Source organism: Lepus europaeus, chromosome 7 (assembly GCF_033115175.1).
Source record: "Lepus europaeus isolate LE1 chromosome 7, mLepTim1.pri, whole genome shotgun sequence".
Taxonomy (NCBI): Eukaryota; Metazoa; Chordata; class Mammalia; order Lagomorpha; family Leporidae; genus Lepus; species Lepus europaeus.
The window spans coordinates 115,007,839-115,079,927 of record NC_084833.1 but is presented as its reverse complement, the minus strand read 5'-3'; the positions used below and the strand labels follow the sequence as shown (position 1 = coordinate 115,079,927).

General features: G+C 42.4%; 3 protein-coding genes and 1 pseudogene across 3 annotated transcripts; 2 read left to right on the top strand and 2 right to left on the bottom strand.

Annotated features, from left to right (window-relative positions):
- Window positions 1-1,271: 1,271 nt before the first annotated feature.
- Window positions 1,272-2,364, top strand: LOC133764775 (non-histone chromosomal protein HMG-14-like). The gene has a single exon (XM_062198458.1). The coding sequence runs from the start codon at window positions 1,272-1,274 to the stop codon at window positions 1,575-1,577; it is 306 nt and encodes a 101-aa protein (XP_062054442.1). The 3' UTR covers window positions 1,578-2,364.
- A 28,751-nt stretch (window positions 2,365-31,115) lies between these two features.
- Window positions 31,116-32,628, top strand: LOC133763541 (hepatoma-derived growth factor-like; annotated as a pseudogene).
- A 9,967-nt stretch (window positions 32,629-42,595) lies between these two features.
- Window positions 42,596-43,840, bottom strand: LOC133763539 (histone-binding protein RBBP7-like). The gene is given in 2 exon segments (XM_062197296.1): window positions 42,596-42,685; window positions 42,687-43,840. Coding segments are annotated over 2 exon segments (1,236 nt in total). The 5' UTR covers window positions 43,833-43,840.
- A 77-nt stretch (window positions 43,841-43,917) lies between these two features.
- LOC133763985 (prostate and testis expressed protein 13-like) lies at window positions 43,918-49,336 on the bottom strand. The gene is made up of 5 exons (XM_062197652.1): window positions 49,291-49,336; window positions 48,619-48,759; window positions 48,127-48,305; window positions 47,923-47,974; window positions 43,918-44,045 (listed from the first exon to the last, which is right to left on the bottom strand). Exons 1-5 carry the CDS (start codon window positions 49,334-49,336, stop codon window positions 43,918-43,920), a joined length of 546 nt encoding a protein of 181 aa, XP_062053636.1.
- Between the last annotated feature and the right edge of the window lie 22,753 nt (window positions 49,337-72,089).

Here is a 72,089-nt window from a genome sequence, read left to right as displayed (position 1 = left end):
AAATTTCATAAGTACAACTTTAAGAATATTCTTGCCACCATACCCACGCTCTCACCCACACTCCTACCCCTCCTCTTCCTCCCTCTCCCCTTCCCAGTCCCCTTCTCCATTAATATTCATTTTCAATTAACTTTGTACACAAAAGACAAGTTCTGTACTAAGTAAAGATTTCAACAGTTTACATACAAACATGCGTGTGCACACAAAACCTGTTTGATAACAAGTTTTACAGTTAACTCTCATAATACAACTCATTAAGAATAGAGGTCTGGCATGGGAAGTTAGTGCACAGTGACTCTTATGTCAGTGACCACCCGAGGCTGTTGACATGTGCCAAGACTATGAAAGCCTTTTGAGTCCACAATCTCTGTCAGTATTTAGACAAAACCATCAGCAAAGCGGAAGTTCTCTCCTCCCTTCAGAGACAAGTTCATTCTTAGTGGCCACTTCTTTCCACTGAAGTCTCACTCACAGAGATCCTTCGTGTAAAACAATTTTTTTTTTTTTTTTTTTTTTTTTGCCACAGTGTCTTGCTCTCATGTGAAATACTCCCATGGACTTTTCAACTGGATCAAAATGCCTTAAGGGCTGATTCTGAGGTCAGATGGCTACTTAAAGTAATTGTCATTCTTTGAGTCTGCTGTGTGGACTACTTCCCATGCTGGAACATTTTCTCCTTTTTAATTCTATTATTACCAGACACTTGATCCTATTTATATCACTTTGACACTTAATCCTATCTATATATTTACTTTAACACTTAATATGATCACTTTAACACCTAAAATGGCATTTTGACCACCCAGTTTAATGGGATTTGAAGTCCCAGGTGAGTTTTTAAACTGTACCATTAGACTTAAGTCTGTAGGAATGTATGCAGAACTATGCAGCTTTACAGAAACAAACTTCCTTCTCCCTCTCGTATTCTTACTCTTTTTTTTAAAATGAGATCCAGCCTCAATTGACTTTACACACATATGGTTAACTCTATGTTAAGAGTTCATCTAGCGCGGCGGCGGGGGGGGGGGGGGGGGGGGGTCGCAGCCAATGGGGGTCTGGGGGTGGCCCGGCCGGCCGGCGGGGAGGGGGGAGCCCATGGCCGGGGGACGCGGGGAGGAGGGGGCGGGCTCCCAATCCGGTTCCATCCGGTTCTCCCACCGTCCCCACCGTGGGTCTCAGCAGCTCGGGCGGCGGGAGGAGCGGCGGCGGCCAGGCAGCCCAGCTCAGCCCAGCTCCGCAGGCACCCGGCAGGCGCCCTCCGCGCCGCCAGCATGCCCAAGAGGAGGGTCAGCTCTGCCGAGACGGCGGCCAAGGAGGAGCCCAAGAGGAGGTCGGCGCGCTTGTCTGCGAAGCCGGCCCCCGCGAAGGTGGAAGCGAAGCCCAAGAAGGCCGCCGGGAAGGATAGGTCATCAGACAAGAAAGTGCCAGCAAAGGGGAAGAGAGGAGCAAAGGGAAAACAGGCCGAGGTGGCTCACCAAGAAGCTAAAGACGACTTGCCTGCAGAAAACGGAGAAACGAAAAACGAGGAGAGTCCAGCCTCTGATGAAGCCGAAGAGAAAGGAGCCAAGTCCGATTAATACCATACACCATGTGTTACAGTGGTCCCTGTCTCCCTTCTTGTACAATCCAGAGGAATATTTTTATCAACTATTTTGTAAATGCAAGTTTTTTAGTAGCTCTAGATACATTTTTAAGAAGGAGGGAAGCCCACCTCATCCCATTTTTTAAGTGTAAATGATTTTTTTTTAAGAGGTGAAATCATTTGCTGGTTGTTTATTTTTTGGTACAACCAGAAAATAGTGGCTTATTGAATTCTGGGAGGCTTTGACTGTCTTGGGTGTCCGCTTAACATTCCATAGGTGGGGGTGGTTTTTATATTCTACAGTACAACGCATACCAAATGGCAATTTCGAGTCTCAATTGTGCATTTAATCTGTCTCGAATATTTTGTTACTTCTCCCGTGTTTTGTAGAATTGTTTCTTACAGAAAACCACTCCTTGTTCTGTCAGAACCATGTGCACTCTGTAACATCTTTGATTGTGGTAGTCCAGTTTTCCTAATGATTTTGTTAATGTGCCGTGAAAGATTGAAAATTCGAGTGTCGTGTATATGCTATTCTATTGTGAATGGGTGGGACTTATGTAACAGCAACATTTGAAGATGCTTGTACTTGATAGCCTCTTAAGGAAGAGTTGCCTCCAAATTTGAAGCTGGAAAGTCACTGGAATAACTTTTAAAAAAGAGAATGACAATTCATGGCTTTTTAGATTTTTGGTACGTATGTTAAGAATTGTGTACGAATTAAAATGTGTGTGCTGATTCTCAACACCAATAAAATCTCAATTATGGACAAATGCTTTGAAGCACATGGTGTAAAGTCCCCCTCAAGTTAGTTTCCATATTGGATCTTTCTAAAGTGTTTTTAAAATTTAAAAAAAAAAAAAGAGTTCATCAAATATTATGAAGAAAAAAAAGAAAAACAAAAAAAACCCCAAAATGTTCCCGAAAGTCAAGATAAGGGCAGCTCAAGTCATCCCTTCTTGAAGTGTCAATTTCACTTCTACAGATTTCATTTTAGGTGCTCTATTAGTTCTCACAGGTCAAGGAGAACATAGGGTATTTATCCCTTTGGGACTGGCTTATTTCACTAAGTATGATGTTTTTCAGATTCATCCATTTTGTTGCAAATGATTGGATATCTTTCTTTCTTTTTTTTACTGCTGTGTAGTATTCCATAGTGTACATATCCTATAATTTCTTTATCCAATCTTTGGTTGACTGGCATTTAGGTTGATTCCATGTCTTAGCTATTTTCAGTTGAGCTGCAATAAACATGGGGGTGCAGATAGCTCATTTATTTCTGATTTCATTTCCCTTGGGTATAATCCCTGGTGTGGGATGGCTGGATCATATGGTAGGTCTGTATTCAGATTTCTGAAGTATGTCCATACTGTGTTCCATAGTGGCTTTACCAGTTTACATTCCCACTCACAGTATATTAGGGTACATTTTCCCCCACATCCTTGCCAGCATTTGTTGTTTGTTGATCTCTGTATGAAAGTCATTCTAACTGGGTGAGGTGAAACCTCATGTGGTTTTGATTTGCATTTCCCTGAAGGCTAGTGATCCTGAACATTTTTACATGTGTCTGTTGGCTATTTGGATTTCCTCTTGAAAAATGTCTGTTTAAGTCCTTTGCCCTGGGCTGGCGCTGTGGCGTAGCGGTTAAAGTCACTGCTTGCAGTGCCAGCAACCCATATGGGTGCCAGTTCGAGTCCTGGCTGCTTCACTTCCAATCCAGCTCTCTACTATGACCTGGGAGGGCAATAGAAGATGGTCCAAGTCCCTGGGCCCCTGTACCCATGTGAGAGACCCAGTAGAAGCTCCTGGCTCCTGGCTTCGGATTGGCTCAGCTCCAGCTGTTTCAGCCAATTGGGGGAGTGAATCACACGATGGAAGACCTCTCTCTCTCTGCCTCTCCTTCTCTCTCTATGTAAATCTGACTTTCCAGTAAATAAATAAATCTTTAAAAAAATTTTTTTTAAAAAGTCATTTTCCCATCTCTTAACTGGGTTGTTTGTTTTGTTGTGGATTTTCTTGATCTCTTTGTATATTCTGGTTATTTTAAAAAATTAATTAATTTATTTGAAAGTCAGAGTTACACAGAGAGGAGAGGCAGAGAAAGAGGTCTTCCATCTGATGGTTCACTCCCCAGTTGGCAACAATGGCCGGAGCTGTGCTGATCTGAAGCAAGGAACCAGGAGCTTCTTCTGGGTCTCCCACATGGTTGCAGGGGCCCAAGGACTTGGGCAACTCTCTACTGCTTACCCAGCCCATAGCAGAGAGGTAGATCGGAAGTGGAACAGCCTGGTCTTGAGCCAGAGCCCATATGGGATGCCGGCACTACAGGCCAGGGAGTTAACCTGCTGCACCACAGTGCCAGCCCCTATATTCTGGTTATTAATCCTTTATTAGTTGCGTAGTTTGCAAATAATTAATCCAATTTTGTCAGTTGCCTCTTCACTTTCCTGACTGTTTCTTTTGCTATACAGCAACTTTTCAATTTGATGTAATCTCAGCTGTTACTTTTAGCTTTAGATGCCTGTGCCTCCGGGGTCTTTTCCAAGAAGTCTTTGCCTGTGCCTATATCTTGCAGGGTTTCTCTGATATTCTCTAATAATTTGATGGTGTTGGGTTGTAGATTTAGATCTTTATTCCATGTTGAGTGGATTTTTGTATAAATTGTAAGGTTGGGTTCTTGCTTCATACTTCTGCATGTGGAAATCCAGTTTTTCCAGCACCATTTATTGAATATAGACTGTTCTTGCTCCAGGAATTGGTTTTAGATCCTTGATCAAATATAAGTTGGCTGTAGAAGTTTGGATTGATTTCTTGTGTTTTGATTCTGTTCTATGGGTCTATCCATCTGTTTTTGTACCAGTACCAGGCTGTTTTGATTATAATGGCCCTGTAGTATGTCCTGAAATCTGGTATTGTGATGCCTCCGGCTTTGTTTTTGTTGTATAAGATTGCTTTAGCTATTTGAGGTCTCCTGTGCCTCCATATGAATTTCTTTTCTTTCTTTCTTTTTTTGTTGACAGGCAGAGTGACAATGAGAGAGAGAGAGAGAGAGACAGAGAGAAAGGTCTTCCTTCCGTTGATTCACCCCTCAAATGGCCGCTATGGCCAGTGCACTGCGGCTGGTGCGCTGCGCTGATCTGAAGCCAAGAGCCAGGTGCTTCCTCCTGGTCTCCCATGCAGGTGCAGGGCCCAAGCACTTGGGCCATCCTCCACTGCCTTCCTGAGCCACAGCAAAGAGCTGGACCTGAACAGGAGCAACTGGGACAGAATCCGGTACCCCAACCAGGACTAGAACCTGGGGTGCCGGCGCCACAGGCAGAGAATTAGCCTAGTGAGCCACGGTGCTGGCCTCCATATGAATTTCAGCATCATTTTTTCTAGACCTGAGAAAAGTGTCTTTGGTATTTTTATTGATATCATATTGAATCTGTAAATTGCTTTCAGAAGAATGGATATTTTGATAATACTGATACTTCCAATCCATGAACATGGAAGATTGTTCCATTTTTTGGTATCTTCTTCTATTTCTTTAATGTCTTGTAATTCTCATTGTAAAGATCTTTTACATCCTTAAGTTTATTCCAAGGTATTTGATTTTTTTGGTAGCTTTTGTGAAGGGGATTGATTTTAGAAGTTCTTTCTCAGCCATGGCATTGTCTGTGTGTACTAAGGCTGTTGATATTTGTGAATTGATTTTATATCCTTCTACTTAATCAAACTCTTCTATGAGTTCCCATAGTCTTTTTGTGTATCTTTTGGCTCCCCTAAATATAGAATCATGTCATCTGCAAATAGGGATATTTTGACTTCCTCTTTCCCTGTATCACTTTGATTCTTTTTCTTGCCTAATATCTGTGGCTTAAACTTCTAGGACTATATTGAATAGCAATGGTGAGAGTGGCATCCTTGTCTGGTACTGGATCTCAGTGGGTATGCTTCCAACTTTTGTCCATTCAATAGGAAGCCAGTTGTGTGTTTTTCATAAATTGCCTTGATTGTGTTGAGGAATAGTCCTTCTATTCCTGATTTGCTTAGAGTTTTCATCAGGAAAGAGTTTTGTATTTTATCAAATGCTTTCTCTGCCTCTATTGAGATAATCATATGGTTTTTGTTCTTGAGTTTTTTAATGTTATGCATCACATCAATTTGCGAATGTTGAACATCCCTGAATATCAGCAATAAATCCCACTTGGTCTGGGTTGATGATCTTTCTGATATTTTGTTGGATTCAATTGGCTAGAATTTTTCAAGGATTTTTGCATCTATCTTCATCAGGGAAATTGGTCTGTAGTTCTCTTTCTCTCGTGCATCATTTCATCATTAAGGTGATGCTGGCTTCACTGAATTGGGAGGATTTACTCTCTTTCAATTGCTTTGAATAACTTGAGAATAATTGGAGTTAGTTCCTTATATATTTGGTAGAATCCCGCAGTAAAGCCATCAGGTCCTGGGCTTTTCTTTGTTGGGAGGGCCTTTATTACTGATTCAATTTCTGACTTGGTTATGGGTCTGTTTAGGTTTTCTGTGTCTTCATGGCTCAATTTTAGTAGGTAGTATGTCTAGGAATCTACCTACTTCTTCTAGGTTTCCCAGTTTGTTGGCATACAGCTCTTTGTAGTAATTTCTTATGATTCTTTTTATTTCTGTGGTGTCTGTTGTTACTTTTTCTTTTTCAGCTCTAATTTTATTTATTTGGGTCTTTTTTTTTCAAAGTTTTAAAAATCTATTTATTTAAAGGCAGATTTGCAGGGAGGCTGAGGCAGAGAGAGAGAGAGAGAGAGAGAGAGAGAGAGGTCTTCCATCCTCTGGTTCATTCCCCAAGTGGCTACAACAGCCTGAGCTCCGCCAATTCAAAGCCAGGAACCAGAAGCTTCTGCCAGTTCTCCCACACAGGTGCAGGGGCCCAAGGACTTAGGCCATCTTCTACTGCTTTCCCAGGCCATATTAGAGAGCTGGATTGGAAGTGGAGCAGCTGGGACTCGAACTGTCACCCATAAGGGATGCCAGTATTGCAGGTGGCAGCTTTACTGACTATGCCACAGCGCCAGCCCCTGATTTGGGTCTTCTCTCTCCTTTTTTTTTTTTTTTTAAGTTGGGCAATGGTGTGTCAATTTTATTTTTTCAAAAATACAGCTCTTCATTTTGCTGACCTTTGAATTTTTTTTTTTTTTAGTTTCAATATTGTTGATTTCTTCTCTAATTTTCATTTTTTCTTTTCTTCTACTAGTTTTGGGTTTGGCTTGCTCTTGTTTTTCTAGGTCCTTCAGATGCAATGATAGCTCATTAATTTGGTGCCTTTCCAATTTTTTGGTGTAGGCACGAGTTACTATAAACTTTCCTCTTAACACTACTTTTGCTGTATCCCATAAGTTTTTATATGTTGTATTGTCATCTTCATTTATTTCCAGAATTTTTTTGATTTCCCTTATGGTTTCTTCTGTGACCCACTCTTCATTCAGGAGCACATTGTTCAGTCTCCTTGTGTATGCATTTGTTCTAGAGATTCCTGAGTTGCTGAGTTCCAGCTTCATTCCATTGTGGTCCCAGAAGATGCATGGTACGATTTTGATTTTTTGAATTTGCTGAGAATTACTTTATGGCCTAGTATGTGGTCAAACCTATAGAAAGTTCTATGCACTGGTAAGAAGATTGTATTTTCTGCAACTGTAGGATGAAAAGTTCTGTAGATATCTGTTAAGTCCTTTTGGTCTATAGTGCTGATTAACTCTAGTTTTTCCTTGCTGATTTTCTGTCTGCTTGATTTGTACACTGATGAAAGTGGGGTATTGAATTCCCCCATTACTATTGTATTTGAGTCTATGTCTCCCTTTAGGTCCCTTAATATTTCTTTTAAATAGCCATGTGCCATGTAGTTAGGTGCATATACATTTATAAAAGTTATATCTTCCTGTTGAATTGATCCCTTAATCATTATATAGTGCCCCTCTTTGTCTCTTTTAACAGTTTTGTTCAAAGTCTAATTTGTCTGATATTAGGATGGCTACACAGCTCTTTTTTGGTTTCCATTAGCATGGAATATCTTTTTTCATCCTTTCAGTCTGTGTGCATCTTTCTTGGTGAGATATGTTTCTTGTAGGCAGCAAATAAATGGGCTTTTTAAAAAATAAATGCAGCCAGTCAGTGTCTTTTAAATGGAGTATTGAAGCCATTTACATTCAAGGTGCCTATTGAAATTTAATGACTTTGCCCTGCCATTTTCCTATAAGTATTCCGGTTTTTTAACTTTGGATTTCCTTTGTACTTTCACTAGGAGATTTTCTTCCTTTACCTTCTTTCCTTTTGATGACCATGTTTCTGTCTTTTTTGTGCAACACGTTCTTAACCATCTTTTGCAGGGCTTGTCAGGTAGTGACAAATTCTTCCAATTTCTGTTTGTTATGGAAGGTCTTTATTTCACCTTTGTTCATAAATTAGAGCTTTTCAGGTATATTATTTTGGGTTGACTTTTTTTCCCCTCAAGACTTGGAATATATCTTGCCATTCTCTCCTAGCCTGTAGGGTTTTTGATGAGAAGTATGTTGTGAGTCTAATTGGAGATCCTCTGAAAGTAATCACGTTTCTCTCATTCAGATTTTAGAATCTTTCCTTTATGTTTTACTGTGGTGAGTTTGATTACCATGTGTCGTGGTGAAGGTCTTTTCTGGTCAGGTCTATTAGGGGTTCTACGTGCTTCCTATGCTTGGATGTCCCTTTCTTTCTCCAAATTAGGGAAATTTTCCGTTATTATTTAACAAAAAAAGGCCTTTTAATGTTTTCTTTCCTTACCTTCCAGAACTCCTAGAATCTGTATGTTGGTCATTTAATAGTATCTCGTAGATTACCAACAGTGTTTTTTAGTTTTCTAATTTCCTCATCTTGTTTTTGGTTGACTGTATAATTTCCTGTGCTTTGTCTTCTAAGTCAGATTTTCTTTATTCTGCTTCACCAATTCTGTTGTTAAGGCCTTCCATTGTATTTTTCATCTGTTCTATTGAATTCTTCATTTCTTTTTGATTTCTAAGATATCAATTTAGTGGGAGAGATGTTCTTTCATGTCATGTACAGATTTCAGTGGTTCATGCATTTGCTTCTGACTACTTCTATGTAATCTTATGGTCAATTTTTTGAATTCCATTTCTGACATTTCCTCAATCTCATTTTCACAATCTAATATTGAAGTGTTGTGTTCCTTTGGGGGCATCATATTGTTGTTCTTATTGTTTCTTGAATTGGTGCATTTGTTATTCAGCATCTAGAGGCATGTGGTGGGCATGGCCAGGGAGCTCTGTTCAGTTCTCTAGGGTGAAGGGGGTATCTAAGGTGACACACCCAGATTTGGCGTGGTAAATCTTTTTTTTCCTTATCAGAGGGGAGGTTTATTCTACTCAGCTGAGCTCCTCTCTTCAAAGGAGACCAATGCCTGAGTGCTAGCCCCAGTGGGTATAATAAGTCTGCTCTGCCACAGGACCACACAAAGGATCTCTGCAGTCCTCAGTGTAAGCTCAGATACCCCGGCAGTGTCCTTCATCAGGTAACTAGGGAGCCATGCCCCAAATCGCAGCCACACCATGAGCCCCTGCTGAAAGTCCCAGCCACACCGTGAATCCTCCCACACAGCTTTTTCACAGTCCCAGCATGCAAGCCTCCCATAGTCATGAGCACGCAGCCCCCTGTTATTTCTCCCCACCAGAGTCAGGAGTCTCTACTTGGCTGGTTGCTGGCATCAACACGAGCTGGCGTAGCTGTTACACATATATGTCCAAAATGGTGTCCGCTCTATCAGCTTGTTAAAGTATGCCATTGCAGAGTGATTGGGCAGAGAGAAATGTGCCCATCCTTTTTTTTTTTTCCTCCGTTAGTTTGGCAGGTACACTATCCCTCATGGGACTCCAAACCACATTCCCTCTAGGCTGTTCCTTTAGCTTTATCACCAGTGGCTTGGGCTGCTACAGTCTGGTCTCACCTCACTCTCCAATGCTGGTGCAGAAGCTCTTGGCTGCTGGGGTCCTGAGTCGTGGGCATACACACCCTCCATGTGTGTCCCTCTAATTTGTGTAGAGTTTCCTCTGCTGTTTTCTCTCTAACTCTTCCCTGAGACTGCACTCTCCCTACTTTTTTTTTTCAAAAATTTTTAAAATTTATTTGACAGAGTTATAGACAGGAAGAGAGAGAGAGAGAGACAGAGAGAAAGGTCTTCCTTCCGTTGGTTCACCCTCCAAATGATGGCTACAGCTGGAACTGCGCCGATCTGAAGCCGGGAGCCAGGTGCTTTCTCCTGGTCTCCCATGTGGGTGCAGGGTCCTAGCACTTGGGCCATCCTCCACTGCCTTCCTGGGCCACAGCAGAGAGCTGGACTGGAAGAGGAGCAGCCGGGACTAGAACCAGCGCCCATATGGGATGCCGGCGCCGCAGGCAGAGGATTAACCAAGTGAGCCACGGTGCCGGCCCCTCTCTTCACTTTTTAAAAACTATCTTTTCTGCCATCCTGGAAGCTTCCCAGATATGACTTTAAACTGGTTATATTGTCATGCTTAAGTTAACCACTCCTTTATAATATTTTTCTGACCTCAATCCTTTGTTGGTATTTTCACACACCTTCAATTATATTTCTATTTTATCTGATTAATCATATCTTGTTTCTAATATTTTCCATTCTTTCCATTTAAGTCTTTTGAGTAATCAGGGAACAGTAATCATATATAGAATCCCAAAAGGAAAGTCAGCTACTTTCTTTTGATACTGCTGCCCTCTTCTGTCAGCTTTCTTGTTCGTCCTCTGTTGCCTGTCCTAAGTGCTCAGTTGCTCCTTAAATTCGTACATTCTGTATTCTCCCCTTACCAGTATAATCAAACTGTACTTTGAAAGATGATCAGTGATCTTAATAGTCAACTCCAAAGGTCCTGCTCAGTCCTCATTCGTTTTTACTTTTTAAATATTTGTTAATTAATTCAGTAAATATTTATTGAACAGCCTTGTTAGGTACTATGGTATGTCTGGTGACTTGATAATAAAAGGACACAATCTCAGCCTTAAAGAAGTTTCTAGAGGAGCTGGCGCTGTGGCACAATGGGTTAACGCCGTGGCCTGAAGCGCTGGCATCCCATATGGGCGCCAGTTCTAGGCCCAGCTGCTCCTCTTCTGATCCAGCTCTCTGCTATGGCCTGGGAAAGCCATAGAAGATGGCCCAAGTCCTTGGGCCCCTGCACCCTCGTGGGAGACCCAGAAGAACTCCTGGCTCCTGGCTTCGGATCGGCGCAGCTCCAGCCATTGCGGCCACTGGGGAGTGAACCATCGGATGGAAGACCTCTCTTTCTCTCTCTGCTCTCCTCTTTCTGTGTAACTCTGACTTGCAAATAAATAAATAAATCTTAAAATAAAGTTTCTAGTGTGATAGGAGAAGTTGGCATTGATCCAACGATTACAGAATAGTGTAAAATTACAATTGTGTTTAGTGCTAAGTAGAGGCAATAGTTTAACAAGAACATCTAATACTAGTTTTTATTATTATTTATTTGAAAGGCAGAGTTAACAGAGAGAAGGAGGGAGGAGTTGATGGAGGGAGAGAGATATCCTCCATCTGCTGGTTCACTCCCCAAATGGCCAAAATGACCTGGGCTGTGCCATACTGAAGCCAGGAGTCTGGTGCTTCCTCTAGGTCTGCCAAGTGGGTACAGGGGCCCAAGCACTTGGGCCTCCTCTGCTGCTTTCCCAGGTGCATTAGCAGAGAGCTGTATTGGAAGTGGAGCAGCTGGGTTTCGAATTGGTGCCAATATGGGATGCCAGCATTGCAGGTGGCTGCTTAACCTGCTACACCATGACACTCTCCCCAGTAGACTTTTATTAACAATAATTGTACATATTTATGGGCTACAGTGGACATTTCAAAAACATGTTTATGATGTGTACAGTTCAGATCATGGTAATAAACATTTTCTCTTCTTTGACATTACCTTAAGATTGTTCCTTGGAGCTCCTTTCTTCTATTTGTTTATAAACTATAAATAGGTTATTGTAAACTATAGTGACTCCATTATTCTGTGTAACACTAGGAACTTTTCCTTGAATCTATGATTTGCTATCCATTATCCAAACTCCCTCTATCCACTCTACCCCTTGCAGTCTCTAGTAATTATATTCTGTGTTCAGTTGGAATTTTTGAGCTTCCACACATGAGCAGGAACATGCAGTATTTGTCTTTCTATTTGACACAGTGTCACTGATCCAAGAAATGAAGGATAAGAAGGTGAACATTTATGTATGGTAGAGATGGAAATGAAAAGTGTTTTCCACTTAGAAAGAAAAGCATTTGCAAAAATCTATGGGGTAGAAGCTTGGAAGACAAGCAGAGAGAATGATGAGACTGGGAAGCAGACCCAGGGTCAATTGATGGAGGTGATGTAGACCAATGCAAAGAATGTGATATTTATTCTAAGAGCTATGGAAATTGAAATGTTTTGAGCAGAATTCAATGTTTTGTGACATATTCAGATTTGCATTTAAAATGATCATTTTGACTGCATTGAAGAGAATTGTTTTGAGGAGGGCAGGATTATATATGAAGTTCAAATAGGAGACAGTTGTAGAAATCTAGGCAGGATGTGGAGATAGCTTAGACAAGGATAACAGAGATAGCAAGAAGGGGACAGATGGAGATATTTAATGGCTAAAACTCATGATGACTTGAATATAGGTTGACTGGGTTTGAGATATGAGATAACAGGAGGTCATGGATTATTCATAGATTTCTGATTTATGTATATGGATGCTACTTTCTGATGTAGGGTATACTTGAAAAAGACCATGTTTTGCGAGACAGAGTTAAATTTTGAGCACGTTGAATTTGAGTTGCTAATAAGACATCCACGTGGAGATGAAAGTAAGCAGTTAAAAATCTGAGTGTAGAGTTGAGATGAAATGTATGTCCTGTCAATACAGATCTAGGACTCATTTGCATATTATTGGATAATAATTTAGGTAATGGGTGTGAATGAAGTTTCTGAAGGAGGGAGTACAGAATGAAAAGAGAAGGTAGCCACTGGTTCATGATTGTCTCTTTGGAACTCTTTCGTCAATTGAATTAGACTATTCTAGTCTGGTCTCATTTCAATAAAAAAGAAAGTATCATAAGAAAACAAAAAGAAAACTGGGAAGGAATGATAAAGGAAATCTGTTAGGAACTCAGGGGATTGTTTTAATTTAAACCATTGGGGTTATAAGAGGAATAATTTCAACTCAAAGTAGCTTAGGCTTGCTACATGTGTACACACGTATGTACATAGACACATGCATACATATACACTAAATTTGTTGGTTCATCTGACAATTTCAAGCGATGTCATCATGACTGTACCTGCCTTTTCTTAATGTAATTCTTTTCCTCTGAGTTAACTTCTGTTTGGTGTAGGAAGTTGTCCTGTGGAGGCAAAGGTGACCATCTGCAACTCTGAGTTCACCATGTGTTTGGTTATAGCCATTCTAAAGGAAAAAAGATCTCTTTCCTGAGGGGCCCTGCAAAATATGTAGAAATATTTCTCTGAGGCTTTGCATGAGTCAGGGGATAAAATGTTCTCTGGTGAAATTTGAAATGTGTTCCCAAGTCTGAAATTGGGGGATCTGATTAGCAATACACAAGTCACATGCTCTAAGAGTGAGTGTATAGTGTTTCCTCCAAAAAGACAAATGTGAACACTCCATCTCTTGTTAGTTCATCCAAAATAGTAAACCTTATTCTGGAGATAAGGAGCGGGAGATGGGAGGGATGCAGGTGGGAGGGAAGTTAAGGGGGGGAAAAGCCATTGTAATCCATAAACTGTACTTTGGAAATTTATATTTACTAAATAAAAGTTAAAAAAATACAACTTTCAATTAATAAATCTTTAAAAATTGCTTATTCTTTTTTTTTTTTTTTTACTATTTTTACTATCTATTACTAGTTCTGGTTTTTGCTTTTTATATTTTGATACTTTGTTATTAGGTGCATTCAAGTTTAGAACCACTATACATTCTTGATACACTCATATCTTTATGTTTTTATCTATCTATCTATCTATCTACCTATTTATTTATTTTAAACTTTCATTTAATAAATATAAATTTTGAAAGTACAACCTTTGGGCTGGTGCCGCGGCTCAATAGGCTAATCCTCCGCCTGCGGCGCCAGCACCCCGGGTTATAGTCCTGGTTGGGGCACCGAATTCTGTCCCGGTTGCCCCTCTTCCAGGCCAACTCTCTGCTGTGGCCTGGGAGTGCAGTAGAGGATGGCCCAAGTTCTTGGGCCATGCACCCGCATGGGAGACCAGGAGAAGCACTTGGCTCCTGGCTTCAGATCAGTGTGATGCACCGGCCGCAGCGGCCGTTGCAGGGTGAACCAATGGCAAAAGGAAGACCTTTCTCTCTCTCTCTCTCTCTCTCTCACTGTCCACTCTGCCTGTCAAAAAATAAAAAATAAATAAAAGAAAGAAAGTACAACTTTTGGGTTATAGCAGCTTTCCCCCCATAACCTCCCTTCCACCTGCAAGAATCCCATCTCCCACTCCTTCTCCCATCCCATTCTTCATCAAGATTCATTTTCAATTATCTTTATATACAGAAGATCAATTTAGTATATATTCAGTAAAGATTTCATCAGTTTGCACCCACACAGAAACACAAAGTGTAAAATACTGTTTCAGTACTAGTTATAGCATTACTTCACATTGGACAACACATTAAAGACAGATCCCACATGAGAAGTAAGTACACAGTGATTCCTATTGTTGACTTAACAATTATACACTCTTGTTTATGGTGTCAGTAATCTCCCTAGGCTCTAGTCATGAGTTGCCAAGGCTATGGGAGCCTTTTGAGTTCGCCAACTCTGATCTTATTTAGACAGGGTTATAGTCAAAGTGGAAGTTCTCTCCTCCCTTCAGAGAAAGGTATCTCCTTCTTTGATGGCCCCGTTCTTTACACTGGGATCTCACTCTCAGAGTTCTATCCTTTAGGTCTTCTTCTTCTTCTTTTTTTTTTTTCCCGAAGTGTCTTGGCTTTCCATGCCTAAAATACTCTCATGGGCTCTTCAGCCGTATCTGAATGCCTTAAGGGCTGATTCTGAGTCCAGAGTGCTGTTTAGGACATCTGCAATTCTATGAGTCTGCTGTATATCCCGCTTCCCATGATGGATCGTTCTCGCTCTTTTTGATTCTATCAGTTAGTATTAGCAGACACTAGTCTTGTTTGTGTGATCCCTTTGACTCTTAGACCTATCAGTGTGATCAATTGTGAACTGAAGTTGATCACTTGGACTAGTGAGATGGCATTGGTACATGCCACCTTGATGGGATTGTATTGGAATCCCCTGGCACAATCTTTCTTTCTTTCTCTCTCTCTCTCTCTCTCTCTCTCTTTCTTTCTTTCTTTCTTTCTTTCTTTCTTTTTTTTTGACAGACAGAGTGGATAGTGAGAGAGAGAGACAGAGAGAAAGGTCTTCCTTTTTGCTGTTGGTTCACCCTCCAATGGCAGCTGTGGCCCATGCATCATGCTGATCCGAAGCCAGGAGCAAGGTGCTTCTCCTGGTCTCCCATGCGGGTGCAGGGCCCAAGGACTTGGGCCATCCTCCACTGCCTTCCTGGGCCATAGCAGAGAGCTGGCCTGGAAGAGGGGCAACCGGGATAGAATCCGGCACCCCAACTGGGACTAGAACCTGTTGTGTCAGCTCGCAAGGTGGAGGATTAACCTGTTAAGCCATGGCGCCGGCCCCCCTGGCACATTTCTAACTCCACCATTTGGGGAAAGTCGGCTTGAGCATGTCCCAAATTGTGCATCTCCTCCCTCTCTTATTCCCACTCTTATATTTAACAGGGATCACTTTTCAGTTAAAATTTAAACACCTAAGAATAATTGTGTATTAATTACAGAGTTCAACCAATAGTAGTACTAGAACAAAAAAAATACTAAAAGGGATAAAGTGTTACATTGTACATCAACAGTCAGGACAAGAGCTGATTAAGTCACTGTTTCTCATAGTGTCCATTTCACTTCAACAGGTTTCCCCTTTGGTGCTCAGTTAGTTGTCGCCAATCAGGGAGAACATATGATATTTGTCCCTTTGGGACTGGCTTAATTCACTCACATTATGTTTTCCAGATTCCTCCATCTTGTTGCAAATGACCGGGTTTCATTGTTTTTGACTGCTGTATAGTATTCTATAGAGTACATGTCCCACAATTTCTTTATCTAGTCTACTATTGATGGGCATTTGGGTTGGTTCCAGGTCTTAGCTATTGTGAATTGAGCTGCAATAAACATTAAGGTGCCGACAGCTTTCTTATTTGCCAAATTAATTTCCTTTGGGTAGATTCCAAGGGTGGTATGGCAGGGTTGTATGGTAGGGTTTGTATTCAGGTTTCTGAGGAATCTCCAGACTGACTTCCATAGTGGCTTAACCAGTTTGCATTCCCACCAACAGGGGGTTAGTGTCCCTTTTTCCCCACATCCTCTACAGCATCTATTGTTGGTGGATTTCTGAATGTGAGCCATTCTGACTGGGGTGAGGTGAAACCTCAATGTGGTTTTGATTTGCATTTCCCTGATTGCTAGTGATCTTGAACATTTTTTCATGTGTCTGTTGGCCATTTGGATTTCCTCTTTTGAAAAATGTCTATTGAGATCCTTGACCCATCTCTTAAGTGGGTTGTTTGTTTTGATGTTCTGGAGTTTCTTGACACACCACATTAACAGACTGCAGAAGAAAAACCATATGAGTATCTCAATAGATGCAGAGAAAGCATTTGATAAAATACAACACCCTTTCATGATGAAAACTCTAAGCAAACTGGGTATGGAAGGAACATTCCTCAATACAATCAAAGAAATTTATGAAAAACCCACGGCCAGCATCCTATTGAATGGGGAAAAGTTGGAAGCATTTCCACTGAGATCTGCTACCAGACAGGGATGCCCAGTCTCACCACTGCTATTCAATATAGTTCTGGAAGTTTTAGCCAGAGCTATTAGGCAAGAAAAAGAAATTAAAGGGATACAAAATGGGAAGGAAGAACTCAAAACTATCCCTCTTTTCAGATGATATGATTCTTTACTTAGGGGATCCAAAGAACTCTACTAAGAGACTATTGGAATGCATAGAAGAGTTTGGCAAAGTAGCAGGATATAAAATCAATGCACAAAAATCAACAGCCTTTGTATACACAGGCAATGCATGGCTGAAGAAGAACTTCTTTTTATTTATTTTTATTTTTATTTTATTTTTTTATTTTTGACAGGCAGAGTGGACAGTGAGGGAGAGAGAGAGAGACAAAGAGAAAGGTCTTCCTTTGCCGTTGGTTCACCCTCCAATGGCCACCGCGGCTGGCATGTTGTGGCCGGTGTACTGTGCTGATCCGAAGGCATGAGCCAGGTGCTTTATCCTGGTCTGCCATGGGATGCAGGGCCAAAGCACTTGGGCCATTGTCCACTGCACTCCTGGGCCATAGCAGAGAACTGGCCTGGAAGAGGGGCAACTGGGATAGAATCCAGCGCCCCAACCGGGACTAGAACCCGGTGTGCCGGTGCCGCAAGGTGGAGGATTAGCCTATTGAGCCACGGCGCCGGCCTGAAGAACTTCTAAGATCAATCCCATTCACAATAGCTACAAATACAATCAAATACCTTGGAATAAACTTAACCAAGGGCATTAAAGATCTCTACGATGAAAATTACAAAACCTTAAAGAAAGAAACAGAAGAGGATACCAAAAAATAGAAAAATCTTCCATGCTCATGGATTGGAAGAATCAACATCATCAAAATGTCCATTCTCCCAAAAGCAATTTACAGATTCAATGCAATACCAATCAAAATACCGAAGAGCTTCTTCTCAGATCTGGAAAAAATGGTGCTGAAATTCATTTGGAGACACAGGAGACCTCGAATAGCTAAAGCAATCTTGTACAACAGAACCAAAGCTGGAAGCATCACAATACTAGATTTCAGGACATACTACAGGGCAGTAGTTATCAAAACAGCATGGTACTGGTACAGAAACAGATGGATAGACCAATGGGACAGAATAGAAACACCAGAAATCAATCCAAACATCTACAGCCAACTTATATTTGATCAAGGATCCAAAACCAATCCCTGAAGTAAGGACAGTCTATTCAATAAATGGTGCTGGAAAAATTGGATTTCCACGTGCAGAATCATGAAGCAAGATCCCTACCTTTCACCTTACACAAAAATTCACTCAACATGGATTAAAGACTTAAATCTATGACTCGACACCATCAAATTATTAGAGAGCATTGGAGAAACCCTGCAAGATATAGGTACTGGCAAAGACTTCTTGGAAAAGACCCCAGAAGCACAGGCAGTCAAAGCAAAAATTAACATTTGGGATTGCATCAAATTGAGAAGTTTCTGTACTTCAAAAGAAACAGGAAAGTGAAGAGGCAACCGACAGAATGGGAAAAAAATATTTGCAAACTATGCAACAGATAAAGGGTTGATAACCAGAAATTACAAGGCCCTGTGCTTTCAAATATCAATTTATTGGAGTTAGAACATATAAATAAGTGATTAAGATTATGAAAGAATAAAGGTGGGACCTACTCTCACTAGACTGATGTCCTTAGAGGAAGATATATAGAGACGTGGGGATGCATATGCACAGAGAAAGACCCTAAGAGGACAAAGTGGGAGGGCAGCCATCTTTAAGGAGGAGACAGGTCTCAAGAGAAACCAAACATACTGGCACCTTGCTCTTGTACTTCCAGGTTTCATAACTGTGAGAAAATAAATTATTTTTTTGGAAGAGTCATTTCTGGTATTTTGTTATGACAGACCTAGCATACTGATACAGCCTCTATTTAATTTTTTTTTTCATTTTTTTTTAACTTTTATTTTATGAATATAAATTTCCAGTGTATAGCTTATGGATTACAATGGCTTCCCCCCCCATAACTTCCCTCCCACCCGCAACCCTCCCCTCTCCCGCTCCCTCTCCCCTTCCATTTGCATCAAGATTCATTTTCAATTCTCTTTATATACAGAAGATCAATTTAGTATAAAGATTTCAACAGTTTGCACCCACATAGAAACACCAAGTGAAACATACTGTTTGAGTACTAGTTATAGCATTAAATCACAATGGACAGCACATTAAGGACAGAGATCCCACATGAGGAGCAAGTGCACAGTGGCTCCTGTTGTTGACCCAACAAATTGACACTCTAGTTTATGGCGCCAGTAACCATCCTAGGCTGTCGTCATGAGTTGCCAAGGCTATGGAAGCCTTCCAAGTTTGCCGACTCTGATCATATTTAGACAAGGTCATAAAAGACAGAGTGAGGATAGTAACCAATGATCCTAAGAGTGGCATTTACCAGGTTTGACCAATTATACAGCATTAAGTGGGGAAGAGGACCATCAGTACACACATGTTGGGAGTAGAGCCGTTGGTGGTAGAGTAGAGGTTATGATTATAAAGGAATGAGGCCCAAGTGCACTAGACAGGGCCTAGAACAAAGGACAGAGTCATTATTAGAGGAGCTAAGAAAGGTGCTGTCTAAGCTACAATTAAGTTTTCTGATTGAGAGGCAAATAGAACCTGATAGAAGGGGCTTGATAATAATCTGGTGGGCTTTAGGCCTTGTAAATTCAGAGGCCCAGACCTATCTATCTCTTCACATGGGGTATATCCTAAGGGAGGTGTGAACCTCCTAGGGGAAGGCACTCTGTTGACTTTCATTACTTGGCTGGCCTGGGAGGAGAGCTGGCCAGGTAAAGGCAGGTGGCATCTCTAACAAGAAATTTACAGTTCTGCCTGCAATGTTGCTGACCCTACTTGACCATCCCCTCAGCTGCAGTGGTCACTTTGGAAGTGGGCTGAGTGAAGGGCTTTTCAGCTTAGAGCCAATAAGATCTGTGGCTCTGACCTGGGCATCCTTCGACTCCAGGGCAGGTCCATTTCCAGTGATCCAACTCTTGGCAGAGCTGCCAGGGCTCTTCACAAGCTGACTTCTGCTGAAGCCCAGGCTTACCACATTGAAAGCCACTGCAGTGGACTGGCCTGTTGGGTCTCCTTGAGGGCAGATCACTGTACAGATCAGCCATTAATAGGCCTGCCACCCATTGCTTCTGATGCCGAGCTTTCTTTTCCTTCTGGTTTGTGTTAAAGCAGACCAGAGGATGCAAGTCAAGGGAGTGCCCGTTTCCCATCTCTAATCTTCGGTGGCCTGAACTACAAGTCTATAGTCACAGGCATGTTCTGTAGTAGTTTTTCTAAGGTAGACAATGCCCATGAGGAAAATTATATTCTCACTTTAAAACTTTCTTTCCCTTTTGTCTGAAAGGGAGGTTTTTTCTACTTACTGTATACTTCGCTGATGGCGAAGTGAATCTAGCTATGAGATTATTATTTGAGTTATTATTTTGGCTCTGCTATTGCAGAAAAATGTTAGCCATCTCTTTTATAAGGTCTAAAGATTAAATTGTGCATCCTACAGATTCCTTCATAATAGAATTAGTTTCCTACCTTGAAGAGAATAGAGAAATGAAAGAACAAGTTGGGCTTAGAATAGAGAAATGAGGGAGCAAGTCCTAGATCGCTTGCTGACAATAGCAATATCACATGAATACTTAGCAAACTGTTTCAACCATTAGATAACCACTTAAGAAAACATTTACCAGAAGGTCCAATGCCTTCTATAAATTTTAAGAATCATGTATTTGAAAACACCTCTTAAATATCTAACATGGTGTAGTTTGTTTAGCCAGTAAACTTAAGCACAACCATCTAAAATGTTTTTAGTTTCTTTCTACCAACAAGTCTAAAACATATGATACACAGATTCAGGTCCCACAAATTAAAATGTATCTTTGATTGATTTTAGCAGCTTAAATTTATGGACAATCTTATCTATAAGCCATTTAAAATAAAACTCTTAATAAAATTTCCCCATGTGGACATACAATATGTACACACATATAATATAGCATAATAGACCAATATAGCAATTTTAATAATAGCTTTTAAAATCTTTAACTCTTCTTGTTGATTGCCAATTGATTTGAATTGCTTTTTGTTTTTAGTAACCTCAGTTAACCATACTTTCTCTCAGTTGGTACTGTTAATACATTATTGGCTTCATCTGTTTACAGAGCCATCCCAAAGTACTGAATACAATAAAAGTGGCTGAAAAAGTCCATAGGAACCTATAGGAGGACAGCTAAACACAGAACCAACAATGCTTTAGTTTTATCAGCAGCAGATCATATATAACTGTGGATGACAAAAGACTTTAAGTCGCCATGTTTAAAATTATAAACTCATCAACCAACAAGAGGCACTTGCTTACTTCACAGTATTTTTGAAAGCACCTGTAGGATTTTACAAGTATTTTACCCTTTAGGCCTCTGGGGCTTTCTCATTAAGATAACTATCATGTCTAGTAACACAAGATCATTAGACTTTTTAATTCTCAAACATTTGTATTAATAGCATTTTCCATTATGGAAACTTAAAATTTAGTACCACGTCACATCTTGACAGTCCTTCTAATATACTCCAAATAGACTGATTAGTTGGTGTCTCTATAAGATGAGAGACATAGGTCCTTCGATTTTTTCAGTTGGGCCCAAACTGGAAAAACCAAAGTCCAGGATTTACTGGAAATTTTAGAGTCCAGATTGTTTGAAACTTTGATTTTTTGAATGCCTGTCAAGAATGCCAAGAAGGCTCAAAATCCAAAATATCTGGTTGAAATAAGATTTCTTAAAATCATGACATAACATAGACCAAATGTGATCATTGTTACAAGGTGATTATTCAAATTTTTGAAAAAAGCACATATTTAAATAACCCATAGCTCTTAATAAAAATTCAGCTGTTTTTGAACAATTAGAATTTAACAGACATCAAGAGAACATAATAGATTACTTTAACACATTGCTTTAACAGAGCATCAGAGTTTAATTCTATGTCAAAGAGAAATTGAGCTTCCTGTGATCTTTTGCTGTGAAGTTTCCTTCCTTTACCTTCTTTCATATTGGTGACCATGTTTCTGTGTTTCTGTGTGTAACACATCTTTAAGCATCTTTTGCAGGGCAGGATGAGTGGCAACAAATTCTTTCAGTTTCTGTTTGCTATGAAAAGTCTTAATTTCACCTTCATTCACAAATGAGAGCTTTGCAGGATATAGTATTCTGGGCTGGCAGTTTTTCTCTCTTAGTACCTGGGCTATGTCTCGCCATTCCCTTCTAGCTTGTAGGGTTTCTGATGAGAAGTCTGCTGTGAGTCTAATTGGAGATCCTCTAAGAGTGATCTGACGTTTCTCTCTTGCACCTTTTAGGATCTTTTCTTTATGTTTCACTGTGGTGAGTTTGATTACAACATGTCGTGGTGAGGATCTCTTTTGGTCATGTTTATTAGGGGTTCTATAAGCTTCCTGTATTAGGATGTCTCTGTCTTTCTCCAAACCTGGGAAATTTTCTGCTAGTATCTCACTGAAAATGCCTTCTAATCCTTTCTCCCTCTCCATGCCTTCAGGAACTCCTAGAACCCGAATGTTGGTTTTTTTAATAGTATCCTGTAGATTCCCGACAATATGTTTTAGATTTCTAATTTCTTCTTCTTTTCTTTGGTTTGCCTGTTTCCTTTCCTGTTCTCTGTCTTCTAAGTCTGATATTCTCTCTTCTGCTTCGCCCATTCTGTTTTTAAGGCTCTCTAATGTGTTTGTCATTTGATCTATTGAACTCTTCATTTCATTATGATTTCTAGTCACTATCAGAGTTTCTTGTTCCACTAGTTGTTTCATTTCATTTTGATTCCTCCTTAATATTTCACTTTCACGAGAGAGATTTTCTATCTTGTCCATGAAGGATTTCTGTAGTTCAAGAATTTGTTTTTGAGAACTTCTTAATGTTCTTATCAATTTTTTGAGATCCGTTTCTTGCATTTCTTCGATCTCATCATCTTCATAATCTTGAATTGGGGTGTCTTTTTCATTTGGGGGCGTCATAGTGTCTTCCTTGTTCTTGTTAGCTTGGTTTTTGCGTTTGTTGTTTGGCATGTTGGAGATATTTGGTTTCTTCACTGTGGTGTTTTTTCTTGTTACACTATGGCTCTATATTAAGTGGACTGTCTGCTTTCAGTGGAGCCTTAGAGGCTTGAGATGAGTGTGGACTGAGAGCTGTGTTTGGTTCCTCAGGGTTGAGGGTGTGTCAAGGATGACACTCCCAGGTTAGGTGTGGTAAATCTCTCTTTCTTTTTTTGATTTAAAAGGGAAGTAATTCCGCACAGCTGAACGTAATTGGAGGTAGTTAGCAGGCAAATGATATACCCACAGGAGCCAGAGATCGGAAGCTCTTTCCCAAGGACCACACAGGGAATCTCTGCTGCCCTCAGTGTGGGCTCCACTTCTCCTGCAGTCTCCCACTGGGTTGCCAAGTTAGATGCTAATCTCCTGTTATTTCACCCCTCCCCCCAGAGTCAGGTTTTTCTGCTAGGCTCAGGGCTGGTGCAGACCTGAGGTCGCCCTGCTTATGACGTATGTCCAAAATGGCGCCTGCTCTGTCTTGCTCGCCTTTGAGAGGTGAGCGGAGAGAGAGAAACTTGTGTCCGTATCAGTCACTTTTTAAATTTTTTTCCTATCTCTCTTCTAGTTAGCCTGGTGAACTTTTCCCCCCGGAGTTTCAAGCCTCGTTCCCTCTAGCCTCCTCTTTCCGCTTGCCTGCTGGTGTCTTGGGCTATTGAGGTTCGGCTCACCTCGCGTTCCAGTGCTGGTGCGTTGAGTCTGCCGCTGGTGTCCCGAACTTGGGCTCCCACGCTCTCCACGCAGGTCCACTGTGAATCACTAGTTCCGGAAGAGTTTCCTCTGCTGTTTCATCCCCTACTCTTCCTTGACCCTGCAGTATCTCCACTTATATTAAACTTTCTCTCCCTCCGGACTAAGTGTGCTCCCTGCCTATTCCGCCATCTTGCCGCCTCTTGCCTCTATTTAATTTGATGCTAGATATTTCCAGGAATTCTTTGACTCTCAACCTGCTAATCATGATCATAATCATAAGCATATAAGAAACACTTTCTTATCTTAGACACTATTCTAAACTATTCTACATAATAATCATTACATTTTCCACCCCAAATCCCTATGATGTTATATAATTATTTCTAAAATTAATAGTAATCAATGTATCTGTTATAGTTAGTATAATTATTTTCATTAATTAATAAGGAAATGAAGACACAGAATTAGCCAACCTGGGCATGATCATATATTCCTATGAGACAGAGCTAGGACTGGGAGCCAGGTGGACTGAAACATACTGCCCTCAGGAGATGCTGCTCTCATGCAGTGAGATCCAGTACAGGAAAAGCAGTGGGGAGAGCGTGCTTCTACTGCCCTATTCATTTGTTGCTGGTAATACCACCATAAAGGGTTGTATGGATGCTTGAGACTTCATGATGTAGGAGAATAATTGGTTTAACAAGAGAAACATTCAACACTGTAAACTAAATGTGCTTATTCTGTGGTTCAAGGAATAAGAACATAGACAAAAAAAACCCAAAAAACAAAAAACGAAAAACAAACAAACAAACAAAAAAAAAACCAGAACAAACTCTTCACAGGCAGTGTCTGCAGGGCCACCAAGCAGTTCCCAGATATGGTTGTCTGTATTCAGGTTCATGCCTCTTTCTCATTCTTCCAAAATGTCAATCCTCACTGTCCCTTAAGAAAGGCACCCTCAAGTCTCCTATTTCTTTTCTCAGGAGAAGACCAACTTTCTCCCCAGCAATATATATTCTGACATGTAAAAATCCATAGTCCATTTCCTCCAAAGCGAATGACTGACACAGGCATAGGGACAGTGTTTAAGGGGAAGGTCCTCTAAGCCTAGGAAACAACAAGCTGTGCTCTTAAGGTCTTCAACTCTGCCATGCCACTCCAAACAGTTTTGGTTTTCTCTACTCAGTGAAACAATCTGGGGTGGCGGGTGTGTTCATGTGCCAAGACCTCTTCTCTTTAAGATCATCACTCATCTTTGTGCTGTAGACATCTCTTCTCAATGTTCCTGGTTATTCAAGGAAAAATGGTATGCATGTACCCTTGTAGACACACACACACACACACAGAGAGAGAGAGAGAGAGAGAGAGAGAGAGAGAGAGAGAGAGAGAGAGAGACAGAGAGAGAAGCTTACCACCTTCTAAAAATTGTTTTTCAGAGACAGTTCAAACAGTTTAAGTCAAAATTAAGGAGGGATCCCTATTTTTAAATACCATATGATCTGCACAAACTTCTGCCACACATAAAGACAGCATTGCCTCTAACTATGCATGATGATAGTAGGGTCTACCATATTCACTCTTTCCCCTGCACATCATACTCCACTGGCCTCAGATATATAGAAAAGTAGAGCCAACCCTCCTATCTTTTTCAAGCAAGAATTATTATCTGTGATTGCCCACCTATGGTTTTATAAGGATCAGATCTGGTAGAAATTTTGAAACTGCTATTTTTTTATCCCTAGCCTAGTGCTATGCTTTTTTTTTTTTTCCTATTCCACCTTCTTGAATCCCCCAAGACTTCTTTTACAGGATTCTGTGAGGGGTGTCCTGCATTAGAATTAAACATCATTGAAATGCATGACACCTCCAAATTCAGTATAAGAACAGGTAGAATCATTATCCAATCAACAAAATGCGGGTCTTTTTTTCAACTGTTATTTAATAAATATAAATTTGGAAAGTACAACTTTTGAATTATAGTGGCTTTCTCCCACATAACCTCCCTCCCACCTGCAACCTTCTCATCTCCCACTCCCTCTCCTATCCCATTCATATCGATTCATTTTCAATTATCTTTATATACAGAAGATCAACTTAGTATATACTAAGTAAAGATTTCAACAGACTGCACCCACACACACACACAAAGTATAGAGTACTGTTTGAGTAGTAGTTTTACTATTAATTCACATAGTACAACACATTAAGGACAGAGATCCTACATGGGGAGTAGGTGCACAGACTCCTGTTGTTAACAATTGACACTTTTATTTATGATGTCAATAATCACCCTAGGCTCTTGTCATGAGCTAAAATGCAGGTCTTAGTTCTTATCTAGCAGTACTACCCCTGGATGTTAATGGATTAAGTCCACCAAGCAAGACTTAGGTTGGATGAATGGATTAAAAAAACCCACAAGATCTCTATATGCTGCCTATAAGAAACTCACTTTGGGCACATTAGCAGGGAGCTGCATCATAAATGGAGCAGCAGAGACTTGAACTGGGGCCCATATGGGATGCTGGCACCGCAGGGGGCATTATAACCTGCTGTGCCACAATGTTGGCCCCTAATTTTTAAAAACTGGTTAAGAGAAAGCAAAGATTGAATTTGTAGGTGCACAAGATGACAGAATTGGGAATGGTGTACTGCTCTAGGCTTGGTGTAAATAATAAAAACAAAAGTGTAGGTAATAAATTCTCAGGGTAAAGTTAGAAAATTGCAGTGGAAATTCTATAGGACAAGAATGCAATGGATCTGTATGGAATATGCGACCTGCAGCATGAACACATACATAACAGAAGTCCCCAGCAGCCGAAAGCTGGAGAGAGCCACAATTTTGGAGACTTTGATGAGATCAGACTGCAGCAACCCCTGCCAATGATGATATAGCATGGCATGATGTAGAGCATGGCATGAGGCTGGCCTGGAGCCCTAAGGGGGAGAGTGTAACCTGCTAATCCAGTATAAAAAGGTGCACATTTCTCTCACCCCATCACAACCCCAACAGTGCTGGCTACCAGCTAAGAGAGGGTGGGTTCCTTTCTGGGTATATGCAACAGCTTTGGAAGACCTTGTGCATGGATACAGCAACTGGCTGAGACAAGACTCAGTCTCCTCTGGTGAAAGTGGTTGAGGGAAGCTCTGGTGAAAGTGGTCAGGGGAAGACAAGATTTGGCCAGTGGCTCTTGTGTACACGTGCAATGTAGAGATTCTAGCAGAGGAAAAAAATCTATGTTCCCCACTGACTTCAAGTCTGGGTGGGAGGATTGACAGCCATTGAGAGCTAACACCCAGGCATTTATCACCTTGGAAGAGAGAAGGTGAGGGTGTGATCACACTAACAGAGATGACCATGCCCCTCCTTCTCTTAACAAGAGGAGAGCTACCATACCCAACTTTGGTGTCATCCTGGATACTTGCTGCACTCTGAATCACTGACCAAAGCTCCTTGACCACTCCCAGTATACACTTCTGAGAATTCACCAAAAGAGCAGACATTCCAATAAGCCACAAAGGGATAGTTCAAAGATAAAAGCCATCAGAGGAAAAAACCAAGTATCTCCACAAATGCCTAAAAATAAACACAGAAATTCAAGTAACAAGAGTAAGGAAGACAACATGACTCCCCCCAAGGAACACAAGAACACTTCAATATTAGAATGTGAAGATGAAGAGATTAAAGAAATGACTGAAGTGGAATTCAAAAGATTAATTATAGGATTATTCAGAAGCAAGGAGAAGCAAATTCATGAATTAAAGAAATCCATACATGACATGGATGAGAAATGCTCCCATGAAATTGAGATTTTAAAGAGAAATCAAAATGAAATATTAGAAATGAATACAATATATCAAATAAAAATGCAGTGGAAAGTCTTAACAACAGACTTGGTGAGGCAAAAGAAAGAATATTTGAGCTAGAAGACAAATCTTTGGAAATTTTTCAATGAAACCAAAAAAAAAAAGCAGAAATTAGACAACTTAAAAAAAAACCAGTGTTGGAGATTTATGGGACACAATCAAATAACCCAACATACTAGTTTTAGGAGTTCTTGAAGGTGTGGAAAGAGAGAATAGATTGAGAGATTTTTTTTAAACTTTTATTTAATAAATTTAAATTTCCAAAGTACAACTTTCGGATTATAGCAGCTTACCCTCCCCCCATAACCACACCCACACCCACAACCTTTCCATCTCCCATTCCCTCTCCCATCCCATACTTCATCAAGATTCATTCTCAATTATCAACTTAGTATATACTAAGTAAAGATTTCAACAGTTTGCACCCACACAGAAACACAAAGTATAAAGCACTGTTTGAGTACTAGTTATACCATTAATTCACATAGAACAACACATTAAGGACAGAGATCCTACATGGGGAGTAAGTGCACAGTGACTCCTGTTGTTGATTTAACAATTGACACTCTTATTTATGACATCAGTAATCACCTGCGGCTCTTGTCATGAGCTGCCAAGGTTATGGAAGCCTCTTGAGTTCGCCAACTCCAATCTTATTTAGACAAGGCCATAGTCAAAGTGGAAGTTCTCTCTTCCCTTTGGAGAAAGGTACCTTCTTCTTTGATGGCCCATTCTTTCTGTGGGGATCTCACTCACAGAGATCTTTCATTTAGGTCTTTTTTTTTCCAGTTTGTCTTGGCTTTCCATGCCTGAAATACTCTAATGGGCTTTTTAGCCAGATCTGAATGTCTTAAGGGCTGATTCTGAGGCCAGAGTGCTGTTTAGGACATCTGCCATTCTATGAGTCTGCTGTGTATCCTACTTCCCATGTTGGATTGTTCTCAATTGAGAGAGATTCTAAGATGGCAGAATAGGGAAGGAGCTTACTTATAGTCCAGGAGAAGATAGTTTAATAAAAGTGAAGATAATGTAGTCTCAGGGAAGAGTTAGGGAAAAAAATGACAGAGAAAACTCTTCCATAATTAGAGGGACACAGTGGACCTACGTGTAGGGCACAGGTGCCTACAGCTTGAGACCCCAGCTACCAAGAGCTTCCACACCTGCGCTGGAATGTGAGGTGAGATGAAACCACAGTAGCCTGAGATATTGGTGGAAAAGTGGCAGGAAGAGCCTAGAGAGAATGAGGCTTGAAGCCCCGTGGGGGAAAGTACACCAGCCTAACTAGAGGAGAGAAAAAGTAAAAGGGATGGTATGGACACAACTCTCTCTCTCTAATCACCTTAAAAGGTGTACAAGCCAATAGAGCAGGTGCCATTTTGGACATACGTAACAGCTGTGCCAGCTCGGGACTGTGCCCAGCAATCAACCGAGTAGAGAAGCCTGACTCTGGTGGGGAGTAATAATGGGAGACTAAGACCTAGTGAATATGTGGAGTTTCTGAACCAGGACTGTGAAAAAAAAAGCTGAGGGTATGTGGGAGAACTCACGGTGTGGCTGAGACTTTGAGTAGCCTTAATAGGACGCCACAAGCTCAGGTGGTTCTGGCTACCCAGCGAGAGACACTGCAGGGAAATATGGCTCAGGTGGCCCTGGCTACCCAGTGAGAGACTTGCAGGGGAATCTGAGCTTACACTAAGGATTGCACAGATCCTTTGTGTGGTCCTTGGGGCAGAGCAGACGAATATTATACCCACTGGGGCTAGCGCTCAGGCACTGATCGCCATTGAGGAGAAGAGCTCAGCTGAGCAGAATTACTTCCCTTCTGATAGAGAGAAAGAGAGAGAGAGAGAGAGAGAGAGAGAGAAAGAGAGAGAGATTGATTTACCATGCCAAACCTGGGTTTGTCACCTTAGGCACACCCTTAACTGAAGAACTTAACAGAGCTCTCTAGCCACACCCACTACAAGCCTACATATCTACAACCAAGTTATGTTTGACAAAGGAGCTAAACTCAATCCCTGGAGCAAGGAGAGTCTCTTCAGCAAATGGTGCTGGGAAAACTGGATTCATGTGTAGAAGTATGAAACAAGACCCCTGCCTATACCTTATGAAAAAATCCACTGAAAATGGATCAAAGATCTAAACCTGTGACCTGATGACATCACATTACTAGAGAACTTTGGGGAAACACTGCAAGACATTGACATAGACAAAGACTTCCAGGAAAAGACCCCCAAAGCACAGGAAATCAAAGCCAAAATTGACAAATGGGGGTTACATCAAACTGAGAAGCTTGTGCACTGCAGAAGAAATACTTAGCCAAGTGAAGAGGCAACTGACACAAGGTGAAAAAATATTCACAAACTATGAAACTGAAAAGGATTAATATATGGAATCTGTAAAGAGCTCAATAAGGCCGGTGCCGTGGCTCAACAGGCTAATCCTCCACCTCGCGGTGCTGGCACACCGGGTTCTAGTCCCAGTCGGGGTGCCAGATTCTGTCCCAGTTGCCCCTCTTCCAGGCCAGCTCTCTGCTATGGCCCGGGAAGGCAGTGGAGGATGGTCCAAGTGCTTGGGCCCTACACCCGCATGGGAGACCAGGATAAGCACCTGGCTCCTGCCTTCGGATCAGTGAGATGCGCCGGCTGCAGCATGCCGGCCGTGGCGGCCATTGGCGGGTGAACCAACAGAAAAGGAAGACCTTTCTCTCTGTCTCTCTCTCTCTCACTGTCCACTCTGCCTGTCAAAAAAATTTTTTTTAAAAAAATAAAGAGCTCAATAAACTCAACAACAATAAAACAAAAAATCTGGTTAAGAAATGGGCAAAGGACTTGAACAGAAACTTTTTAAAAGAGGAAATTGAAATGGCCAACAGACCCATGAAAAAATTGCTGAGGATCAGTACCCATCAGGAAATGCAAGAGAAAAGCACACTGAGGTTTCCCCTCCCCCTGGTTAGAATGGCTCTCTGCCACACTCTTTTTATGAGACCAGTATTATTTTGATACCAAAACCAAGCAAAGACATAACACGAAATGAAACTACAGACCTATATCCTTAATGAGCTCAGATGCAAAGATTCTCAACAAAATACTAGCAATTTGAATCCAAAATGACATCAAGAAGATTATATATCATGATCATGTGGGGGCCAGCGCTGTGGTGCAGTGGGTTAACGCCCTGGCCTGAAGCGCCTGCATCCCATATGGGTGCCGGTTCAAGACCTGGCTGCGCCACTTCTGATCCAGCTCTCTGCTATGGCCTGGGAAGGCAGTACAAGATGGCCCAAGTCCTTGGGTCCCTTCACCCATGTGGGAGACCTGGAAGAGGCTCCTGGCTCCTGGCTTCAGATTGGCACAGCTCTGATCATCTTGGGGGTGAACCAGTGGATGGAAGACCGACTGACCTCTCTGCATCTACTCTCTCTGTGTCACTTTGACTTTCAAATAAATAAATAAGTCTAAAAAAAAGATCAAGTGGGATTTATCACCGATATGCATGGGTGGTTCAACATTTGCAAATCAATAAATGTCATAAATCACATCAATAGCATGAAGAACAAAAACTATACGGTCACCTCAATAGATTCAGAGAGAGCATTTAATAATAGTCAACAACCTTCATGATTAAAAAAACCATCCTCACGTTATATATAGAAAGAGCAATCCTCAAAATTATAATTGTTAAGTTTCAAAATCCAATAGCCAGAATTTCAAACACAAACAACTGCAGGAGCGCGCACCCACCGCGCCGCCCGAGCGTTGCCCGCGATGGGCGCCCGCCGGGTCTGTGCGGCGCGCGGGCGGAGACGCCATGGCCTCGCCGGAGCTTGGCCCCGGGGCCACCATCGAGGCGGGGGCCGCGCGAGGGCCGGAGCGGAGCGGCGCCGCCACCACTGCACGCGCAAACTTGGGCTCGCGCTTCCCGGCCCGGCGCAGAGCCCGGGGCGCCCGGGGCCCCGCCAAGTCGCGATCCCACCGGCAGAAGGAGTACAAGTGCGGGGACCTGGTGTTCGCCAAGATGAAGGGCTACCCACACTGGCCGGCCCGGATCGACGAAATGCCCGAGGCCACTGTGAAGTCAACAGCCAACAAATACCAAGTCTTTTTTTTTTCGGGACCCACGAGACGGCATTCCTGGGCCCCAAAGACCTCTTCCCTTAGGAGGAGTCCAAGGAGAAGTTTGGCAAGAGGAAAGGGTTGAGCGAGGGGCTGTGGGAGATCGAGAACAGCCCTACCGTCAAGGCTCTGGCTACCAATCCTCCCAGGAAAAGAGCTGCGTGGAAGAGCCGGAGCCGGAGCCCGAGGCCGCGGAGGGCGACAAGAAGGGCAGGGCAGCAGCGACGAGGAGGGCAAGCTGGTCATCGACGAGCCTGCCAAGGAGAAGAACGAGAAGGGGGCACCGAAGAGGAGAGCGGGCGACCTGCTGGAGGACTCCCCTAAACGTCCCAAGGAGGCAGAAGACCCCGAAGGGGAGGAGAAGGCAGCAGCCACCTTGGAGACGGAGCGGGCCCTGCCCGTGCAAGTGGAGAACAGCACCGGCTCGGAGCCGCCTCAGGAGGAGGAGGAAGAGGCTGCCAAGGAGGAGGCTGAGGCCCCCGGCGTCGGAGATCACGAGAGCCTGTAGCCACCAGTGTTTCCAGAGGAGCCCCCGCCCCCTGTTCCCACTGCTGCCTGGGTGCTACTGGGGAAACTGGCCGTGGGCTGCAAACTGGGAGCCCCTTTCCCACCCCAGCCTGCCCTTCCCTTCCGCTCACTTCCCCCACTCCACGCCCAGCCCCTGGAGCTGGACCTGGATGGGCCAGGCCACCTGGCTCTCACTGCCGGGTCTTTCCACCCCTGAGATCAAGGCAGGCCCATGGCCTCAGCTCCCTGGGACGAGATGCGGCCATTGGGTCCCATCCTGCTTAGAGCTGTGTCCACCTCCTGACATCCCCCTCTCCCTCCCCCAGGCATTCTGGACCTCTGGGTTGGGATCAGGGGTAGGAGTGGAAGGGACAGAGCATAGATAACGGGGTGGGCTTCCGGGGCCTGGGAGAGGTAGTCCTCGGATGGGGGTGGGGGCATTGTTTGAGCGCAGGTTCCATCCTCCCACACCTTTAACCAGCTGCCTAGATTCAGGGAAAGTAGGACAGCTTGTGGCGGGAGCTGGGGCCCTTCCATAAATCCTTGATGATTGACAACACCCATTCTTCCTTTTTGCTGATCCCAGGGACTTCTGGGAGTTGTAGTTTATCAGAAGATTTGGGGGCTACCAAGTTATTTGGGCCAAGAACCTGAGATCTGAAGGGTGATCGACTTTACCCATGTGGGTGGGATGTTGAGCATCCTTTAGATCTCAGGGGTCAGAGGTGGGATGCCCTGGGGAGACCCCCGGCTGCCCTTTCCCCTCCCCCACAGTGCTCAAGGCCAGCCTACAGCCATATTATATATCACCCAAACAAAGGAAAAGACACATTTTTTAGGAAATGTTTTTAATAAAAGAAAATTACAAAAAAATTTGTAAAGACCCCCCGGACCCCTTTGTGTGCTCTCCATTCTCCTTTCTTCCCCACTGTTGCTCCCATGTTTGAGGTGCACTGGGAGGCTCCCCTGGTATTCCGGGGCTCTGGTGTCCCAGTGTCACTTCCCATCCACATGCCCCACTTGTCTCCCTCGGTGTTGTCACCAGATCTGATCTGTAAGCCACTGAGAGGACAGAGGGAAATGAGTGCCTGCTCCCAGCCTCTTGCTAGAGGTCTCTCCACACCTCCCTTCTGGCTCTTCACCCTTGCCCCTCCCCCTCGGGCTCTGATGAAAAATTGCTGACTGTAGCTTTGGAAGTTTAGCTCTGAGAACCTGTTGATTACTAAAAAAAAAAAAAAAAAAAAAAAAAAAAAAAAAAAAAAAAAAAAAAAAAATCCAATAGCCAATATCATACTGAATGGGAAAAAGCTGAAAGCATTTCCCTGCAGATCTGGAACATGAAAAGGATGTCCGTTTTTGCCACTCTTATTCAATATAGCACTGGAAGTTTTACCAAGAGCAATTAGGGAGGAGGAAAAAATAAGGGCCTCAGAATAGGAAAAGAGAAAGTCAAATTCTCCAAGTTCACAGATGACATGATGTTATATGTAGAAAAACCTTAACACATCACCAAAAAGCTGTTAGAATTGACAAACCGGTTCAGTAAATTTGCAGGTTACAAAAATAAATGTACGAAGGTAGCTTTTTTTATATGCTAATAATGAACTCAATTAGAGAGAAATAGGGAAAAAATTGGAACTAGTTATTTTTTAAAGATTTATTCATTTATTTATTTGAAAAGCAGAATTACAGAGAGGCAGAGGGAGAGAGGGAGGGAGAAACAGAGAGAGAGAGAGAGAGAGGGAGGGAGGAACAGAGAGAGGTCAGTCTTCCATCCACTGGTTCACTCCCAAGATGTCCACAATGGCCAGAGCTGTGCCAATCTGAAGCCAGGAGCCAGGAGCTTCTTCCAGGTCTCCCATTCGAATGCAGGGGCCCAAGGACTTGGGCCATCTTGTACTGCCTTCCCAGGCCATAGCAGAGAGCTGGATTGGAAGTGGAGCAGCTGGGGCTCAAACTGGCGCCCATATGGGATGCTGGCACTGCAGGCAGAGGCTATACCCACTACTACTACTACACAGCACCAGCCCCAATGGAATTAGTTCTTCTTTAAATGTATGTTAGAATTCAGCAGTGAAGCCATCTGGTTTTGGGATTTTTGTTGTTTTGAGAGGGTTTTAATTATTGATTCAATCACTTCTTGCTCATTGGCTTATTTTGGTTTTCTATGTCTTCATGACTAAATTTTGGTAGATTTTATTTGTCCAGGAATCTATCCGTTTCTTCTAGATTTTCCAATTAAGTGGCGTATAGCTTTTGTAGTAATTCACATTGATTCTATTTATTTCTGTGGTGTCCATTGTAACATCTCCTTATTCAGTTCTGATTTTATTAATTTGCATCTTCTCCCCATTTTTTGGTTGGTTCGGCCTATAATGTATAAATTTTCTTTACTTTTTCAAAAAACACATCTTCACTTCACTGATCTTTTATATTGTTTCTTTGGTCTCAATTTTGCTTATTTCTGTCTACTTTTTTTATTTTTTTAACTTATTTAATGAATATAAATTTCCAAAGTACAGCTTATGGATTACAATGGCATCCCCCCCCCATAACTTCCCTCCCACCTGTAACCCTTTCCTCTCCTGCTCCCTCTCCCCTTCCATTCACATCAAGATTCATTTTCAATTCTCTTTATATACAGAAGATCAATTTAGATATATTAAGTAAAGCTTTCAACAGTTTGCACCCACACAGAAACACAAAGTGTAAAATACTGTTTGAGTACTAGTTATAGCATTAAATTGCAATGTACAGCACATTAAGGGCAGAGATCCTACATGGGGAGTAAGTGTACAGTGACTCCTGTTGTTGACTTAACAATTTGACACTCTTGTTTATGGTGTCAATAATCACCCTAGGCTTTTGTCATGAGTTGCCAAGGCTATGGAGGCCTTTTGAGTTTGCAGACTCTGATCATATTTAGACAAGGTCATAGTCAAAGTGGAAGTTCTCTCTTCCCTTCAGAGAAAGGTACCTCCTTCTTTGATGACCTGTTCTTTCCACTGGGATCTCACTCGCAGAGATCTTTCATTTAGGTCATTTTTTTTTCCAGTTTGTCTTGGCTTTCCATACCTGAAATACTCTCATGGGCTCTTGAGCCAGATCCAAATGCTTTAAGGACTGATTCTGAGGCCAGAATGCTGTTTAGGACATCTGCCATTCTATGAGTCTGCTGTGTATCCCACTTCCCATGTTGGATCGTTTTCTCCCTTTTTTATTCTCAGTTAGTATTTTCAGACACTAGTCTTGTTTATGTGATCCCTTTGACTCTTATCATTATGATCAATTGTGAGCTGAAGTTGATCACTTGGACTAGTGAGATGGCATTGGTACATGCGACCTTGATGGGATTGAATTGGAATCCCCTGGCATGTTTCTTTCTTTCTTTTTTTTTTTTTTTTTGACAGGCAGAGTGGACAGTGAGAGAGAGACAGAGAGAAGGGCCTTCCTTTTGCCGTTGGTTCACCCTCCAATGGCCACCACAGTAGGCGCACTGCGGCCGGCGCACCGCGCTGATCCGATGGCAGGAGCCAGGTGCTTCTCCTGGTCTCCCATGGGGTGCAGGGCCCAAGCACTTGGGCCATCCTCCACTGCACTCCCTGGCCACAGCAGAGAGCTGGCCTGGAAGAGGGGCAACCGGGACAGGATCGGTGCCCTGACCGGGACTAGAACCCGGTGTGCCGGCGCCGCAAGGTGGAGGATTAGCCTAGTGAGCCGCGGCGCCAGCCCCCTGGCACGTTTCTAACTCTACCATTTGGGGCAAGTCAGATTGAGCATGTCCCCAATTGTACTTCTCTTCCCTCTCTTATTTCTACTCTTATATTTAACAGGGATCACTTTTCAATTAAGTTTCAACACTTAAGAATAATTGTGTATTAATTTCTGTCTATTTTTGATTACTTCTTTCTACCTACTAATTTGGGGTTTGGTTTGTTCTTAGTTTTTCTAGATACTTGAATGCAGTGTTAGATAATTTATTTGATGCCTTTCCAATTTTTTGATGTAGGCACTGATTGCTATAAACTTCCCTCAAATAAAATTCCCTGGCCACATGTACCAGCCATGGCAGCCTGCTACTTCTTCTGAATATTCACCGTGTTCTTAGGGTGGCAAGTAGAGGGGAAGCACGCAATGTGTTATCACTTCACAGGTTTAGTTGGGTATCTTGTCCCCCACCAATACTCCAGGCCACACTCATAGTATATGTGGTCCACAAGGTTGTCATCCAGGATATACCAGTGACATTGGCTGCTGCAGTCTCCTCTCATTTCTCTTTAAGGATATCGTGTCTTCTTCTGATGTTGATTCTGATCCTGGTAGGTGCATCACAGAGTTGCACTGTCCAACTTTTCACCACTGATTATGGTGCTCTGTAGGAGTGGGCGAAGGGAAAAGCAGGTCAGCTTGCTCAGACCCCAGTCAGCATCCTAGGTAGAAATAACAGTCAGTGAATGACTGTGGAGTTCCCTCCCAATTTTTTTTTTTGACAGGCAGAGTGGACAGTGAGAGAGAGAGATAGACAGACAAAAAGGTCTTCCTTTACCGTTGGTTCACCCTGCAATGGTCGCTGCGGCCAGCGCGCTGCGGCTGGTGCACTGCGCTGATCCGAAGCCAGGAGCCAGGTGCTTTTCCTGGTCTCCCATGCGGGTGCAGGGCCCAAGCACTTGGGCCATCCTCCACTGCACTCCCGGGTCACAGCAGAGAGCTGGACTGGAAGAGGGGCAACCGGGACAGAATCCAGTGCCCTGACCAGGACTAGAACCCGGTGTGCCGGCGCCGCAGGTGGAGGATTAGCCTATTGAGCCACAGCGCTGGCCCCCTCCCATTTTAAAGTGTGATCAGCAGGACCACAGAGAATCCTTCCTACCTTGTTGTGGTATGATGGCAGCTGACAGCTGGGAGCTGGCAGCTGGCTACCCTGCCCAGCTGGGTGCAATGATGCCCCTGCCCTTTCTCTTCCTGTCCCATGGAGTCTTCACTGTTTGTTTCAGTTCTTTGCTGAAAATTTCCATCAGATACTTTCCTAGAATTGTGTCCCTCACCCTCCCTTTGTTCTTTTCATATCTCAGACCAGCTGAAGATAGTATGGCCACACCCTATTCAGCCATCTTAGATCTCTTGAGACTTTTTAAAAATATTTATTTATCTATTTGAAAGTCAAAGTCAGAGTTACAGAGTGAGGGAGGGAGAGACACAGACAGAAACAGATCTTTCATTTGCTGGTTCACACCCCAAATGGCTGCAATGGCAAGGGTTGGGGCAGACTGAAGCCAAGAGTCAGGAGCTTTATCCGGGTCTTCCACATGGGTAGCAGGTGCCCGAGCACTTGGGACATACTCCACTGCTTTTTCCAGGCAATTAGCAAGGAGCTGGATTGGTAGTAGACTGGTCAGTGCATGAATCAGAGCCCATAAGGGATGCCAGCATTGCAGGCAACAGCTTTATCTGCTAGGCCACAACACCATTTCTGACATGACACATTTTAATAAGGATTTTTATGGCAATTTCTTGTCATTTAAAAAATTTTCTAGCCATCTCTATTCTAAACTTTTCTATGTACCTTTATTCTTTTCTCAGATTGTATTTAATGTCAACAAACTTTAGGCTGAAACTAGAGATTTAGAATGATCTTAGTTTGATTGAAGCCTGATAGTATTTAATACTACAAGGAATGTTTTTTGAACCATTTGAAAGTAAATCAGTGACACAATGCCTCATTACCCCTCATTAAACATGTTCTTTAGTGTGCACTCCCTAAAAACATTGTTTCACATAACTACAATATAGCACTGCCACAAAATTAACATTGATACATTACTGTCATGGAATCCAAAAACCCTATTAAGTATCTTCAGTTCCCCAATGACTTTATTTATAGCAAATTGGTTCAACCAAGGATCACAATATTGCATTTAAATGTCACGTGTTCGGTTTCTTCTAATCTAGAATAGTGCCACAGCTTTTTCTTTATTTTCATGTCCTTGATACTTTTAATAATTATAGGCTAGCACATATTTTGTGATAGTTTGTTCCTCAGATTGGGCCTGCCCAGTGTGGCTGTATGATTAGATTGGGTTATGAGTTTTTTTTTTTTTTTTGACAGGCAGAGTGGACAGAGAGAGAGAGACAGAGAGAGAAAGGTCTACCTTTTCCGTTGCTTCACCCTCCAAATGGCCGCTACATCCGGCACACTGTGCCGATCCGAAGCCAGGAGCCAGGTGCTTCTCCTGGTCTCCCATGTGGGTGCAGGGCCCAAGGACTTGGGCCATCCTCCACTGCCTTCCCGGGCCATAGCAGAGAGCTGGCCTGGAAGAGGGGCAACCGGGACAGAATCCGGTGCCCCAACCGGGACTAGAACCTGGGGTGCCAGCGCCACAGGCAGAGGATTAGCCTAGTGAGCTGTGGCGCCGGCCCTATGTGTTTTTTTAAAAGAATTATTTTATTTATTTAAAAGAGTTCCAGAGAGAGGTAGAGCCAGAGAGAGAGAGAGAGAGAGAGAGAGAGAGAGAGAGAAAGAGAGAGAGAGAGAGGTCTTCCATTGAGTTTTTGACAGGAAGATCACAAGAGTGATTCTCTGTTCATCTGAATGCATGCATTTGAGGGGTATACAATTTTGTTTAATCTCATTCTTTTGATGTTAACCAATCACAATTAAATGATTTCTCTATAGTCACATATCCCATCAGAGTACCTGGGTTTGATTCCTGACTCCATTTTTCTGGAAATTCAGATCTTGAGAGACAATAGTGATTGCTCAGATAACTGTGTTCCTGTCACCCACAAAGGAGCCCTGGATGGTGTGTCCAGGTGCTGCATTTGGCCCTGGCCCAAGCTCAGATTAACTGCAGATGGGCAGATGCATCTCTCTCTCTGTCTCTCTGTCTGTCTCTCTCTCTGTGTGTGTGTGTGTCAAGCAATTCAATTAATTGAGCAATTCAATAAATTGTTTTAAAAATTAGTTCTTGGGGGCAGCATTGTGGCACGGTGGGTTAAGCTGTCACCTGTGATGCCAGAATCCTATAAGAGTGTTTATGTCTTGATTGCTCTGCTTTTTTAAAAAAAGATTTTATTTATTTATTTGAGGGAGTTACAGAAAGTCAGATAGAGAATCAGAGAGAAAGGTCTTCCGTCCACTGGCCAACTCCCCAAATGGCTGCAACAGCCAGTGCTGTGCTATGCTGATCTGAAGCCAGGAGCCAGGAGCTTTTTCAGGGTCTCCTATGTAGGTGCAGGGGCCTAAGCACTTGGGCCATCCTCTACTGCTTTCCCAGGCCATAGCAGAGAGCTGTATTGGAAGAGGAGCAGCAGGGACTAGCCACGGCACCCATATGGGATGCCAGTGCCGCAGGCAGAGGATTAGCTACTGTGCCACAGCACAAGCCCCTGCTCTGCTTCTGACTGAAGATCTCTCTCTCTCTCTAATTCTGTCTATCCCTCTCTTTTCTCTAATTCTGCCTTTTAAATAAAAGAAATCTTTTCAATAAAATTTCTTGGGGTGAGTGTCAGGTACCTAAGTTAAGTCACCACTTGGATACTTGCATTCAATATCTGAGTGCCTAGTTAGACTCCCAGCAACTCTGCGTCCCATCCGACCACCTGCTACTGCACACCCTGGAAGGCAGCAGATGTCTCAAGTACTTGGAACCTACCAGCCACAATGGGGACCAGGATTTAGTTATGGGCTCCTGATTTTGCCCTGGTCCAGTCCTGCTTAATACCAGCATTTAGGGGAGTGAACAAGTGGCTGGAAGGTCTCTCTTGGTCTCTGTGTCTCTCTTCCTTTCAAACAAAATAAAAATTAATAAACAAATCTTTTTAGAATGATTTCTGTGCCATAGGACAATTCATTTTCTCTTTATAATGAACATATATTTTGGAGGGACACTATGTGAGTGTCTCATTGTCTATCCACTTTCACCAATTAGTTTTTACATCCATTAATGTTTCTCAACTGAATTAATTCTTAACAGTGATTGTTGTCAGACGGGGACTTTCCAGTTCCAATATTCTTTCTAAGATTTCAACATTGGAATTCTACAGTAAGGGAAGAAAAAGCTTTTTCTTCTTCTAACTTATTTATTTGATTGATAACTATGAAATAATAACTCCTATTTTGTGCAATGATTTCTATTTCTTACAATCACATTTAAAATTTTTTTTATGGAAAGTCAAAAATACAGAGAGAAAGAGAGAGCGCGTGCGAGAGATCTTCTATCTGCTGTTTCACTCCCCAAATAGCTGCAATCTGCCACAGCCAGAACTGGTTAGTTGGAAGCCAGGAGCCAGGAGCTTCTCTGGGTCTTCCATGTAGGTGCAGGGGCCCAAGCACTTGGGTCATCCTCCACTGCTCTCCCAGCCACATCAGCAGGGAGCTGTACCAAGTGGAGCAGCTGGAACTCAAACCAGTATATATATGGGATGCCAGCACTACAGGTGAAGCCTCAACCCTCTATGCCAAAGCACTGGTCACAGATCATGTTTATTTAATGTTTATATTTTTTCAATGAACATACCATCCCTTCACACTTTATTCTGCTTTATTTTTGTATTTTTAAATAAAAACAATTCAAAGAATTCCCATCATATTCAAAGAATGATGGAAATTTTTTGAACTCTATTTCAGCCACAGCCAAATCTTCCAGGTTCACTTTGAACCTTCCATCCAAGGAGCCCTGTTTGTTTTTTTAAGGAGGAATGGCTGTTTAGAAACTAAAATATAAGTGTTACCTGTGCCTATTGCTATTTGGGTGTCACTATTCTAGGTATTTTCCATGATCAAAGCTACAGAACAAGTGTACACACACACACACACACAAAGACACACACCATAGGATTTATTATTGTTTTTTCATCTTTTCATATTGATAAGTCCTTTCTATAATAGTGAGAAATTTGGTTTCAAGTATCCTTGATGTATTTACTTATTTGATCAGTCCCTTCTGTATCAAATTCCTGAAGCCAAAACCTTAACCATTTGGGTTCCATCATCCTATTCCATGACACTGCCATTGCTATCTCCTTGTACATATTCCCTCTCACAACCTACAGCCCCAGAGACCTTTCCCAAGTCACTCCTCATGCTACTTGAGTGCCAGTGCACCTCATCAGGCTGACACTGCTCTTCTCTCTGTAAGTTGTCTTCTTCACTCTGCTTCAGGTCTGACAATTGACACTGAATCATTTCAATGCATTTCTCAATCCACTTAGACTCCAACAGCCCATAATGACCCACTTCCACCACAACCCTACTCTGCCTGGACACCTTCCTCAGCATAGGCATGTTGTGACAATGTGTACAAAAGTTTGTGACCGCTACCTCCCCCAAGTTCTGGGTCCCTATCTAGTAACCTTTTCAAGGAGAACTACCTTGCTCAGTCCAAATGACTTCTAGGTTGAATTCTTAGGGAAGTAATAAAAAGAAGAAAACTGAGATGCTTCTCATTTTGATTTATGCTAACTTTTCATAGTTTCTATATCTTCTTTAGTTTTTAAATATCATTTTAAACTGTCGCATTGAGTTTTACTCTCTTTTTGAGCCTTATTTTTCTGGTATGCTTTCATTTTCTTTAAGTATAGTATTCAGTTAACTTTTTCTACAACATTTTTATATGGGGTTCATTTGAAGACCTTTCATTTTACATATGCTTAAATTAAAAGACCTTTTATAAAACTTAAGAATATTTCTGCAGGGTAATTAAAGTAGGTCAAGGGAGCTTTACTAATGTTACCTTTTGGGGCCTAAGAGGGAAGTTCTAAAAAAAAATGATCTCGGTATAGCAGAGAATCTATTACCATCTATAAGATTTGCTACCTCTTGTCCTCTCCCTCACCAGTTTCTGAAGTTTTTCTAGTAATTCCATTTTTCATTTCTAACCATTTCTTTGTTCCTTGGAATTAAGCTGGCTCTGATTTGAATATTTGGCCCCCAAGTCATGCAGAAGTTTAAACCCCTTAACTATAATTTAATGGCACTAGGAGGGTGAAGACTTAACGCAGTTATGGTGTTTAAAAATGTTGCCTTTGGGAAGTGCATAGATAAGATTAGGTCATTTGTAGGACAACCATGACTAAATTCTGATGGTTTCATAAGAGAGAAATAGACACACATGTGTACTCTCTGTACACTTCCTTGTGATGTGGGCCAGCTAGAACATCATCAGCAGAGGAAGAACCAATTGTGCTTACTCAGTCTTCTACTGTGAACCTTCAAAACTGTAGACCACAATAAATCTCTGTCTTTTATTTTTCTCCCCCAGAAACCTTTTATTTAAGAGACACAAATTTCATGCATTTTATAAATATAACTTTAGAAGCATAGTGATTATTCATACCCTACACGCCCTCCCACCCATATTCCCACACTTCTTCCTTTTCTTTCTCCTATTTTCACTCTTATTTTTTTACTCAGATCTAGTTTTAACTCATTTTATATGCATGAGATTAATTCTATTCTAAGTAAAGAGTTCAACAAATAGTATAAAAAAAACTGTTCCTAAACAGTCTAGACAAGGGCTGTTCAGTGTCATTGCTTATCAACGTTTCAATGTCACTTCTATAGATTAGCTTTTACGTGCTCTATTAGTTAATCACACATCAGTGAGAAAATATGGTATTTGTCCTTTTTTGGACTGGCTTATTTCACTAAACATAATGTATTCTAGCTGCATCCAATTTGCTGCAAATGACGGGATTTCATTTTTTTAAACTGCTGTGTAGTATTTTTTGTGTACATATCTCATAAGTTCTTTTTTAAAAGATTTATTTATCATTGTAAATATTTTTGGCCATTTTCCATATCTGCATGATGTTATCCTCAGACATGGAGCAGATGACCCAAGGCTCACTGGGGGTTCCAACTAAAATCTGAGATCTTGGCAGTGTGTCCTCCATGAATAAACAGGAGTTCCGGAGGCCCATCTTCTGCATCTTCTGCTGATTGTTCTTCTCCAATTTTACTTAAATCCCATACATTCAGGTGGCGATCAGTACCACTTGAAGCCAGAATAGTTTCATTATGTGGAGACCAGTGGACCTGGAAAATTTCATCCTTATGAGATTCAAAGGTATGAAGTTTTAATTTCAAGTTACGCAGATCCCATAAAGCTACAGTCTTATCAGCAGAGCAAGTTGCTAGAATAAACTCGCTGTAGGGATTGAATGAGAGGCAGTTGACCTCGGCGGTATGTGCATCCACCAAGTGACTCGGCTTGGAGGTGGTATTGGACCTGGTATCCCATATCATAAGTTTCTGATCATCAGCAACCGATCCAGACAACGACTCATGGAGCAGGTTCCAGGCCACATCCTCCACAACAGCCGAGTGGCCAGTGAAGATTGCTTTAGCATCCACAATTTTGCCTTCCTTTGGTCCTGCATTTATATCCCACAGACAGACAGTATGGTCATCAGATGCACTTAGGAGATGTCCACTCAAATTAGAATTCCAGGAAAGACCATAGCCTTCCTTTTGGTGACCTCTTAACACAAGATCAGGATTGCATTCTCCGCTTGGGTCTGGTTTAGCAGGGTGTTTTGTATAGTCAAAAACCAAGACATCAGAAGATGGTGTTTTTGTAGCAATGATATGAGGATTCTGCGGCATGTAACAGGCACGGTTTACTTCTCCTTCGTGATTAATTTTAATTTCACATTCAATTTTTCCTGTTACAGAACCAAAGCCACCAAATTCACCCTTGTCACTATCATAGTGGGAAGCGTCAAACTGCGCATCATCATTGGGAATATGTACTCGAGCAACCACCAGATGATTCTGCTCATCAGATGTGTGAGTCCCCAGGACTAGCCAATGAAGGGCATGATCTTTTCCTTCCGGTTTAGTCACTTCAGGAAGCCACTGAACCGTAAGACTGGGCCACTGCAGAGCATGGGTCATAACCAGGTCATATAGAAACGGTGTATTCTTCTTCCAGATTTTATACTCTTCGTTGATGACGCGCTCCTCCACAGTATCTTCAAACATCTCTTTACTTGCCATCTTGCGTCGGGTCGAAGCAGCCTCGGATCCCCTCACTAGACAAGCGCAGCCCGACCGCTGGTGCACCTGCCTTTTTGTTGGCGTGTCACGCAATCTTAGCTTTCAAAGCCTGAGCTCCGTCTCGCTGCCTGGGTTCTGCCCCAGACGCTGCGCCTTTCTCTTCTGCCTCTCCTAGCTCACGGATACCGAGGTCTGAGGCGCTCTTCTCTCTCACTGTAAATATAAAAAAATCATCAGAGTCAGAAGTCACAACATTGGAACTGGAGGGACAAGGATCTTAAACCCAAAGTGTGAGAAGTTTCCTGTTGAATGTAATGGTAACATGGAAGAATGCTTGACTTATCAAGCACCGAAAGGCATTGTATAGTAAGAATTGTGAAGTGGGATGGCTGATGGCGGTCTTCACCCTCTGATTCTAGCACTTTGACCTGAGCTATTGCGTACTGTATCATATTGTAGCTGTTAGGGAAGAAAAGAATGTTGCATAAGAAAGAACATCATCATTGTTTTAAGATCCTAAGTAGCAGGGTACTACTGCCTTGGGTTCAACTGTTTAAGTCCTCATTTTCTCAAACTAAGTGCTTGCTGTTCCCAAATATGCAACAATAACTTTTACACTTTTTCCTTCCAAAACTTTCTTGATTGGCTTTGCAGAAATAAAGTTTTAAAATAAAAAATTATTTATTTATTTGGAAGGTAGAATTACAGACACACACACACACAGAGGTCTTCCATCCACTAGTTCACTCCCCAAGTGGCTGCATGGCTGGAGCAGATCTGATCCGAAGTCAGGAGCCTGGAGCTTCTTCCAGGTCTCCCGTGTGGGTGCGGGGGCCCAAGGACTTGGGCCATCTTCTTCCCAGGCCATAGCAGAGAGCTGGATTGGAAGTAGAGCAGCTGGGGCTCAAACCTGTGCCCACGTGGGATGCTGGCAACACTGGCAGCGGCTTTACCCACTATGCCACAGCGCCGCCCCCCTCCCATAATTTCTTTATCCAGTCTTCAGTTGACAGACTTCTGGAGGTGATTCCATGTCTGAGCTATTCTGAATTGAGCAGCAATGAACGTGGGGGTACAGATAACTATTTCACATTTGATTTCATTCCTCTTGGTTAAATTCCCAGGACTGAGAATGCTGGGCCATATAGTAGGTCTATATTGAGATTTCTGAGGTATCTCCATATTGTCTTCCACAGTACCTGGAAAACTTTACATTCCCACAAATAGTTGATTAGGGTACCTTTTCCCCTACATCCTCACCAGCATTTGTAGTTTATCAATTTCTGTATGAAACCCTTTCTAAGGGCAGTGGGGTGAAATCTCAATTGTGGTTTTGATTCACAATTCCCTTATGGCTAGTGATCCTGAGCATTTTTCATGTATCTTTTGGCCATTTAGAGTTCCTCTTTTGAAAATTGCCAGTTAAAGTCCTTTGCCCATTTCTTAACTGAATTATTTGTTTCGTTGTTGAGTTTCTTGAGCTCTTTTCATTTAGATCATAAATTTGTTTCTGATTGATTCTAACCAATATGACAATTTTCTGAATTCCATTTTTAACATATCCTCAATCTCTTCTTCAGTTTCTATTATTGGAGAGTTGTAGTGTTCCTTTAGGGGGCTCATAGTGTTTTCCTTATTCTTATTTAAGTTTTTTCCTTTGTTTTCAGCATTTGTCATTGCTTTTCTCTTTAATATGTGTCTTTGTGCTTGTGGTGAGATTTCCCTCTGCTATGAGCTGCTATGTGTCTGTGTGTTGCAGCTGGAAGCACGCAGCTCTGCCTCCACATTCCTGCACACATCTTGATCACAGTGGGGCGGGTACCAGCGCTCTGGTGCACTAATCCCCACCTACTGCGGCTGGGCTCGTTTCTCATGGTGCATGAAACAAGGCAGAGATTTTGATATTTAGGACTTCTTGTTGTGCAACTTGCTTGGTTGGGGGGAATTACTCTGAAAATGTTGTGATCTTCATTTCTGGGTGGGGGGTGTGGTGAAGTGGCCCCCACAATTGATGGTCGTGTGCACAGGAGGCAAATGCTGTAGCCCCCTGCTTACATTCGAAGATGTAAACGAGCAATGTAACTTCTCCCAGTCAGCTGCAGGTCCGGTTGGGGTAGGGGGAAGACATAGATGGACAGGGGCACGCCAAAACTCTGTTTGTTCCCCTATACCCTCTCTTTCTTCCCACTTGGAACTTCAAATGCAGTTTACCAGGCTCCACAGCCCGCTGCTATCCGCAGCTCCTTTGTCTGGGGACTTTGCATCTCACCTGGTCTGCTGCAGGGGAGGTGTCAGTCTCCCCTTTGGCTTCTCAGCCACACCTCTGCTGCACCTCCACCACTTCCCTTTCTTTTTTACTCCCTTAGGGTGGACCTGCCCAGTCTCTGTTGGACTCTTGGTCTTCTCTGCGTGAAATTCTCATGGCTCTGTTGCTGGCTTGTATCCCTTCTTCTTACTATCTATTTTGCACTGGGTGACTCAGGACATCCTGTTGCTATACCACCATCTTGCGCCCCCCCCCCCATTTTTATTGTTAATAAGAGACATTGACTCCAACTGAACCAAGAAAATTAAAAGGAGGGAAAGGGTGCAGGGATAATTGTAACATGAGACAATATAGCCAAAATTTCATGGAGATGCAAGACAAGAAACATGCTAAGGCCAGGTTCAGGAACATTGGAACTGACTGGTTAACACTGGAGGCTTTACCCCAGTGGTTTATCAATCTTCACTTCATGCTTAGTGATTGGTAGGTGTCAGTCACTCAGCATCTAACTATGACTCTTCCTGCTACCACTTCCTTTGTTCAACAGTATGCTGTATCTTTTCTCTAAACATAGTTTTTGTTTCAACATAATTTACTGCCTGTGACAATTCTAGGCACTAGCTACACATCGCAGTAACTCTTCATGAATCATTTCTGCTTCAGAACCTATAGCCAGTGTCTCCTTTTTGTCCAAATAAAATAATTAACTAGCCCCGAATTGAAGCATCTACCATATTTTCTGCTTCTCATGATGTTAAGCATAGCAGTCAGTCTAACACTGTATTCTTTGGAGAAAATTCAATCAGGCATATATAGCAAAACTTTTAAGATTAATTTGTAGATTTAAATATGTTATTCTATCTATGTAAAAATAGCATTATAAATATCAACTCACTCACAATCCTGTATTTCAAGAGATATCCAATGAAATCTGAGGTAATATTATTTTTGAGTGTATAGTTATGTGGCTAAAAATAGATACATTAGTGTCTGTAGATTCTAACAAATAAGAAAGTTAACTTGACAAAACTGTAAATCCAAAGTGAGTGGATAGATTAACTTTTTCACTTCATGTCTTGGTATGTTTGTTAAGAAAATAACTGATGAATATCTGATAATCTCACTCGATATTTTCTGTTGCAAAAGTGTGTCAATAGATGAAAAAACTCAGCTTTTATTAATGAGCACACCAAATGCAAGGTAGTATTGGAATATTTTGAGGATAAGTAGCTTTCACATCAAAACACGAAGTAATGAGCTGATATTCAGCCAAGTGCCAAGAGCTCTCCTGTTACATTTAACGTTGGCCATGACAGCAAGGAAGGATGATTAGAAACACAGTGGCCTAGAGCAGTGAAGACTAGAATAGCTGTGGTCAGCACACTTCCCCAAAAACGCTGACAGGCTCTATTACTCGCATAAGTGCATTGACTCTTCCTGTCACTTCAATTAGAGAACACCACCTAATTTCATCTTGACTTTCCCAAACTCATGCAATATACAAGCCCCTTCTATAGCCCCTGCCACATACATCTTCTACTCTCCTCCCAGATATTTCTCCTCACATTTCCTGTGATTCCTTGACCCTACATTTCTATCCAGTCTGCTTTCCTCTCATATTCTTCCAGAAGATCTACAAGGAAAATACTTTATTCCCATTGTAACATATGTTAAAATTTTGATTTTAGCCCAGGTTTAGCATTTTAGCTGAGGTTTAGCATTTGAATTAGCTCAGGTAAGTAAAGATTGCCAGAAGGCATCAGATAGGAAAGACTGGAGAATCCAGCCGAGAGTAAAAATTTGTTTTTTGACCTATGACTTTACCTTTTCCTATTGGATCATACACACTGGAAAGATAGAGTGTCTGTAGGTAGAACTACTGGGATAGAGAAGAAAGTAGAGTCTAGACTTTGAGAAAATACAAGGTGATAATGTTGCTTTTGGGTAAGGAAAGGCCCAGACTTCAGGGAGATACAGTCTAAAAATCATAATTGTCATTTATATTCTTATATATAACTATTATTTTACAGATGTATCTATATCTTCTTCTCTGACTAATCTTGAAATCTCTTCATTATTTCTGCCATCATTACACCTGTCTCTTTCCGTGCAGCAATGGGTTTCTCTCAGGACATCATGAAGTAGTTGGAACATTCCCTCTTCACAAACCTTACAATTCAATGTTGTATAACGAAATAGGTATAAACCTAAAGAGAAGAAAAGCAAATGTGACCACATTGCCTCATCTCCTCATTTTCCTAGGAATGGCTTCTATCCAGAATCTCTTCAGGTTTCGATAGACAAGAATGGACCTCAAGGCTGTGTCTAAATCTCATTTATGTCTCCCTAGATGTAACCAGGCAAGACATCTGCCTCCCGTGTAGCTCCTATGACCAGGTTGGTGTATGGAGAATCCCATATCCTCAACTAGTCTCATAAACCCAGGTTCCCGCTACACCTTGATTGTCAGTACTGTGGGCACCACTGATGATATGTGTGTCTCTCTGTAACCTTGCTTACCTGAAAAGCGATCACTATAGTAATAGTGATTTGTGGCACAACTCTTGTTTGTCGAGTACACATTAAACTTCCAGCAACTTTTCATGCCACCGTGGCATATGGCTCCATCAAAGTGATCACATCGATTGCAAAACCGAATAACTGAAAAAATAAGGAGGCTTTACAGAAGGGCTCCAGGAAAGTAATCATGCTGTACAAGTCTATCCCCACTTGTAAACATTTATACTAGGGTCATAGACATGCCAAAAGGGAAGTGGACACTCCTCTGAACTTGTGTTGTATTGTCCCTTGACTGGTGACAGCTATGACCAATACTCCCCCAAAGGAATCAAGGACCATCCATTGCAAGTATGGAACAGAATGAAGATACTACAGTAATGAGTGAGGAGAGTAGATGGTAATCAGTGAGAGAGAGAGAGAGAGAGAGAGAGAGAGAGAGAGAGAGATTGTGCAAAAACTAAATGATGATCCCTCTCATTGTGAAATTATTTATCCAAGAATTGCAGGTCTACTACACCATACGTTTGTTTGTCAGGACTCTGTCTCCTGTGAAGAGAAGAAGAAAAGTTCTCCATCAATACTTTTACACAAACATAAAAGCCTTTTGTAGAAACCACTTTCTTCCTCCCCATACATTCTCTTGTCATGCATCCCTGCATCCCTTTTTCTCACCAATGAAGAGAACTATGAATATGCCCAGGAGAAACAACCGGAACATGTGGGAGCCCATTTTTGAGAAGGTCCTAGCGGTAGATTCCAGCTGTATTTATTCCCACCACCTGCCCTGAGGCATCCCCATAGAGTCAGAGAGTCATAAATTTCAGATCAAACCACCTAATTCCTCTCTACAACGTTCTTAGAAGAGGGTACATCCTGTCTGTGTTTGAATTCCTCCAGCTATTTGGCACTCAGCCCACTGAGACACCACATTTCAATTTATTAATCTATCCCAAGAGATTAACTCATGCTAGTGTACAGTCCTTCTCTTCTGTGTTAGGAGTCTTTTCTCCAATTGATAGTCTTCACAAATGTGTCTAATTCTACATGCACATGACATCCTTTCAAGTATAACAGATCCGGAGTCACCGAGCACCTGAGAGTGAGTGACTTAGTCCCATTCAGCATACAACAGCACCCTGGGTTCTCAGCTTGGTGTGCCCTCCATCAGGACAACATGCCTCACACAGCGTGTGGCCTCGGGCCAAAGCACAGCAGTCCAGCTACGTCTGACCGCTCAGTCCCTGTCTGAGGGGTGGTTAGGGCGGCAGAGGAAGAAGAGAGGAGGGTGGACGTCACCTTGGTTTCACCTGTGCTTTACTCATTGATTTTTTGGAAAAGATATATGTATTATTTGAAAGGCAGAGTGATAGAAAGAGGGAGACAGAGATTTTCCATCTGCTGGTTCACTCTCAAAATGTCATCCAAGCAGCCTGGATCCTGGAATTCCAGCTGGATCTCCATGTGCGTGGCAAGGGTCCAAGTATCTGGAATACCTTTTCTGTCTTCCCAGGCACATTAGCAGATAGCTGGATCAGAAGCAGAGAAGCTGCGACTCTACCCAGCTTTCCAACATGGGATGCCTGGCATGGCAAGCAGCTGCTTAACCCACTGTGCAACAATGCTGGGCCACGCCAATGACTTTTTTCAAGAGAAACATAGACCATGAATGATTCCAGCTGGAGAGACTTACATTAGTATTGAAGAGAGGGCAATGTAGATATATTTACAATGATCTCTAGAAATAGCATGAGCAGGGAAAGTTAGGGAGAACAAGAAATGAGTTTTCCCTCTGTTGAAATCTTTACTTAGTATATACTAAGTTGAATTTCTGTATATAAAGAATATTAAAAATGAATCTTATGAAGAATGGGATGGGAGAGGGAGTAGGACATGGGAAGGTTTGTGGGTGGGAGTGTGGTTATAAGGGGGAAAACAGATATAATCCAAAAGTTGTACTTTTGAAATTTATATTTATTAAATAAAAGTCTTGTAAAAAAAAGAAATAAAGAAATGAGTTTTCCAATGGTTGTATGCTTTTCCCTTACTTCCTCCAGCAGATTTCCTCCTCTTTCTCCTATCAGTATCCACTGGCTCCATGAGGAATCTCCTGGTCTCCATCTCAATACAAGAACAAAGTACCCTGATCAGGGTACTTAACACGATTTGTCACTCTGCAATTTCCTTGGTTTTGTGCATTTTGTTTCTCTCCCCTCAGGAGCAGGAAACCTTATGACTGCTTTCACTCTGAAATTCCACTCATTCTTTTCTCTTTGGTATCTGCAGTCACTTCCTGTACATAGCAGATCCTCAGGATATTTGATGGGCAAATGTACAGCAAGAATAAACACTGGGAAGGTACGAAGGCAGGGGAATTGTGTAAAATCTTTATCCTGACAGTCCCTGGTCCAACTACAAAGGATGAAATCGCTGGCCTTCACTTGGCATCAGTCCAGGAGGGAGGTAGATTGCCCTGTAGTGGGGAGTGAGGGAATCATGTATCCAAATGCATTCATCACAGAGCGCTTCACCATAATCCCGACTATATGGAAAGTCTTCCGTGCCCTGGGATGGAAGTAATGATGCTCCCACCAGCTGTGTGACTTGAGACTGGTTATTGACCTTCCCCGAGCCTCTGTGACCGAATAGGTGAAGACAAGGACTCGCTCAGGTCTAACTGAGGTCCAGTTGCCCTACCTGCCTGGATCCCACCCCTGAAATCTTGGCTCTCCATCTCCTCCTGCAAGGTCAGCTCAAGGCACTTCGTGTCCAAGCCCCATTTCCCTTCTCTTCACAGCCCTCCAAGCTCTCTAGACTCAGATGTGAGAGCAGAGGAACCATAGAGTCTAAGGTCCAGTTTCACATCAGAAGCAGGACTCACGTTAAAATGCCTCCACAAAGGAAATGTTGAGGGGGTATGTTGACCAAGTCGGGGCCTTTGAATATGAAATAGGGCCAGAGATGGATTCTAAGTCTCCCCCCACCACCACTTCCACAGTTCAGCTCCTGCCCCAGGCCCAGTACAAGAGCTTAACTTAGTGAATTTGGTAAAAATAACTGTGGAAAGGCCCAAATACCAGAGCAACTTTGTTTGCCAGAACTCTTCTGAAAAGTTCCTCCACGGCCCCTTCCCCCGTGGCTCTGCCGCAAGTGAGCCACCAGGACCTCAGCCCCTGAGGGGGCCTCTGAGGGGGCCTCTCCCTGAGTCCATTAACCCTTGAGAAGCTCTCGAAGGCCCCCTCGACCTCCAGGCCCTCAGTGCAGCACAAGCTCCACATCTGGGATGACGAGAACTGGAATGAGAGTCCTACAAGCTGCCCCCTCTGCTGTCCTCAAGCTATTTGCCGTGACTGCTGGGCTAGATGTACCTCCTACACCCTTACAACTGCAGTCAGACTGGAGAAGAGGGACTGGGGGTCACATCTTCTTAGGTGTTTTTCTTCCCTGAGAAAATCCCTGGGCTACTTACTGTGATCATATTGACCACCGGTTCTTTGCAGTGCCCGAGTGGAAAAGGAAGACCCATTGCATGCAACAAAAGTTGTATGGGAATCATTTTTTGTTTCCTCCAGCAAAACTAAACTGAGTGCTCCTTCACTTGTACTCCCTGTGCCAAGACCCAAAATACAGAATAAGATAATAGAAGACTTGGAATTTGAAATTCTTGGGAGCCATACAGACCCTGCAGCCAGAGTAATTAGATGTGTCAGGCCACTCAGGCCACTCATAGAGGTGTCCTTCTGGTCGGGCAGTGGCCAGGGCCTACAGGTAGTGCTGTGCCGTAGGAAGAGAAAGAATCTGGCAGTGGGTGCATCTGCAGGCATGGCCCGAGAAGTCCACTACCAAGGCTTTGATTGGAGTTGTGTGTTGGAGTGGGCAGGAGACCAAGAACAGCTCCTTCCAGATGGCCTTTGAAGTCAGGAGCTCTGATGCAGAACAGACTGGTTTCTCGTGGACAGGCAAGCCGCTAGAAAATCAGTTCAACTATGGTTCACTGAGATGGGGTAAGAGCTGGGCCTGTGCAGCCCAGAATACCTGAAAGCCAGAGACACATAAGAGGACTGCAGAGATCCCAGGAGGGCGCTCTGCTGAAAAAGCTCGGGGTTCTCTTCTTCTGCCTTGCCCCTGTCTGCAGACTCCTCAGGGAGTTTCTTAGCATTTCAGAGTGCCATTCTGCATTCCAAACTCCTAGGCACAAGTCATTCTCTCGGAAGAACACCTATAGGGACTGGTGCAGACGTGGGAAATTGGTGCCTATTCCCAGACCAAGCCCAGAACAAGCACAATGGCCTAGATTTGGAACACAGAACACATCCTGCCAGCCCCTCTTTGCTTTCCCAAAGGCCTGATCCTGAGGAATCTCACATACCCCTGTCTTGGGAGGACAGAAACGTAACTCTAACTCTCCCCATTGCAAATGATTGGAAGAGGGCACCCGTGTCAGAGACCAGCCTGATCACCAAGAATCACAAGTCTTAAATCCCCCATGAGCACATCTGTCAGCATTGCCCTGTTTTCTCATTCTCCCAGGCTTCACTTCATGGTTGGCTGGCAATCTCTGGTTTCTTCTCTCTGTCATCCCTCTTTTTATTTTTAAAATTTTAAAAATTTTATTTGATGTATACAAATTCATGTGCTTCAGAATGTATGTATTTAATAACATAGTATTACCTGCCACTCTACCTTACTTCCTACCCATGCTCCCTCTCTTCTTCCTCATTTTCCTATTCCAATTATATTTTGCAAAGATCTATTTTCATTTAACTTTTTACTCATAAGTTGATTCCTCCACTAAGTAAAGTGTTCAACATAGTTTGAAAGAATAAAAAAGCCATGTTCCTCACAGTTGAAACAAGGGCTGCTTAAATTGATAGCGTCTCAACGTGTTAATTTCATCTCCATAGATTACCTTTTAGGTACTCTACTAGTTACCACTGTTCAGGGAAAACCTACGATTGTTGTCTTTTTTTTTTTTTTTTTTGACAGGCAGAGTTAGACAGTGAGAGAGAGAGAGAGAGAGAGAGAGAGAAATGTCTTCCTTCCATTGGTTCACCCCCAAAATGGCCGCTACAACCAGTGCACCTCGCTGATCTGAAGCCAGGAGTCAGGTGCTTCTCCTGGTCTCCCATGTGGGTGCAGGGCCCAAGGACTTGGGCCATCCTCCACTGCCCTCCTGGGCCACAGCAGAGAGCTGGCCTGGAAGAGGAGCAACCGGGACAGAATCCGGCAACCCAACCGGGACTAGAACCCTGGGTGCTGGTGACGCACGCGGGGGATTAGTCAAGTGAGCTGTGGCACAGGCCGATTGTTGTCATTTTGAGACTGGCTTACATTGCTATGTATAATGGTTTCCAGTTGCATCCAGTTTCTTTCAAATGACAGGGTATCATTTTTAAAATATATTATATATTATAATATATATTATATATATTATTTTATACTATATAGTAAATATATTATATATATAATTTTATACTATATAGTAGATATATACCATATAACATATATTATTTTTTGTATAATCATATTTATTATATATGATTACATTATATATAATGTTTTATATTATATAGTATATATTATATTGTATAATATGCAACATATAATAATGTATAATATAAAATATAAAATAAATTATATAATGAATAATGTAATTATTCATTATAATTTATTACATTATAATATATAATATAACACATATAAATATGTATTATATATTAATATATTATATATTTCATATATAATATATTGTACATATATATGTATCATATATTAATATGTTATATATTTCATATATAATATATTGTACATATGTATATATTATATATTATAATATAATACATAAAATTATATAACATAATAGAATAATGTAATATATTATATAGTAAATATTATATTATAAAATATATTATATATACTTGTATATTATATAATACGTATTATATTTATATAATATATTATATAGTATATCAAATATTATTATATATTATATAATATAACATAGAATATATAACATAATATATAATACATTGTACGTTATATATAATATACTATATAATTATATAGTATATAATATACTATATAATATACTATACTATATAATATAATATACTATATAATTATATAGTATATAATATATATGATATATTATATAGTATATAATATATATAATATATAGTATATAATATAATATACGTTGGATTTTCTGAGTTCTTTTGACAGTCTGGATATCAACCCTTTATCAGTTGCATAGTTTGCAAATATTTCCTCCTATTCCATGGGTTGTGTCTTCACTTTGCTGAGTGTTCTTTTGCTGTGCAGAATCTTCTCAGCTTGAAGTAATCCCATTTGTCAATTTTGGCATTGGTTGCCTGTGCTTATTCTTTTTTCTTTAATCCTGCCTTTATTTTTAGACAATTTTAGAAATATTTCTATTTTTTTCCTCTAATGGCTTTTATGTCTGGACTATGCCTCTGGGGTTTAGTGGAGTGTGTAGTATTTCAGGGAATACCCAGAGGCATGTGCTGTGTGTGGCCAGGGAGCTCTGGTCAGTGCTCTGGGGTGGGGGACACCAGGGTGACACCAAAGTTGGTTGTGCCATGTCTCCTCTTTTTTTTTTTAATCAGCAAAGAGGGGTTGATCCGCTCTGTTGCGTAGTTACACCCTCCCCTCCTCTCTTCCAAGGTGATCAAGGCTCAGGTGTTAGCCTGCAGTGGGTGTAACGCTGATCCCGGCTGCCAGAAGAACCACACAAAGGACCTGTGCAGTCCTCTGTGTGAGCATGGACTGCCTCTTAGTGACCCACTCAGGCATTCAGGGGGCTCTGAGTGTGTGTGGAGCCGCTTACCGTGATTGTCCAGAGACAAGGCTCCACCCTCACCATCTCGTGCAGTTAGATTCCCAGTCTCAGCACACAAGGCTCCCACAACTATGGGGTTCTTAGGATCCATTTCACCCCACTAGACTGTCCCATCCACAGAGAGGCAGAGAAGTTCCCAGATCCTTCTGCCTGTGGGGGCTCCAAATAAGCTGAGCCCTGGGGTACATGATACATCGAGGTGCTGAGGGCACCTCATAGTCATCCTTATTCTCAATAATTTCCCTGCTCCTTTCTGACAATTCTCCCAGCCAGACTCAAAGTCAATGGGGAACGTGGATTTTTCCCTTTGGGAAAATCCCTGAATTGCATGCATGCATGCAAAGGATATGTAGGGTTTCAGCCCCATCTCATTTCACGATGGTGGTTCTCTCCACTGGTTTCTGGGTGCACACACCTGAGCTGCTGCCACAGCTGCTGACAGGATAGTGTCTTGTCTTTGCCAGTTGCTGGGTATGTGTACAAGAGCTGGAAAAACTGTGATGTGTGTCAAAAATGGCACCTTCCCTCTCTCAGCTGGTTGCTGGGCACTGTTTTTGGGGGGATGGGAAGAGAAAACATGCCCCCTTTACTAGGGTAGCAGGTACTGTCTCACACAGGGCTCCAGACCAGACTCATGGCAGGCTCTCCTCTGTCCCTATCACCAGTGACCCCAGCTGCTGCAGTCTGATCTCACCTCACTCCCCAAAGCTGGTACTCTCTCAGGCTCTCAGCTGCTGAGGTCCTGTGTCGTGGCCATGCTCATATTCCATATCCACACTCTCCTCGGAGATCCACAGCATTCCTCATCCTTCCATAGAATTTTCACTGCCATTCCCCCTTAACTATCCCCTTAGTACACAGTCTCTCCACTTTCTTTTATCTTTCCCAAGCCTACAGCAGTAGGCTCCCTCCCTATTCTTTCATCTATGAAATCCCTTGGTAATTCTCTAAACTCCTTGGATCTGTGGCTTGCTGTCAATAATTAATTTCAGAAAATTCTAGGTCATCCTTATTCTGAATAATTTCCCTGCTCCTTTGTTTCTTCTCCTATGACACTACCAGGATGTATGTTTTAGACTTTTTCTAATTGTTCTACAGGTTTCAGATTGTCTGTTGTGTCTTAATTTTCTCTTTTTATTTCAGTCATGGAATTTGTTACTGGTGCATCCTCAGGCTTGCTGTTGTTTCCTTCGCTGGGCTGAGTTTAAACCACTGCAACAATAAAACAAGCCATGTTAGTTTAAGTGAGTTAGAGTTTGCTGAAATTCTATCTTCATTGGTAAAAATAATTGAAAATATCCTGAAATAAATTAAAGATGTATGTAGGAATGTCAAATTTAATCCTTTAGAAAGCAGCACAAGGCCGGCACTGTGGCTTAACAGGCTAATCCTCTGCCTTGCGGCGCCAGCACACCGGGTTCTAGTCCCGGTTGGGGCACCGGATTCTATCCCGGTTGCCCCTCTTCTAGGCCAGCTTTCTGCTATGGCCCGGGAAGGCAGTGGAGGATGGCCCAAGTGCTTGGGCCCTGCACCCGCATGGGAGACCAGGAGAAGCACCTGGCTCCCGGCTTCGGATCAGTGAGATGCGCCAGCCGCAGTGGCCATTGGAGGGTGAACCAATGGCAAAAAGGAAGACCTTTCTCTCTGTCTCTCTCTCTCACTATTCACTCTGCCTGTCAAAAAGCAAAGAAAAGAAAAAAAAAAAGAAAGCAGCACAAATGTAATATTTCTTAATCTCTTCCATCCAAACTCCAAATTTTGGCATTCTTTAGGACATAGCTATCAATTCTTTTCTATTTTTTAAAAAATTATCTATTTATTTAAGATTTATCCATTTATTTGAAAGGCAGAGATACAAAGAGGCAGAGAGAGAGAGAGAGAAAGAGAGAGAGAGAGAGAGAGAGAGAGAGAGGTCTTCCATCTGCTGCTTCATTCCCCAGATGGCTGCAACGGGCAGAGCTGCATTGATCTGGAGCCAGGAGATTCTTCCAGGTCTCCCATGTGGGTGGCAGAGGCCCAAGAACTTGGGCTATCTTTTACTGTTTTCCCAGGCCACATCAGAGAGCTGGATTAGAAGTGGAGCAGCTGGGTCTCGAACTGGTGCTCAGATGGGATGCCAGCACTGCAGGCGGTGGCTTTACCTCCTATGCCACAGCTCTGGCCCAGATTCTGTTCTATTTTTTTAATCTAAATTCCTCCTCTAAGGGCCAGCATTGTGATGCAGCAGGTTAAACTGCCCGCTACTACACGTGCATCTCATATGGGTGCAGGATTCTTGTTCAATCTGCTCCACTTTTGCTGCAGCTCCCCGCTAATGTGCCTGGGACAGCAGCGGAAAATGGCCCACACTCTTGGGCCCTGGCATCAACGACAGCATGGGAACCCCAGATGGAGTGCCAGGCTCCTGGATTTGGCCTGCCCCATCCAAGTTGTGATGGTCATTTGAGGAGTGAAGCAGTGGATGGAAGATCTTTGTCTCTGTCTCTATTTCTGTGTGTAATTCTGCCTTTCAAACAAACAAATAAGTAAATAAATAAATGTTTTTAAAAATAAATTCTTCCCTGAAAGAACATTTGCATCTTCATGTCTGTACCATCCTATCCCATCTGTATGCTGCTGACTCCACTCTATTTTTGTATTCCAAAACCAGCTTATATCCTGAGCTACATGGTCAAGTAACGACTGCCGACTTTTACCATTTTCATTTAATGTCTTACTACTCTTAATGTAATTTGTTCTAGTTGAACTGTGGTCTTCCTTCTCTATGCCACCCCTCCAAAATTCCTCAGCTATGTTTCCCCAAGTGAGCAGTGACAGTTCCACCAAGTTGCATATACCAGAAACCCGGGACTCTCTCCTGATAGGTAATGAGTTATGCATCCACAATCTACTGCACGTGCTTTAGACGTCTCCTCCCAGTGCCGTCATCTGCAGCCTGGATTACTGCACTCATCTCCCAGTCAGGGTGCTCACTCCTGTGTTTTCTCTAAGGTTTCCACAGCAACTAAAGTTACCAACTTCTCCCCATTCTCTTACTAAGCTCCAGCCCTACTCTTTGTTAATTTCCTCCTGTCATCTCCATTCCAGACCTGCTCCTGCTGCCTTTGGACCTTTGCATACCCTTCTCACCCACTGCTGCACATTTCACATATATTCAGTCTTCTTTCTGTTAATGTTATAACCCCAGAGAGCTCTTCTCTGACCACTTTGTGATTCTGCATTTTATACCCCAGTACTCTCTTTGGACTGCTGGTTCCTTCTCCACATGGCCACAACTGCTGGCTGTGGGCCAGGCAGAAGCCTGGAGACAGGAGTGTCATTCATGATCCCACATGGGTGGCAGAGACCCTAGTACTTGGACCACATTCCACTGCTTTTCCAAGGCTATCAGCAGGGAGCTGGATTAGAAGTGGAGCAGCAACAATTATTGAGAGAATTAAAAAGGAGAGAACAGTTCAACATGGGACATGGGATATGCAGCAGACTCATAGAATGACAAATGCACTAAGCAGCACTTTGGCCTTGGAATCAGCCCTTAGGGCGTTTGGATCTGGCTAAAAGTCCAATGAGAGTATTTTAGGCAAGGAAAGCCAAGACACTGTGGCAAAAAATGAAATAAATGAAAGATCTCTGTGAGTGAGATCCCGGTGGAAAGAACAGCCTATCAAATAACGAGATACCTTTCTCTGAAGGGAGGAGAGAACTTCCACTTTGATTATGGCCTTGTCAAAATAAGGTCGGAGTTTGTGAACTTTCACTTGGTCTGGGTGGATGATGTTTCTGATGTGTTGTTGCATTCTATTGGCCAGAATTTTATTGAAGATTTTTGCATCTATGTTCATCAGGGATATTGGTCTGTAATTTTCTTTCAATGCTGCATCTTTTTCAGGCTTAGGGATTAAGGTGATGCTGGCTTCATAGAAAGAATTTGGGAGGATTCCCTCTCTTTCGATTGTTCTGAATAGTTTGAGAAGACTTGGAGTTAGTTCTTCTTTAAATGCCTTGTAGAATTCAGCAGTGAATCCATCTGGTCCTGGGCTTTTCTTTGTTGGGAGGGCCTTTATTAGTATTTCAATTTCTGTGTCAGTTATGGGTCTGTTTATGTTTTCTATGTCTTCCTGGTTCAATTTGGGTAGGTTGCATGTGTCCAGGAATCTATCCATTTCTGATAGATTTCCATGTTTGCTGGCATACAACTTTTTGTAGTAATTTCTGATGACTCTTTTTTATTTCTGTAGTGACTGCTGTTACATTCCCTTTTTCATCTCTGATTTTATTGATTTGGGTCTTTTCTCTTCGTTTTTTAGTTAGTTGGGCCAATGGGGTTTAATTTTTTTAAATTATTTTTCAAAAAACCAGCTCTTCATTTTGCTGATCTTTTTAATGCTTTTTTTTTTGGTTTTTTTTTTTGATTCAATCCTGTTGATTTCTTCTCTGATTTTAATTATTTCTCTTCTTCTACTAGATTTGGGTCTGGTTTGTTGCAGATTTTCTAGATCCTTGAGATGAATTGAAAGCTCATTTATTTGGTGCCTTTCCAATTTCTTGATGTAAGCACCTACTACCATAAACTTTCCTATTTTTTAAAAACTTTTATTTATTTCCAAAGTACAGCTTGTGGATTACAATGGCTTCCCCCCTTCCCAAAATTCCCTCCCACCCGCAACCCTCCTCTTTCCCACTCCCTCTCCCCTTCCATTCACATCAAGATTCATTTTCAATTCTCTTTATATACAGAAGATCAGTTTAGTATATATTAGGTAACGATTTCAACAGTTTGCCCCCACATAGTAACACAAAGTGAAAAATACTGTTGGAGTACTAGTTATAGCATTAAATCACAATGTGCAACACATTAAGGACAGAGATCTTACATGATATTTTTTAAAAATTGATTAATTTTCTATTCAATTTCCAATTTAAAACCAAGTTTTTTTTCATTTTCAATTATCTTTATATACAGAAGATCGATTCAGTATATACTAAGTAAGGATTTCATCAGTTTGCACCCACACAGAAACACAAAGTGTAAAAATACTGTTTCAGTACTAGTTATAGCATTACTTCACATTGGACAACACATTAAGGACAGATCCCACATGAGATGTAAGTACACAGTGACTCCTGTTGCTGACTTAACAATTTGACACTCTTGTTTATGGCGTCAGTAATCTCCCTAGGCTCTAGTCATGAGTTGCCAAGGCTATGGAAGCCTTTAGGGTTCGCCAACTTTGATCTTATTCTGACAGGGTCATAGTCAAAGTGGAAGTTCTCTCCTCCCTTCAGAGAAAGGTACCTCCTTCTTTGATGGCCCCACCATCACTTTTTTCACAGTCTCAGTTCATTAGCACCACACATTCATTAAATCCTAATCTCCTGTTATTTCACCCCTCCCCCTAGAGTCAGGTGTTTCTGCTAGGCGCAGGGCCGGTACAGACCTGAGGTCGCCCTACTTATAACATATGTCCAAAATGGCGTCTGCTCTTTGTCTTACTCGCCTTTGAGAGGTGAGCGGAGAGAGAGAAACTCATGTCCGTATCAGTCACTTTTTTTTTCCTCTCTCCCTCTCTTCTAGTTAGCCTGGTGAACTTTTCCCCACGGCGTTTCAAGCCTCATTCCCTCTAGTCTCCTCTTTCCTTTTTCCCGCTGGTGTCTTGGGCTATTGAAGTTCAGCTCACCTCGCGTTCCAGTGCTGGTGTGTTGATTCTGCCGCTGGTGTCCCGAACTTGGGCTCCCACGCTCTCCACGCAGGTCCACTATGAATCACTAGTTCCGGAAGAGTTTCCTTTGCTGTTTCTTCCCCTACTCTTCCTTGAACCTGCAGTATCTCCACTTTTATTAAACTGTCTCTCCCCGGACTGTCAATGTGCTCCCTTCCTATTCCACCATCTTGCCTGACTGTTTTCTTTCCTGTTCTATGTCTTCTAAGTCTGATATTCTCTCTTATGCTTCACCCATTCTGTTTTTAAGGCTCTCTAATGTGTTTGTCATTTGCTCTATTGAATTCTTCATTATTATGATTTCTCGTCACTATCACAGTTTCATGTTCTACTAGTTGTTTCATTTCATTTTGATTCCTCCTTAATATTTCATTTTCACGAGAGAGATTTTCTATCCATTAAGGATTTCTGTAGTTTAAGAATTTGTTTTTGAGAACTTCTTAATGTTCTTATCAATTTTTTGAGATCTGCTTCTTGCATTTCTTCTATCTCATTATCTTCATAATCTTGAATTGGGGTGTCTTTTCATTTGGGGGCATCATAGTGTCTTCCTTGTTCTTCTTACCTTAGTTTTTGCGTTTGTTGTTTGACATTGTGGAGATATTCTTTGATTTCTTCGCTGTGGTGCTTTTTCTCTTTATACTATGACTCTAGATTAAGTGGACTGTCTGCCTTTGATGGATACTTAGAGGCTGTGATGGGTGTTGCCAGAGAACTCTGTTTGGTTCTTCAGGGTTAAGGGTGTGTCAAAGGTGACTCACCCGGATTGTTCTCTCACTCGCTCTCTCTCTCTCCCCCATTTTTTTTTTTTTTGACTCAGTTGGGAAATAATTCCACACAGCTGAGTGGAATTCAGGGTAGGTGATGTATGAAATCTGGCCCCTGTCTGCTCTACCCCTGGGACCACACAAAGAGTTTATACAGCCCTCAGTGTGGTCTCAAATTTCTCCACAGTCTCACTGGGTTGCCAAGGTTACTGAGTTTGTGTACTCGGTGAGTTCTCTCGCCCCTCCCTCAGATTTTCACAGTCTCAGTTCGTTAGCTCCACACACTTTAACTAGATCCTAACCTCCTGTTATTTCTCCCTACCAGAGTCAGGTTTTTCTGCTTTGCTAATGGCGGGCACCACTTTACATACGTAAAATGGTGCCTGCTCTTTGTCTTGCTCGGCTTTGTAAGGTGAGTGTAGAGAGAGGCTAGTGTCCGTGCTGGTTCCCCTTATTTATTCGTTTTTTTTCTCCCCTCCAGTCAGCTTGGTGAACTTTCCCCAGTGGGGCTTCAGGCCCCGTTCAGAGGGTGTCCATCTTTAAGAAAGAGAGAGGTCTCAAGAGAAACCAAAGCTGCTGGCACCTTGATCTTGGACTTCCATTTTTCAGAACTGTGAGAAAATACATTATACATTATTGTTTCTGGTATTTTGTTATAAAAGACCTAGCAAACTGATAACAGCCTCTATTTAATTTGATGCTAGACAATTCCAGGAATTCTTTGACTCTCATCTACTAATTATATCCATAAGCATATATGAAACACTTTCTTATCATTGTCAATATTCTAAATAATCATTGCAAAGATGGCAGAATAGGGAGGGAACTTACTGCACTAGTCTAGGGGATGATAGTTTAAAAAAAGTGAGAGTGTGGTCTCAGAAAGTGTTAGGGTGAAAACTCCAGAGGAAACTCCATGCAAATTAGAGGAACCATGTGGATCTATGTGGATGTGCACAACTCTGGACTCCAGTTGACGAGAGCCTCAGTACCAGCTTTTTAGAGTGAAGTGGGACAAGACTGTAGCAACCCAAGCCACTGGGAATAAAGCTGTGGGAAGATCCTGATGTGAATCTGACTTTGGGCCCTTTGGGAGACAGTGTACCTGCCATTAGAGGCAAAAAAAGGGGACACATTTCTCTCTCCCTGACCACCCAGCACCAGCATCCTTTAGCTAGCCAAGAGAGAGTAGGCAATATTTTGGACATATGTAACAGCTGTGCCTGCTCATGTCCATGTGTCCAGCAACTAGCTGAGAGGATACACCTGAGTCTGGCTTGGAGAATAGAAAGAGGACTGTGAATACACTGTGGCTATGTGGGAGGTTGCAGGGTGTAGCTGGGATTTTGGGCAGTCACTTTGGGAGCTCCATGTGCTTGACACTCCCTGATTCCCTGGTGAGGGTCATTGCTGTGGGTTCTGTGTTCACACTGAGGACTGCATGGATCCTTTGTGTTGTTATTGTGGCCGTGCTGCTGAACATTGTACCCACTGAGGCTAGTGCCCACGCTTTGGTCTACTTTGAGGAGAAGGGGTGAGCATGTGAATAAGTCAGCTGAGCAGAACAAACCTCCCTTCTTATTTTTTAAAGTAAGTTTTACCACACCAAACTTGGGTGTCACCTTGGACCCTCTCCTCACCATGGAGCACGGAACAGAACTCCCTGGCCAAATCCAGCACATACCTCTGGGTATTCATGGGAAGCACAGACACTCCACTAAGTCACAGAAACATACTCAAAGATAAAAGCCATCACAGGGGAAAAATACCCAACTAGTATCTCCACAAATGCACAATAATAAATGCAGCAATTCAAGAAATGAGAGTAAGGAATACAACATGATGCCCCCAAAAGATACTAGAATGTCAAGATGAATTGACTGAAGAAATTCTAGAAAAGGAATTAAAAAAATTGATTGTAGGGTTACTTAGAAGTAATCAGAAGCAAATCCATGAACTAAAGAAATCCATTCATGACAGGAAAGAAAATTTTTCCCATGAAATTGAGATTTTAAAGAGAAATCAAAATGAAATTTTGGAAATGAAGAATTCAATAAAGCAAATAAAAAATGTGGTAGAAAGCCTTAACAACACACTTAGTGAGGCAGAAGAAAGAATTACCAAGTTAGAAGACAAATATCTGGGAATTTTACAGTCAGACAAAAAAAAAAAAAGAGGAAATTAGAAAGATAAAAAACATTAGTGGAGATTTATGACAGTATTGGAGATTTATGGGATACTATCAAATGACCCAACAATGGGTCTTCAGAGTTCCTGAAGACATGGAAGAGAGAATGGATTAGAAGGCCTTTTTAGAAAAATAATTACAGGCCGGTGCCGCGGATCAATAGGCTAATCCTCCCCCTGCGGCACCAGCACACTGGTTTCAGGTCCCGGTTGGGGCACTGGATTCTGTCCCGGTTGCCCCTCTTCCAGTCCAACTCTCTGCTGTGGCCCAGCAGTGCAGTGGAGGATGGCCCAAGTGCTTGGGCCCTGCACCCGCATGGGAGACCAGGAGAAGCACCTGGCTCCTGGCTTCAGATCAGCGTGGTGCGCTGGCCACAGCAAGGTGTCCGTAGCGGCCATTGGGGGGTGAACCAATGGAAAAGGAAGACCTTTCTCTCTGTCTCTCTCTCTCACTGTCCACTCTGCCTGTCAAAAATAAAATAAAATAAGTAAAAAAAAAAGAAATATAATTACAAAAAACTTCTCTAATTTGGAGAAAGGAATGTGCAAGTACAGAAAGCACATAGAACTCCTAAAAACACGACCAGAAAAGATCTTCACCACAACATATTGTAGTCAGACTCTCTACAGTAAAACATAAAGAAAAGTTCCTAAAATGTGCACAAGAGAAACACCATATTACTTTCAGAGAATCTCCAATTAGACTCACAGCTGACTTCTCATCAGAAACCCTATGGCTAGCAGAGAATGGCAAGACATATTCAGATAGTGCAGGGGTGGTGTGTTCACGTGTCAAGGCCTCTTCTCTTAAAATCATCACTCATCATTGTAGTGCAGATGTCTCTCCTCAATCTTCCCAGTTTTCGGGGAACAATGGTATGCATATACTCTTGTAGTCACACACACGCACACACACACATACAGAGAGAGAGAGAGAGAGAAAGAGAAAGCTTACCACCTTCTAAAAATTGTTTCTCAGAGACAGTTCAAACAGTTTAAGTCAAAATTAAGGAGGGATCCCTATTTTTAAATACCATATGATCTGCACAAACTTCTGCTACACATAAAGACAGCAGTGCATCTTACTATGCATGATGATAGTAGGCCCTGCCATGTTCACTCTCCCCCTGCAGGTGATGCACTGGTGTCAGATACATAGAAAAATAGAGTGAAATCTTTTTTGTTTTCCAAGCAAGAATTTTTGTTCTGTGATTGCCCATCCATGGGATTATAAAGATCAGAACTGGCAGAAATTCTGAAACTGATATTTTTTTGGAACCACATTAGAAAGCTTTGATATTTTTAAGTACAGTCTTTGAGATAAGAGAGGGAGCAAAATGTTTCCTTATTGTCCAGTGACAATCAGAAAGGTAGGCATTGGTGCTACTGTGGCTCATGGCGTAATGCATATCAGACTCTCCTGTCTTTTTAGCTAGAACATAAGAAAGCGTAGGAACATGTTGTAATTATAGGAACAATTTGCATTCTAGAAATTGTTCTCTCTGGCTCAAACTAAGCAGAGGCGTAGAAACTCATTAACCCCACATTTGTGGCACTGAGTTCGGTTGGGAGAAGCATATGATTAATTAGAGAGAACAGGTCCAGTAGGGAAAAAAGTTCAGGAAAATAGAACAGAGAATGAACCAAGAGTTGTCATTGAATAATGAAGTGAAGCCTGGGAGAACGAGAAAACAGGGCAATGCTGACAGATGTGCTCATGGGGGATTTAAGACTTGTGATTCTTGGTGATCAGGCCGGTCTCTGACACGGGTGCCCTCTTCCAATCACTTGCGATGGGGAGAGTTAGAGTTGCGTTTCTGTCCTCCCTAGACAGGGGTATGTGAGATTCCTCAGGATCAGGCCTTTGGGAAAGCAAAGAGGGGCTGGCAGGATGTGTTCTGTGTTCCAAATCTAGGCCATTGTGCTTGTTCTGGGCTTGGTCTGGGAATAGGCACCCTTCTCACACTTCTGCACCAGTCCCTATAGGTGTTCTTCCGAGAGAATGACTTGTGCCTAGGAGTTTGGAATGCAGAATGGCACTCTGAAATGCCCAGAAACTCCCTGAGGAGTCTGCAGACAGGGGCAAGGCAGAAGAAGAGAACCCCGAGCTTTTTCAGCAGAGTGCCCTCCTGGGATCTCTGCAGTCCTCTTAGGTGTCTCTGGCTTTCAGGTATTCTGGGCTGCACAGGCCCAGCTCTTACCCCATCTCAGTGAACCATAGTTGAACTGATTTTCTAGCGGCTTGCCTGTCCACGAGAAACCAGTCTGTTCTGCATCAGAGCTCCTGACTTCAAAGGCCATCTGGAAGGAGCTGTTCTTGGTCTCCTGCCCACTCCAACACACAACTCCAATCAAAGCCTTGGTAGTGGACTTCTCGGGCCATGCCTGCAGATGCACCCACTGCCAGATTCTTTCTCTTCCTACGGCACAGCACTACCTGTAGGCCCTGGCCACTGCCCTACCAGAAGGACACCTCTATGAGTGGCCTGAGTGGCCTGACACATCTAATTACTCTGGCTGCAGGGTCTGTATGGCTCCCAAGAATTTCAAATTCCAAGTCTTCTATTATCTTATTCTGTATTTTGGGTCTTGGCACAGGGAGTACAAGTGAAGGAGCACTCAGTTTAGTTTTGCTGGAGGAAACAAAAAATGATTCCCATACAACTTTTATTGCATGCAATGGGTCTTCCTTTTCCACTCGGGCACTGCAAAGAACCGGTGGTCAATATGATCACAGTAAGTAGCCCAGGGATTTTCTCAGGGAAGAAAAACACCTAAGAAGATGTGACCCCCAGTCCCTCTTCTCCAGTCTGACTGCAGTTGTAAGGGTGTAGGAGGTACATCTAGCCCAGCAGTCACGGCAAATAGCTTGAGGACAGCAGAGGGGGCAGCTTGTAGGACTCTCATTCCAGTTCTCATCATCCCAGATGTGGAGCTTGTGCTGCACTGAGGGCCTGGAGGTCGAGGGGGCCTTCGAGAGCTTCTCAAGGGTTAATGGACTCAGGGAGAGGCACCCTCAGAGGCCCCCTCAGGGGCTGAGGTCCTGGTGGCTCACTTGCGGCAGAGCCACAGGGGAAGGGGCCGTGGAGGAACTTTTCAGAAGAGTTCTGGCAAACAAAGTTGCTCTGGTATTTGGGCCTTTCCACAGTTATTTTCACCAAATTCACTAAGTTAAGCTCTTGTACTGGGCCTGGGGCAGGAGCTGAACTGTGGAAGTGGTGGTGGGGGGAGACTTAGAATCCATCTCTGGCCCTATTTCATATTCAAAGCCCCCGACTTGGTCAACATACCCCCTCAACATTTCCTTTGTGGAGGCATTTTAACGTGAGTCCTGCTTCTGATGTGAAACTGGACCTTAGACTCTATGGTTCCTCTGCTCTCACATCTGAGTCTAGAGAGCTTGGAGGGCTGTGAAGAGAAGGAAAATGGGGCTTGGACACGAAGTGCCTTGAGCTGACCTTGCAGGAGGAGATGGAGAGCCAAGATTTCAGGGGTGGGATCCAGGCAGGTAGGGCAACTGGACCTCAGTTAGACCTGAGCGAGTCCTTGTCTTCACCTATTCGGTCACAGAGGCTCGGGGAAGGTCAATAACCAGTTTCAAGTCACACAGCAGGTGGGAGCATCATTACTTCCATCCCAGGGCACGGGAGACTTTCCATATAGTCGGGATTATGCGAGGGATTATCCTCGCATGGTGAAGCGCTCTGTGATGAATGCATTTGGATACATGATTCCCTCACTCCCCACTACAGGGCAATCTACCTCCCTCCTGGACTGATGCAAAGTGAAGGCCAGCGATTTCATCCTTTGTAGTTGGACCAGGGACTGTCAGGATAAAGATTTTACACAATTCCCCTGCCTTCGTACCTTCCCAGTGTTTATTCTTGCTGTACATTTGCCCATCAAATATCCTGAGGATCTGCTTTGTACAGGAAGTGACTGCAGATACCAAAGAGAAAAGAATGAGTGGAATTTCAGAGTGAAAGCAGTCATAAGGTTTTCTGCTCCTGAGGGGAGAGAAACAAAATGCACAAAACCAAGGAAATTGCAGAGTGACAAATCGTGTTAAGTACCCTGATCAGGGTACTTTGTTCTTGTATTGAGATGGAGACCAGGAGATTCCTCATGGAGCCAGTGGACACTGATAGGAGAAAGAGGAGGAAATCTGCTGGAGGAAGTAAGGGAAAAGCATACAACCATGGGAAAACTCATTTCTTTATTTCTTTTTTTTTTTACAAGACTTTTATTTAATAAATATAAATTTCAAAATACAACTTTTGGATTATATCTGTTTTCCCTCTTATAACCACACTCCCACCCACAAACCTTCCCATGTCCTACTCCCTCTCCCATCCCATTCTTCATAAGATTCATTTTTAATATTCTTTATATACAGAAATTCAACTTAGTATATACTAAGTAAAGATTTCAACAGAGGGAAAACTCATTTCTTGTTCTCCCTAACTTTCCCTGCTCATGCTATTTCTAGAGATCATTGTAAATATATCTACATTTCCCTCTCTTCAATACTAATGTAAGTCTCTCCAGCTGGAATCATTCATGGTCTATGTTTCTCTTGAAAAAAGTTATTGGCGTGGCCCAGCATTGTTGCACAGTGGGTTAAGCAGCTGCTTGCCATGCCAGGCATCCCATGTTGGAAAGCTGGGTAGAGTCGCAGCTTCTCTGCTTCTGATCCAGCTATCTGCTAATGTGCCTGGGAAGACAGAAAAGATATTCCAGATACTTGGACCCTTGACACGCACATGGAGATCCAGCTGGAATTCCAGGATCCAGGCTGCTTGGATGACATTTTGAGAGTGAACGAGCAGATGGAAAATCTCTGTCTCCCTCTTTCTATCACTCTGCCTTTCAAATAATACATATATCTTTTCCAAAAAATCACTGAGTAAAGCACAGGTGAAACCAAGGTGACGTCCACCCTCCTCTCTTCTTCCTCTGCCGCCCTAACCACCCCTCAGACAGGGACTGAGCGGTCAGACGTAGCTGGACTGCTGTGCTTTGGCCCGAGGCCACACGCTGTGTGAGGCATGTTGTCCTGATGGAGGGCACACCAAGCTGAGCACCCAGGGTGCTGTTGTATGCTGAATGGGACTAAGTCGCTCACTCTCAGGTGCTCGGTGACTCCGGATCTGTTATACTTGAAAGGATGTCATGTGCATGTAGAATTAGACACATTTGTGAAGACTATCAATTGGAGAAAAGACTCCTAAAACAGAAGAGAAGGATTGTACACTAGCATGAGTTAATCTCTTGGGATAGATTAATAAATTGAAATGTGGTGTCTCCAATGGAACAGAATAGAAACACCAGAAATCAATCCAAACATCTACAGCCAACTTATATTTGACCAAAGATCGAAAACTAATCCCTGGAATAAGGATAGTCTATTCAATAAATGGTGCTGGGAAAATTGGATTTACATGTTCAGAATCTTGAAGCAAGACCCCTACCTTTCACCTTACACAAAAATTCACTCAACATGGATTAAAGACTTAAATCTACGACCTGAAACCATCAAATTATTAGAGAACGTTTGAGAAACCCTGCAAGATATAGGCACAGGCAAAGATTTCTTGGAAAAGACTCCAGCAGCACAGGCAGTCAAAACCAAAATTAACATTTGGGATTGCATCAAATTGAGAAGTTTCTGTTCTTCAAAAGAAACAGTCAGGAAAGTGAAGAGGCAACCGACAGAATGGGAAAAAATATTTGCAAACTATACTACAGATAAAGGGTTGATAACCAGAATCTACAAAGAAATCAAGAAACTCCACAACAACAAAACAAACAACCCACTTAAGAGATGGGCCAAGGACCTCAATAGACATTTTTCAAAAGAGGAAATCCAAATGGCCAACAGACACATGAAAAAATGTTCAAGATCACTAGCAATCAGAGAAATGCAAATCAAAACCACAATGAGGTTCCACCTCACCCCGGTGAGAATGGCTCACATTCAGAAATCTACCAACAATAGATGCTGGAGAGGATGTGGGGAAAAAGGGACACTAATCCACTGTTGGTGGGAATGCAAACTGGTTAAGCCACTATGGAAGTCAGTCTGGAGATTCCTCAGAAACCTGAACATAACCCTACCATACAACCCAGCCATCCCACTCCTTGGAATTTACCCAAAGGAAATTAATTTGGCAAATAAAAAAGCCATCTGCACATTAATATTTATTGCAGCTCAATTCACAATAGCTAAGACCTGGAACTAACCCAAATGCCCATCAACAGTAGATTGGATAAAGAAATTAGGGGACATGTACTCCATAGAATACTATACAGCAGTAAGAAACAATGAAACCCGGTCATTTGCAACAACATGGAGGAATCTGGAAAACATCATGCTGAGTGAATTAAGCCAGTCCCAAAGAGACAAATATCATTTGTTTTCCCTGATCGGTGACAACTGAGCACCAAAGGGGTAACCTGTTGAGGAGAAATGGACACTATAAGAAACAATGACCTGATCAGCTTTTGTCCTGACTCTAGATGTAATGTAATATTTTATCCCTTTTAGTATTTTGTTGTTGTTGTTGTTCTAGTACTAGTGGTTGAACTCTGTAATTAACACACAATTATTCTTAGGTGTTTAAATTTTAACTGAAAAGTTATCCCTGTTAAATTTCAGAGTGGAAAAAGAGAGGGAGGAGATGTACAATTTGGGACATGCTCAAGCTGACTTGCCCCACATGGTGGAGTTAGAAATGTGCCAGGGGATTCCAATACAATCCCATCAAGGTGGCATGTACCAATGCCATCTCACTAGTCCAAGTGATCAATTTCAGTTCACAATTGATGGCTCTGATAGGTCTAAGAGTCAAAGGGATCACACAAACAAGACAAGTGTCTGCTAATACTAACTGACAGAATAAAAAAGGGAGAGAACGATCCAACATGGGATGCGGGATACACAGCAGACTCATAGAATGGCAGATGTCCTAAACAACACTCTGGCCTCAGAATCAGCCCTTAAGGCATTCGGATCTGGCTGAAGGGCCCATGAGAGTATTGTAGGCATGGAAAGCCAAGATACCATGGAAAAAAAAACCTAAATGAACGATCTCAGTGAGTGAGATCCCAGTGGAAAGAACGGGGCCATCAAAGAAGGAGGTAACTTTCTCTGAAGGGAGGAGAGAACTTACACTTTGACTATGACCCTATCGGTATAAGATCAAAGTCAGCGAACTCTAAAGGCTTCCATAGCCCTGGCAACTCATGACTAGAGCCTAGGGAGATTACTGACGCCATGAACAGGAGTGTCAAATTGTTAAGTCAGCAGCAGGAGTCACTGTGTACTTACATCCCATGTGGGATCTGTCCTTAATGTGTTGTCCAATGTGAAGTGATGCTATAACTAGTACTGAAACAGTATTTTTACACTTTGTGTTTCTGCGTGGGTACAAACTGATGAGATCTTTACTAATTATATACTAAATTGATCTTCTGTATATAAAGATAATTGGAAATGAAAAAAAAAACCTGGTGTTAAATTGTAATGGCATAGAAAATTAATTAATTTTTTAAAAAAATATTATGTAGGATCTCTGTCTTTAATGTGCTGTACACTGTTATTTAATGCTATAACTAGTACTCCAACAGTATTTTTTTTCACTTTGTGTTGCTATATGGGGGCAAACTGCTGAAATCGTTACCTAATGTATACTAAACATCTTCTGTATATAAAGAGAATTGAAAATGAATCATGATGTGATTGTAAGGGGAGAGGGAGCGGGAAAGGGGAGGGTTGTGGGTGGGAGGGAAGTTTTGGGAGGGGGAAGCCATTGTAACCCATAAGCTGTACTTTGGAAATTTATATTCATTAAATAAAAGTTTAAAAAAAATGTGGTGTCTCAGTGGGCTGAGTGCCAAATAGCTGGAGGAATTCAAACACAGACAGGATGTACCCTCTTC

Excerpts from the sequence above, each read along its gene's own strand:
- LOC133764775 (XM_062198458.1), top strand. The coding sequence starts at position 1,272 with ATGCCCAAGAGGAGGGTCAGCTCTGCCGAGACGGCGGCCAAGGAGGAG.
- LOC133763985 (XM_062197652.1), bottom strand. The coding sequence starts at position 49,336 with ATGTTCCGGTTGTTTCTCCTGGGCATATTCATAGTTCTCTTCATTG. Across the intron at positions 47,975-48,126 it reads AAGAAGATATAGATACATCT|TTCTACCTACAGACACTCTA; the intron begins GTAAAATAATAG and ends CTATCCCAGTAG. Across the intron at positions 44,046-47,922 it reads GTATGATCCAATAGGAAAAG|TGAGAGAGAAGAGCGCCTCA; the intron begins GTAAAGTCATAG and ends TTATATTTACAG.